The sequence below is a fragment of the Arvicola amphibius genome, chromosome 5 (genome assembly GCF_903992535.2).
Source record: "Arvicola amphibius chromosome 5, mArvAmp1.2, whole genome shotgun sequence".
NCBI classification, from domain to species: domain Eukaryota; kingdom Metazoa; phylum Chordata; class Mammalia; order Rodentia; family Cricetidae; genus Arvicola; species Arvicola amphibius.
Window position 1 is genome coordinate 137,233,142 of NC_052051.1, and position 72,089 is coordinate 137,305,230.

Sequence of the window (72,089 nt, forward strand, 5' to 3'; positions counted from 1 at the left end):
CTTTTGGAGACAGAGTTTCTAGGGAGTTATTCTTCCAATCTTGTCTACTTGGTGTCCCTTAGTCTTGGATTGGCATGTCTTTCTCTAGTCTTGGATATTTTTCTTTTATTATTTTATTGAAAATATTCTCTATGCCTTAGGTATGATACTACTCTCCTCCTATGTCAGTACTTACAAGGTTAGATCTTTTCATGGTGTCTCAAAGTACTACCATGTCCTGCTCATATGTTTTAAGTTTATCTCTGACCTTTTATTGAGTGATCCAATTTCACTACTTTGTCTTCTACTATGACATTTTGTTTTCCACATGACCCATTTTACTTGTGAGGCTTTCCAATGAGGTTTTGTATTTGGATTTTTTTCATTTTGAATTTATAGCACTGTTTAAATTTGGGTTTTCTTCAGCAATTCTTTTTAACTGAGTTTATTTTCATATCTTGGGTTGACTTCTTAATTTCATTCAGTTGTTTTTGTTTTCTGAGAGTGTATTCATATCTCCCAGTTGTTTGAAGATAGTTATAATTATGCTTGATTATATTACAAACTCATTTTAACTTATACAAATGTTTATAAGCATAGCTGGTTTTTAAAATATAAATATTTGTGTATGCTCATTTATATATGTATATATATATATATATATATATATAACAGGAAATAACATATTGAAATATCAGAAATTATTCTGAATGTATTCAAAATGACAAATACAATCCAAAATCTTATAATTTATAAATGTTATAGTTAATATAGTAACTATAATGGTAATATTATAATTATATATTATAGTAAATATAATAGTTTATATCATATATAATTAGATATTAAAGTAAATATTATAGTTAATAAATAGTAATGTTGTAAATAAAAACACATCTTTATTTTTTTTCATGCTGAAAATGCTGCTTACATCCAATTTTTACCAACATGATAATGTATAAACTGGAACCACAGCTTAGAAAACAAGAGAAGGAAGACACCAAGAATAATGCCACCGCATCATTTACATAAGAATTTTGTGTATTTATGTAAGACTCTCTTGCTTTTGTGCTTCCAGGAAGAAGGATTTTATGAGGTATTAATTTTTAATTTATCTCACTTAGGCTCTCCCTATGCTTCCCACACAGCACACCAATGCCTGTCTTCAAGCTACAGCAACACCAACAGAAGCTAGTCTAGAATATTCCATTTATATTCTAACATCAAGATACTGAATTAATTTTCTATCTTTTAAGGCAACATTCTATCACATGAGCCCATAAAGAATGACAATAACCTACCAGGCAAGGACTCCCATGTGCAATAGTGGCACGATTGTCATAGATGTGTTTTTATTTACAACATTGCTATTTATTAACTATAATATTTACTTTAATATCTAACTATATTCTGGTGGTTTCTAAACCCAGTTGTCTTGGGCACTGGGTCATGGTAGGGACTGAACCCAGAGGCTCCTCCACACCAGCTTGTGATCCCCCCCCCCAACATCTTCTGCAGATCCTGGTAATCTCTGTAAGCATATTCATCTGGTAGAGCCGAGAGTTGGTGCCACTCACTGTCAATGAGTTCCTATTTGCCTCAGTAACCTCCAATGCAAATCAACAACAACAAAAACCTACAGACTGAGAAGGCCTGAGAGGCAGCCCCCAAGAGGGGGAGCAGGACAGAGGGACTGACGTCACTCCTAATTTCCACTGGTGCTAGCCCCAGAAATCTGCTTTTGTGACAAGAGAATGAGCAATTACTGAGTGAGAGTCGCTGTCTTCTCACCTCATTTGTCCTTCCATCACTAAGTGTGTTCTGCCTCCCATAAGCCCTTGCTTGGCCATTAGAGAAGAGGCAAACCAGAATGCCCCCACCTCCAAAGAAAAGGCAGCAGCATATTTAGTGAGTATTGGGAAATTTGGTTTCCCAATAACTTTGAGTGGAATAAAAAATTGAATGCAACTTTTATTTGTGATTCTCTGTTGTTTGGTTAGAGAAGAATTGTAGTTTACCAAGGCTTTAACTTGCAAAACTAATAGCATAATTTAGGATTAAAGGGCATACACACACACACACACACACACACACACACACACACACACACACACACTCCATATTGTGAGGCTGCTGCCAGGACTGGGCCAGGAGTGGACCTGATGAAGAATGTGGAAGGTTCCGGAAGGATCATCGGTGCCTAGCTCTGAGTCATTGTTTGTGTGCAGCAATAAGGCTGCCTGGCATCTGCTGGCAAGCTTCTCCCTGACCTCTCCCAATCATGCATAACTTAATGAATTTTCAAAGGGAAATGGCTTCCATTTCTGCATGTGGAGCAGTTTGTTTGTAACCAAGTTTGCAGAAAAGAATCTGGAATTATTTATTGCAATTTGCACATTACTAAATAACAGATGGTTTGCAAAAGAATATTTCTTCTGCAACCAAAAAAAAATTGGATTTCAAAAGTCTAACGGGGAGGGGAGTTTCATGTTTTATAAAAAGTCCTTCAAGGAACAGCAAAGTGGCAAGGCCTGGCAAATACCTCCAAGATCAAAGGAGGTTTTAAAGAAAAAAGGAGCCTCTTTCTTAGTGACTCTCAGTGGCTCCCATTCTCTTTAGCTATTCTTTTTGAGTTTGCCTTTTTAGTCTCCTGGAGACACAGACACATAGTATAAAGCCTGTTTTTAAAGTCCTCAGAGCTGTGGTCATCACCAAGTTTCTCCACGATAACTGAATGATAGAAATAGTTAAAGCTTCATTTTAATTCTGTGGATGTGCTCCATCTAATGTCTTAAAATATGGAGTGGGAAGGGATGGGAAGAGAAGAGGAAGAAGGGTGAGCAAAGAGGCACATACTGTTTGGCTCATACCAGTAACCGTTTCTTTCCCTTGATACGGAGACGTGTACCTGGGGTACCTCTCTCTGAGATGGCAGACCCCAAACAGAAAGCCCCGGGGCTGGCAGTCTGTTAGGAACACTTTTTATGTTCGACTCAGTCCACAGCTCTGTGCTTCTAGGCCTTAGAGCCTTTGCATGAGTTTCCCAAGCCTATAGTTCCAGGACAGAGTAACAAGAAGGCGGTAGTCAGTGTTTGGAAGAGGAATTTTCCAGGCAAGTCATAGTGATGTGTCCCTTGGTGCCAAGAGCGATAGCTTCTAGGCCCCCTATGGACATAGCATCTGAGAATGAATGGCTGATCTAGGGTGAGGTCACCTGGAACCTATGGGCATCTACCTGTATGTATTTAAACCATTTCATGAAGGTTTCTAATACCTACTATAGTATAAGTACTGTGTGAATAGTTATTATACTACATAGCTTATAGGTAAAGACCACAGCAGATTCTGCCCATGTCCAGCAGAGGTGTCTGTATGCTTCACGTATTTATCTTATCATTTAATTAAATGCGAGAACGCAGGACCTGTGGCCGCAGAGGCCATCCGCATTGAGAGACACTGAGACTTTGGGAAGTTCTCAGGGCCAAGTGACTCTCCGTTGCAGCCCTTCTCCTACGGGATTTCTGAAGGGGGCTTTCTGAGGGGCACCCATTAAGGGCTCTTGGATTTTTGGGCAAAGATGGAGATCAAGGGGAGGGGCTAAGGTGGTTAAAGGGTTGTCTGAGTTAGTATGTCATGGTGGGATGAGCCATGCCTTTGAAGAAGCACACGGTAAGGGCTTAGCCACTCACTGCTAGACTAAAGTGCTTTACAGATGAAAGACAGAAGCAAGACCGACTTAAAAGCCTGAACCCATCCTCACCCCTGCAAAAAGCCCACTGGAGCGGCTCTCACGTTAAGTGTCTCAGAAACGGAGCAGAGGAAAGCCTGCTGTGTCTCCAAGCCTCCTCCAGGCTTCCCTCTGTACTTTGAATGAGTTCGTCTGAGCCTTAGATCTCTTGAACCTGCCTATTGTATTCTCCTGACTGTGTCGAGGAAGATTCTGTTTCTTCCTAAGCACCTTACCCATGGTAGCTAACAGCATCTGCCCAGCCTCCTGCTTCGTTGTACATATATCATTTGACCTTTTTAAAGTTTCTTTTTCTCTAGAGGACATTTAAAAACCATTAACAAATGGTAAACGCTGAAAAGTATTAGAATATCAATGAGGAGAATGCTGGATGCTGGAAGCTTATTTTAATTTTTCATAGCCAGAAGTATTTTTTAAAATGAGAAGAGAAAAGGGAAGGGTAGAAGAAGAAAGAGGAGGGGGGAGGGGAGAGAAAGAGGGGAGGTAGGAAGGCAAGGGAGGGGAGGGCAGGGAAAAGGAAAAGTGAACTTCCCTCCCAAAGGCTCAGTGTTTAAGGCTTGGTCCCTGGCAGGTGGCACCACCAAGAAGTGATTAGCAGCATGGATGTGGTTACTGCTGAGTTCGTGTTAAATAGACAGTCAAAATGGAGGCCTGGTCGAAAAAAGAAGTTACATGGCATAAAGGGGATGTTTTGCTTCTGGGACCTCCTCTCATGCTCTCCCTTTCTCTCTGCTTCCCTGTCTTGAGGTGAGCATGCATATTCTCTTCCTGGGCTGTGTTCTTCCACTGTGAGGCTTCAGCCTCGTCTCAGGCGCAGTGGAGCAAGGAACTCAGCTGACAAAAAAAAAAAAAAAAAAAAAAAAAAAAGCCCTGAAAACCTGAGGCAAAAGAAACCTTCTCCTCTGGAGTTGTTTCTTTTGAATGTTTTATCACAGCAGCAGCAACAACAACCAAATTGACTAGGAGAGGGAGGAAATAAGAAGAAAGGAAGGGAAGGAGGTCTCTGGATGCCTTTAAGTGGATAGCCAGGGTTCTGTAACTTAGCTTGCTTTAGGCCTGCAAGCTGAAGTGTTCATGGACAAGTTTGTTTCCACTTTGCTATTGATGCCAAAGCGACCGGATTCCTTAGTGACATTGGGAGGTGGCGGTCTTCATTCGAGGCAGATATTTCTACTTTTGAGGGTAAGTGTCCCCAGGAAGAGCAGCATGAAGTCACGTGAGTCCTGAGTAGAAGCTGTCCTCTCACGCGGGCTCTCCCAGGAAAGAGGGTCACCTCTCTGGCTCTGGGTGACTGTTCGGCCCGGCACAGGAGGGCAGTCACTTAGCATCTCACTGTCGTACTAAATGCTAAGGCTGATGGGTCCCCCAGGCTGAGCCACGGTGCCTCCAGTTAGGTACTGTCCTTGTCGTCCAAGTTCTGTGATTTCAGACTTAGACAGTGAGCGTCCAGGAAAGAGAAGAGTGAGAAAGACTGAGGGAAGGACAGGAAAAGACTGGGAGTGGGAAAAGAGGAATACATAGAGGGAGAGAGAAAAACAAAAAAAAAAGTGAAAAGGAAAGAAAGGGAGAAGGGAAGAGGGAAGGAATTAATGTAGGAAGGGAGGAGACAGAGAGAGAGCCCTGCCTGATTGCTCCTTGTCCTTCTCCTGCTCCTCAGTCCCTATCTCAGCATGCCCCCTGTCTTTGGCCTCCTGCTCATGTTGTGCCCAGTGGCTATGGCCTGTGTTCATGACAGTCGGCCCTACACTTCTTCACGGCTGCCCACAGACTCACTTCCTCCATGGTGTGCTCTGGTCTTCTAGCATATCCCAACCCGATCAGCCTTCAGTGCCTAACCTCTAGACCAGTATCCAGTTCTCCAGAATCAGTCTCTGCAGGCCCCAAGCTCCAGCCCAACTCTGCCTGTGAGAGAAAGGGATGGGTGAGCCCTATGCTGAGGGCTGGGCATGGAGTGCCTGGTGCGACTGCCTCATTGTCAGCTCTGGCAGAAAGAAAGAAAGAGAGAGAAGAGAGAGAGAGAGAGAGAGAGAGAGAGAGAGAGAGAGAGAGAGAGAGAGAGAGAGAGAGAGAGAGAGAGAGAGAGAAAGAAAGAAGCTTGGGCCAGGGGGCGTTTAAACCTCTGCTCAGACGGAGGCCGGGGGATTATCTGTGGATTTCCTTTATTTGTTCTCTTTCCTCCTTTGCCACAGCTAATCCAAATTTGATGGAAAAGGAGGCAGAGCTATTCCAAAGCCTCACAGAGTCCTTTGTGGTTGTGGCTCTCAGTTTGCGCACGTGTTTATTTTATCCCTTCTGTCTTCCAGTCACCAGCCGTGTCCTTCATGCCTGCTATGTGCTTCCCAAGGCTGGATGGTTGTGAACCGAAATCTCCCTTACAGGCCATAGCTTCCGGGAGCTCCTCAGGAGTGACATATAAGCGCTGCCTGGACTGGCAAGCACTAGGGACAACACTGGCTCATTCTAGAAACCTCTGCTCCTAAGCACAGAGCCTTCGGTTAGTATCCAGGCCCTGCTCAGTCCCTGAGGAAAAGGAGAGAGCATCAGAGGAACGCACACTGGTGATCTGAGACACAGCTGGGTGCATGTGGTGGACATTCGGATGCCAGCAGGAAGGATTTTAAAGAGCCTGGTAAACATCTAAGGTTGTAACTATAGTAATTACCTCACATCAATCTGTAGACATTGTTTACCTGAAGAAAACCATCACATTGTACCCCCAGAGATATGCACAGCTATCACCTGTAAACAGAGACTGTACTTTCGTTTACCTGCCGCCCAGACCCAAATAACCACACAGAAACTATATTAATTACAACACTCTTTGGCCAATGACTCAAGTATATTTCTAGCTAGCTCTTACGTCTTCAATGAACCCATGTCTATTAGTCTATGTATCGCCATGTGGCAGTGGAATTACTTCATTCTCTACATGTCTTGTTTCCTCGGCATCCAACTGGCAGCTGACCTGACTCTGCCTTCTTTTTCTCTGAATCTCTGCTCAGATTTCTCAGCTGTACTTACTCTGCTAAGTCATTGGCTCAAACAACTTTATTCATTAGCCAATAAAAGCAACACATATACAGAAGAACATCCCACATCAACCACCTGCCAATCAAATACTTAAAAATGTTTAAATTTTAATAAAAAAATGTCATTCTAATGTTTACATCCTCTAGGGAGCTTGCAGGCTGGGACAGAGCTGGTAGCTGTGGGAAGGAAGGAAGGAAGGTGACCCACTGCAGCTGGCTGGGGCTATTTCATTCAGACTGCTTCTTGCCCTCAGAATCTTTGCAACTCCAGCTTACAAATGCAACTACCTCAGAATAAAAAAAAAAAATCTGCATGGAAGCCAAAGAAAAAACCCACTTCCGTTCTTCACTTGAACTTTGAAAATGATGCCGTTTGGTTTCCTTGCTGAGCATAGATCTAACATCGTCTGCCTGGTACTGCAGGCCGTGAGACACCGACTTCAAAGTTTGCTTTTTAAGGCTTTTATAGTCATTCGGGATCTTATGAACCACAATTATTTATGACGTTCAAGCTTTTCAAGTCATAAGGCAGTCAAATGGCGAGCTCCAACATAAAAGGCAAGATGTTTCTTTAGAAATTACAAAGTTAGATGTGTATCGTTCAAAGATAAAGCAAATCCTCTAACCGCAGCATTATTTGGGAGCTGATTTAATCAGCTTAGTCTTGGAAAGATAGAGATGTGAGGAGCTGGCCCCCTAACTTTGAAATGGTCTGTGGATAAAGCTTCCTACCTGATTAGTTAGGCGCCAGGGTCCCTTAGCTCAGTTCATGGAGGTGCGGCCAGCCAAAGCAGGAACAGCATGGTAGGAAGTATCTATAGCTTCCTGGGAACTGAACCCCTAAAAACTATTTGGGTCATTAAATTCCAAGACTAAAAGTTACCCAAATTATTTCTGCCACCATTTGCTCTCTCAAAGTTACCGAGAGAAATTTAGGGAAAATCCTAAGATTTTTAAATTCTAGGTACAAATTCGTCTTCCACCAATTGTGACCTAAGAAGCCACACTTGGGTCTCAGTTAATCATGCACTGTATGGAGGGCGGCCTGTCAGTGAGATGAACCCGCGGGCGCACATTCCCAGGTGGGGTCAGAAGTAAGCAAATGGTCTTTCAACTAACTCCAGGTGGGTTGGAAATGGTTTCCTGGCTTAGAATTTCTTACTCTTCTTCCCCAAATACCAGCCCAAGTTTCTCTTGGGGACAACGCAAAACAATGCTACTAGAGAAACAGTTTAGGCTTTGGTAAAGGCTCCTGTAGCCAGTGAAAATTATGCGATAGAAATGGAGCCCATGACTGATTGAACCTCTGGGCCTCAAGGTTTAACTTTCACTTGTTTGTGGGTTTGCATCTTAGACATAGCCCAGTGGCCCATCCGTTAAAGGTTTGTTAAAGGTTTGGTCCCAAGCCTGTGGCACTATCCGAAAGTGATAGAACCTTAAAGATTTGGAGCCTATGGGAGGAAATTGGACCTGTAGGGACCTGTGAAGGGCTCTTGAAAGCCCAGCCTCTTGTTCCCAGAGTATTATTGGCTTCCCAGGTATCTCCCTCTGCCACATGCTGCTGCCACCATGGCCCACTGTGACCACATACAAAACCTCCTAAACTATGAGCCAGAAAACCCCTTTCTCCTTTAGGTTGATGATCTCAGGCATTTTATCCCAGCAATGGGAAGCTATCTGACATACTTACTAACTAAACTCTTCACCATGACAGGACAGGTTGGCGCTCAGTGGGTGTTCTTCAGAGCACACAGAAGAGCTAGACTCGAACTGCATCTCATGTCCTGTGGTCGACCTGTGGTTTGTCCACCTTATAAGGCTAGTCTTGAGTGTGGCGGTGTAGAAGTGCTAACACCTTGAGACATGAGGCCTGGCAGGACAACGTGGGGGCACTGTGCTTTTGGAAGAGACCGAGGTAGCCCTTGTGAGACTCCTGGTGCTGGTAACAGTGCTGTAGAAGAACAAGTTTGGCCCCACCCAGCGCTTTTGCCTTCTGTCTGGCAATGTGCACTCCTTCTCCTGCATGCTCCCAGCATTGTGTTGCCATCAGTCACAAAGCCTTCATCAAGATGACTGGTTCATGTTCCTGAACCTTCCCAACTATGAGTTCAATAAACTGTTCTTTACAAAGTCACACAGCTTTTGATATTTTGATATTTTGAGATTTTGATATTTGAATAACAAAATATAGGGTAATACAATATGTCATGACCCCACTCGACACATGACCCAAAGGAAGACCCTACCACATTGTCCATGATGTATAGAAATGCATGAAACCATGGCTTATTGTTTTTTTCTTTCCCATTCTCAAATTCCAGGACTATAGCAGATTCTTGGTGATTTAGTCAAGCAGTAGGAGATTGGGCTGGCTCGAGGGAGCAGGCAAAAGATTACAAAGTCAAGTTCATTGCTATTTCCTCTGAACAGAAAATCAAGATTGACGTGACGATGTCAACAAACATTAGCAGTCATTTAGAACTGAGTGTCCCCTCTAGACATGATTGACACTTGTTTGACATTCACTATATCATTTTAACTGCCCTTTAATTTGGCAGTATATATATAAAAAATGGACTCTCTATAATATTGAATTGACCTGTAAGTTGCCTATAAAAGGAAGACATTTTTTAATACATTTGTTTCTCTGAAACAGATACAGAGAACTTCACCTTCAACTTCAAGAAAAAGTCTTTCTAGAGATTATTTGAAGTGTCCATGGAGTAATACATCACTGATAAACAAAGTTGGTCTCAGGGACTTAGCATTCACTGGTGTTGGTGTCCTCAGAATATTCTAGAACTAATATCCCTTATATAACAAAGAGTGATATGTCTACCGTGTTTTAGTTATATTTTGGAGAGCAAATGTCAACACATTTTTCTCAGCTTTACTTTTTGATACCTCGCTTCTATGATGTGTGACTTTCCTGGATGTCCCCACTCCTGAGACCTGCTCCACATGTCTCAATCTGGTGTTGGTCTTCTGTGCCCAGGTTCACGGCACACATGCTGGTATTCATGATGAATTTCCTCTGTGGCCCTGACCCATCCACTCTTCCCAGGTGGACTGTGGGTAGAGCTCAGTGGGTGAGCCCTTGCCTTGCATATGGCAGGCCATGGATGGCATCGCCACCACTGTCAAAAGGAAACAGAGAAGAGAAAGGAGTGTAACATGGAGAGAGAGAAAGCTATGCAACCTTCCTGGATGGGTCAATTCAACATCGCTGCATCTGTACCTATGTTATAACTAGTATTCCCTTCTGGGGTTGGCAGGCATTACCTTAAAAGCTTGTTGGGCATCTTTGATCTGGATGTCTTTAAGGCACTTCAGACCCAACTTGTCAAAAACTAAATTCACGGTGTCGTCACAAACTGCTTCCCATTCACTTCTTCTTTTCTGCACATCTCTGCCTTCCCCATCTCCATTATGATGCAGAAATCTCAGCATTTTCTCCCAACATCGAATCAGTCTTCAAGTTCTAGCCATGTTTTCCTTAGCTCTTAACTCTGCTTCCTTCTTTTCTAGTCCTACGAAGACATCTTGGTTTGACAGTCAATGCCCCCAATACACCCCTTCCCCACCCCTGATGGGTTATTTGGGGGTCCTTTCGGTGTTTTTACTCTGTCATCCCTCTCAAAGCCGTCATTCACATCATTGCCTTTTGAAATTTTCTTAATGTTTTAACACAGTTATAACCACTCGCTTCACAGGAAGGGAAACTGAGGCTCAGCTACAGACCCGTCTTGTCCAAATGTACAAGGGTGGCAATAAAGAACTGGAGAGAGAGGCCAGGATTCCCAATTGACATCCAGTATGTGTGTATATGCCTCTCTACATGATAGAGCCTGCAACACAAGTGGTCAGATGGTCTCTATTTTGGCAACAGGAAGCAGAAGCTTTGGAGACGGCAGCCACACGCAAGTTGTGGTCCTGGTGCACAGGGCAGCTGTGGTGCCCTGCCAGAAGAAGTGGCTTTTCCAGTATGCAGAACGCCAGTAAAAGACACCAGGGCTACAGAAAGGGCTAGCTACATTACCCAGGGTCAGGGAAGGCACCTGGATGACATTCCAGCTCTGGGACATGGCGACATGTGGAACAATTAGACTGGATTAGTTTCTCTCATGGAAATCAAATTAGTACGGAATGACATGAGACCCCACCACTCCCAGAACTTTATAAACACAGCCCAAAGGCCATAGCAGAGCAGCCTTCTAATGTTTGCTTTCCATCCATGATTGGAAACAGCCCATTCTGGTCCTTTTATCTTGTCATGACTGTTTGTTTTCCTGTTTGGTTCTGCTGGACAGCCCGAGGCAGCACACGAGGCAGAGAGTGGTGGCAGGCAAGGGCTTTGCTAGCCAGCAGGGCCGGAGGGATTGTCTTTCCCCATGAGAGTGAAGACTATGGTCCACGGCTGTTCCGGAGCCAGGCACACAGATCCCTGAACTTTGCCTCTCCTTATTGAGCAAGCACCACATGCAGTTGAAAGCTCAGTTTCCTGATCTGGAAAGCAAAGGCAATCCTAGTACCCGTTTGCTTTCCTGATACATCACCTTTCATGGTAGATACATTGTGACTTCACTGATATTTTAACCATCAACACATAGTCTCTCTCTCTCTCTCTCTCTCTCTCTCTCTCTCTCCCTCCCACACACACACACACACACACACCCACACACACACACACGGGGGCGGGAGGCTGGGGAGAGCCATTCTAAGAGTAAATTGTACACTTTCCTGATTTTTAAAATTTCGCACAGTGATGCTATATGACCAATGCTTCAAACCTTTGAATCTGCTTCCGAGCCTGAGGTTTCCAACTGATGCAGCTCATCACGTCTCTGAACCTGGCTGGCTTCTGATCGGGTTAGGACAGCATCAGTGACGAGAGCTGGTGCTACTTGCTTTGAACCATGCCTTTCGGCCTCTCTCCTCAGCTAACAGTGGGACTTTATGAGCCCTCACGGTTCCAAGCTGGGCCTTTCAGCTTGTTTGATCTTGCATGGGTCTTAGGCATTCAGGTTCAGCCGTCATAGCTCTCGTGCACAAAATGGCCCTATGACGCGCAGAAGAGGCAATTTCCCTGTGGGTGTCTCACAGACTCCTGATGGCTTCTGTAGGAGAAGACTGAGTGACTGTAATGAAGATCATCAAGCCTCAGGAATACATAAGCTACACAAATCTTAGTTTGGTTTACATCAAAGTTGACAGACTAGAATCTGAGCCTTGACGTTTACATCAAGTATTCTGGTGTCATGCCCACTGCTTATTTTTGTACAGTCTGTGAACCAAGGGTGGCTTTTCCTTTTATATTTTATTTCTTAACGATTAGGAAGAAAGGGAAGAAAAGAATATTTTGTGACATGCAAGGATGATGTGCAGTTCCTTGTCATTGCTCCCAAGTGTATTTCTGTTCCATCTACGGCTACTATTGCATCAAAGTTGCTGCAGAATTTTATTATATGGCTGCTGTGGGTCTTCCCAGCCTAAAACATTTCCTATCTACCGCTTAGTGAAACATGTCTGCCAGACTACGATTTACACAACCAAGTTCCTTAATTGATCTGTGTCTAATTTTCCCATCTGGAAAATGGGGGGGGGGGGGGAGAACCATAGTCAGTTTTTTGCATTGTGGCAAAATGCCTGGGAAAAAACAACTTTAAAAAGGAAACGTTTGCTTTAGCTCACAGTTTTGGGAATTTGAGCCCACGGCCTGCTTTATCCATTGCTTTGGGTCTGTGGTGAGGCACAACGTCATGGAAGGGGTACATAAAGGAAACACTGCCTGCCTTGGGTTGGCCAGAAAGTATGGGGAGGGAGAAGGGGAGTGGGGAGAGGGGGAGTCCCAATATCCCCTTCTAGGGCATACCCCCCATTGACCTAACTTCCTCCTAAAGACCCTGCCTCCTGCAGTTCCAGCACTCCCCATGATACCGCAACTCATGAGTGTTTGGGAGACATTTCATTTCCAAATGTCAGCAATTCCTACATTCAGGAATCTCCAATGAGGATTTCCTGAGAGCACTAAGCCAACTTGTATGTCACAACCATGACATGACTTCTGTTCCCTCCCTGTCCTCTCCCACTCCCTTCAAAGGTGGGCACATGTAAGGACACACATGTCACATGTCTGTATTTGGGGAAAGACACACGAGTCTCCTCTCAGACATTGCTATTTGATCTGTATCCTACTGCTTTTCAGGCAGCCTGAATACTGAGGAAAACCTTTTCCCATGACTTTCAGCTATCTCCATCCTCCTCCAGGGTGTTTTTCTCAACACCATGCTGTCTGACCAACTCCCTCAAAAACCTCCGTGTGCTTTCGTAGCTCAGAAGTCTGAGGTATCCAACGGATACGGCTCATTCTCCTGCATTTCCGTAGTGTGCTGAGACAGCCTCAGCCAGAGTGGCTGATGCTACCTGTCATGAACCCATATCTTCCAGGATCTTGTAGTGTGTACTGATGTTGTCATGACAATTGCAAGGGTGAAAGAATCATCAAACCCGGGCAACTGGGCACCTGGGCACCTCCACAGGCTCTGCTTGCAAGCATTTCGTCTGTCTCATTCTTGAAGGGAACTCACAAAGCCAAGCTCAAAATAGAGCAGTTGGAAAATGTACCGCGATCCTTCTTAGTCAGGGTTTTACTTTGATAGTTTCAGTTACAACAAGGCTAATCTTATTCTGGGAGCAGTAAGATGTCTCCGGCGGTAGAGGCACTAGTCACCACATCTGACAGCCCAAGTTTGATCCCCACTTGGAATCTACATCATGGAAGGAGAGAACTGATTCCGACAAGCTGTCCTATGACTTGTACACATAACACACCACACACACACACACACACACACACGCACACGCACACACACACACACACACACAATGAGTCTTTCCTTTAGCCAGTGTATCCAGGCTGTATACACTACTCTCCCACTAGTCACTTGGTAGCTATTTTGATTATTAGATTAGCTGCCAAGGTATCATGTTGCTGTGTTCAACTTATCCTTGTTCCATTTATTTATTAAGGAGCCAAAGAGTAGTGAAGCTGGGGATTTGAGCATTAAGAAAAGAAGTCAGTCCTTCCTTTAAGTAAAATGGTGATAGTTCTTGTTTCAAAGAAAAGAAAAATATCATATCCTGAGGCTATTGAGATTGAATGCAATAAAACATTTTGAAAGACCACCACTGTATAATACTTAATTACACTATGTTTTATAGTTGTCTTATTTTGTTATTAGTTGTTGTTGTTTATCTCCTCTGGCGCTTAATTAGCAAACTAAACTTTCTCATAGGTGTGAATGCATAGGAAAAAGCGTATGTATAGGTTTCAGTATTATCTGTTGTTTAAGGGATCCGCTGAGGTCTTGGTGCACACTCCCTGGGTAAAGCAGGACCAGTGTGCCCCTACCTCTTAATGCATATGCTGCAGAGTCGCATAGGAAATGGATGGTTAGAAAGAGGGATGGAGACAGAGGCCAGGAATGCATGTAGAGAGAACGGTCCCCTGAACCTTTCTCTTCACCCACTCAGAGGCTGGCTTTGAAACAGGTTCACAAGCAGACACTAGCCAGAAAACAGTAATGAAAGTCAGAAATACGATCCCGCTTAGCAGTACTTAAATTTAACTGTGAATGGGATTTAAGAAATGCAGTTGCTTTTGCAATAGGGTTTCAGGCAGTCGAGAGGCAGCAGTTGGGGAATTGTGGGAGAAGAACCTGCCTTCTCATTTCCTTTGGGGTTGCAACTTAGGTGGTCCCTACTTGGCCAGCTGGCAGCAGGAGTGGAAATGGAAGCCATTCACTCAGGCAACTCTGAACTACATGACTATAAAACCCCCTGGAAGCCCTGATGGCTCTCCACACTCTACTACCATCAACATGGTACAAGCTCCCCTGCCAGCCAGTGGGTCTGGCATGTCTCACGTTCCTCACTGATGCCCATGGTAGAATTTTGCCAACAAATGCATTTGTACTCCAATTGCCGTCGTTTAACTGAACTTAAAGTCTACAAACATTTCATTTCCCAGTTCTCTTCTTGGTGTGACTCTGTTCGACTTTGATAATCAGTGCTCATGCACAAATGACTTTGTATATAAGGACTCATTTTGTAGCTATGCGACGCGTATATCTTGGGTAACAATGCCACTCTGAGAGCTTACTATCCAACAGAGGGAGCAGAAATAATTGATGTGGGAAATTTGTCCCTGGGACTAGGATGGGCACGCTGTTAAATTACCTTACTGCTGTTGTGACCGAAGCATGAGGGACGCACTCTTGGGTGTTCTCCTTCCCATTCTAAGCATGCACTCATCCACACTTCCAGTCACTGAAATTCAGCACACTTTTACAGCACTCTTACCAGGGTGACATGCTTGACACAGTGGTTCATCTAGAGGGAAATATGATGTGGATTTGCTCTCAGGAAGTTTGGCACATAAAGTCAGACAAATAGAAAGTTTTAAGTAGTACTGACCTATTTGGCCAATAGTTGTCTGTCTTTCTGGTGTTGAAACGTTGGTTAACAGAAACTGCAAAATTCACTGAGGTTTTGTGGAAATTGACCAGGCCATTTAGTTCCCTGCCCTTCTTCCCAGGGAAGGGAAGGCTTTGGATTTACAAGGTTCCCATTATAAGCCTCTCCTTACACATCCAGAGCCAACCAGTTCCCTTCACTGCTTTTCTTTATTAGAAGGAAATAAAAAAAAGAGGATGGAAATCCCATGTGTATCAAAACGCAACCACATCCAGCCCCAGAGTAAAGAGAGTGTGTCTGTGTTTGGTGCTGGGAGCTACAGAGACGAGAGCCCACTGGCAAGATGGTGACCATCCATCCATCCCAGCAGTGTGCTTTACAGCCTTGTAAGGACACAGATGAGGAAGTAGCTAATGCTGATAGACAAATTAAAAACTTGGTGGAGTTCCATGAAGCCCTTGGACTCAAATTTGATTGTTTCCTTTTTGTTAAAGTCACTCAATCACGAAAACACTTGCATAAACATCAGTGTTTTTCTCAGTGATTCTGTGGGATTTCTCAAATGTGCATCTATTTAGTCTAAGATGAAACACTGGTTACAGGATGAAAAAAATTAAACATGCATTCCTCAGCTCTCCAGCATCAACCACTAACTGGAATCCCAAAGAGTCATTAAATCACAATGTGCTTAAAATAACAAATTAGAAATAAAAATGTTCCAAGACATTGGACTTCAAAATGATCTCTGACTGCAAGGCCTTCTGAACTTGGGTCTGGACATCATTTGGGCCCCTTGAAGACAACAAAGCTGAGATTGGTAGGGATCTGGGAAGGGAGCACAGGCAAGCCTTGCTGAGTGGGAATATAAACATCCAGAGCACTTGGTGTCCCTATGGGATGTGGCATTCCCAACAAAGGGTTTTCATGTGGACATCAGAGACCAGATTGTACTTCAGTCTCATAGATCACTTCTTTTTTTTTTTTTTTTTTTTTTTTTTTTGGTTTTTCAAGACAGGGTTTCTCTGCAGCTTTCTTAGAGCCTGTCCTGGACCTAGCACTTGTAGACCAGGCTGGCCTCGAACTCACAGAGATCCGCCTGCCTCTGCCTCCCGAGTGCTGGGATTAAAGGCGTGCTCCACCACCGCCCGGCCATAGATCACTTCTTTTTCCCCATGAGGCACACAGAGAGAAGAACAGAGGGACATCGGTCCACATGAGCCTGTAGGGAGACGTTCTTCATTGCACTAGAAGGTGACCAGATGTCTTTAATCTAATGGCAGAGCAGTATTAACAACAGACATCCCAGAAAGGAGATGCGCCTATCAATGTTACTAGAACACTTTTTTCAAACTCTTTTCTCTGCCTCCTTGAAGAGACGGGAACATTCTGGTCAGTTCTGGTTTACTACATGATATCGACTGAAGCCACGTTTATTTACTTCAGAGGTGACAGTGACCAAAGTCTAGAAAACCTCAGAACACACAAGTTGAGCCCGGTAAGGTGGCCTATCATAACCAGATCAGATCCACTTTTGCAAGCATCTAACATTGATAGTACATTCAAACACAATGACTGTTCTGGCTTTAATGAGGCCTGGGCCCTTACAACCTGTCAATGGAATACCCAAAAGGGTATTGCAAAGTGAGGAAATGTCCTGTCTCTGTGCCAGACCAACATCAAAGCCAAGTCTGAGGGGTGGTGATAGACGTAGGAATCATATCCTAAAAGGGACCTTTCAGAATGAAGTGTTTACTGGATGCTAAAGGCAAAGGGTAGATGGCCGCTTCCTTACTGTGTCGGAAGTACTATTGTATGGAAGAGGGAAAAGCTTTTGTTTTCTTTGGCGCCAAAGGATAGACTTAGAACAGATAGGAAGGAGTCATAAAGATCCAGATTTACATTAATAGGAAAAGAACGGTCTAACAATTCAGAGAAGCAGAGGCAGTCCTCTGAGGAGGGTGGGATCCTGTCTTTGAATTTGTACAGGAATTGCCAGAGCAGGCCCCTGGCAGCGAGCCCGCAAGATTCTTCTGACTTGGGTCAGTGAGCCAGATGACCTCCGATGTTTCTTGTAAGTGGTGAATTTGCTGTTTAAAAACAGGGGACATCAAGCACCAGGGTGGCTTTCCCTGTGAACAGGCTGAGAGGGGACTGAGCAGATGGGGAGGAAAAGGGTGGATTAGCCAGTTTGTCTGCGGGATGAGTTTTCTTTCGCACTGGTAAGTGGGGATGCTGTAAACAGTGTCTTACTCTGGTCCATATTTGTCCAAACAAATGTGTTTTCGCTGAAAATAATGTAAATACGTGATTACTGATGGATGCATTCACCCCAAGCACTGGCTCACCAGGCAGGCTCCCTGCTTCAACCCAGAGTCTAAACCCAGTTGTTTTAAACATTAATCAATGAAAAACAAACACATCAGAGCCTACATTTGCATCGGTTCTTAACTACAGAAATTGTTCTTAACAAGGCCAGAGTCGGGGTACCTTCTTGGTAAGCCAGCAGGTAGACAGTCACAAAAAGGGATCTGCCTCATAAGAGCAAAGCATGCTAGAGCCAGGTACTGAGAAACCCCCAAGGAGCATCATCCCAAGGCATGAGCATGGACCAGTAGCCACTTACCACTCTAAGTATCTCAAGGTCATCAGAGAGTAAGGTCAGGGCTAATCCAATTGGCACACCAGTCATGGGGAGTTGCAGATGGCTTAGTAGCCTAGAGTTCAAAAGAAAATGTATTTAGAAACCATGGTGCCATCAGTCTAAACACAAGATACATCCATACACTAGGATTATTCCATGGAGTCTAAACAGTAATGTTGACATTTGTACCACGGTTAATAAAGAAAGCATAACACATTGTTTGTGACCTCTAGAGAAGGCATCATTCTTTGGTTGCAAACAGCCCATCTCTGCATTTATCAGTGTGTGTCCTGAGGGTGGTATGGAAAAAATAGCATCATTCTCATGTCTATCCAAATGTAGTCATCAACCACCCTTAAAACAAAGTTGTTGTAGGAATTCCTACAACCAGTAGCCTTTAAGTTACCCGCCCACTTGGGCGTGGCATCTTACACTATGTATGGTGATGCAAAGCGTACATCCGGCCTCTCTCCCAGCAGCGTGATTTGGCTCCTGTTCCCCATTCGTGCCGAGGATTGTGATCTGTGAGTCTGCCTCTACATAAATACCCCTTTATTATACTCAATTCTGAGCTAGTGTGGGGCTTCTTTTTAGCATCCTTCTTCTTCTGGCACCCACGTGTACCTGCTTAAATGCCTAACGGGTCCACAGCCCAGAACGTCTCCCAACCCTGCCCACTTGGCTTGCTTGTACCTAAGCAGTTTTTTGTAAAACCCCTGCCACAGCGGAGCTAACTGTATGCGGCGATGTGGAAATTTCCCAAGCTCCCGCACATCTCCTCCCCCACTGCCATGTTCCTTGTTGTGCGGTGACTTGGGCAGCTTCCGGTTTGTGCTCCTTGCCCATGAGTTCTGGGATTCTTGCTCCGCATATGGAATTGATTTCATTGCTTTTAATTTGTCAAGCAAAGCATATTTCTCAGTATTTATCCAGTACCAAAGCGGGAAACTAAAGTGACTCAGGATGTAATATTTATAGGCAATTTACATTGGTATAGATTCTTGTATATTTACACAAACTTAAATTATATTGAATATGTTCCTATTTTTGTCTACAATATTTGTATACCTAGGCAAAGTTATTTTGTCATATTATATGCATGCATGCTTAAGACATTTTGTATATTGATACAATTTTAGGATATATTTATTATATTTAATATATGTTTCTACCTCTGATCAAGATACTTATACATTGTTTACATTTTGAGGTCATTGTCCTCATTTATTGCACAATTATTTAAATATTGTTTAATATTCTAATATAGTCTTAGTCTTTAAGTTACTAGGTATTAAGAATTATAGGTCAATAGTCATCCATGTTTGTCATATTTATATTTAGACTAATCAGGTTCTTTAGATACATAAGGATTGTATTCTGCATAGATAGGTAATCTTCAACCACTTCAAAGAGCTGTAGCATATGGCATTTAAATAATTTAGGGTTCTGTTGACATGCTTCTGGCAGCACCAATCTATTCCCGAGAGAATGTTGAACACCAAAGACACCCAATTTGGAGTTTGTTTTCTTCTTGGCAAAACTAGCTTTGGGCAAGGAACTGACCATGCCTTGACCACTGACAAAATACACAATGTCTGGACAGGACAAGCAGGACACAAGAAAAAAAGACTATCAAATCTTCCTGCCTCTGAAAATGGTCTGTCAGTGACTCAAGGTCTTAGCCAAAGGTGGTTGTTCCAATGTTGCAAATAAGACTTTGAGTGACTGCCTAGGTAACTAGTTGTCTCTGTCATTCGTTGCACATTTTTGAAGTTGCTTGATTGCACTTTCTGCTTACTCAAGTTATATTATTTCCCTTCTCGGGTCTTCAATGGGGTTGAAGACTAGATAGTTGTAGTTACTTCCCTTTCATGACTTAGCCAAGTTATTTATAATATGACTTAAACTCCTTAGGATAGGATAATTATTAAGACATTTATCAGATGTTTCTTGCTTGATATTGTTTATGCTGGTTGTAATTCTTATTTTTATACCTATTTGTTCTTATTGTATATAATTTTGTATTAGACTTAGAAGTCTCTTATTTAAACAAAGTGGGGAGGTGCTGTGAGAATTCCTACAGCCAGTAGCCTCAAGTTACTTGCCCACTTGAGCGTAGCCTCTTATACTATATATTCCCATGTAAAGTGTGGGTCTGGCCTCTCTTCTAGCTGTATGATTTAGTTCCTGCTCCCCATTTGAGCAGAGGACTGTGATCTATCAATCACCCCCTAAGTAAATAACCCTTTATTATAGTTGATTCTGAGTTAATGTGGGATTCCTTTATAGCGTCTTTCACAAAGTCAAGAACTGCTTGCAAAATGGAGTTTCTTGGGGCACAGAACAGCATGAAAACCACTGTTTAACACAATATGGAATCACTTAGACCCAGGCACAGTCTGATCTCAACCATACATGCTTGAAATGGAACACGAACTGTAGTTACAGCGAGCAAATGCTTTGGGCATGTCTCTTCTAAAGAGGAGCTCATTATCCAGGGTTTCCTACAGATCCTGTGATAAGCGAGATCACACCAAGTGCTCCATCCACTGCTCTTTGCAAAGACTCCTCCATCAGTGAGTTCTCCAAGCAACATCTTCTGTGATTACACAATGTTTCAGGAAACAGAACCAAGTTGGAAGTAGCCGCTTTGAGAGTAGAAGTCTACCACAGGGCCTTGCTTATGGTCTGGGCCTGAGACACAGTGCATATTTTAGGGAAGACAGTGTGGCTAGAAGGAAGCAAACATCGGTCCCAAACCAAGTTCTCAGATTTACCAGGTCAGAGGAATCACTTCCAAAAGCTCTGTTTTCTCATCTGTTCAGTGAGAGAGCAACAGCTGGTCTCCTTGGCACCTGCAGGGCTGTGCACTTCAGCACAACAACACAGAGGAGCAAGGGGTGAGCAGAGAATGCTGGATGTGGAGCCATGGTGGGGCAGACTCCTGCCTCTCATTCACTCACTCACTCACTCACTCACTCACTCACTCACTCACTCACTCACATCTTACACTGGAAAGCCTTTGATGTCCTCAAGTTCATGAAGTGAAAACTCCCCAATTTTTGAGGCAGTTGAAGCATTAAACAAGATAAGTTCCAAATCCCCTTAGCAGTGACTTGAGCCTCTGAGCAATGGGCCTCTGAGCCCTGACATTTAGACTCCCGGCACTATGCCACAGGCGTTCTGTCATTTAACCTTTATGACAACAGTATGAGTAAGCAGCAGAATGAAGCCCACATCATACATAGGAAATTAAAATGTTTATGAAACTCTGAAAGTAGCACACTACCCCCACCCCTTTTAAGGAAACACAGAAGAAACCAATTCTTCATCCTAAGGACCATGACTGTGCTAGGGGCATGTAGATCCGTTCCCTTGGAGAGATAGGAGCAGCATGAGCAAGTACACAAGATGGCGTCTTCTTACATCCACTTACTTCTCATTCCAAAACATTGCTGTTTAGGTTGTTGACCCGCCTTTGACACTAGGCATAGCTCAAGATAATTTTATTCATATTACCTATCGAGATACCAGTCAGAAACCATCCCCACAGTCGCAACCAGTGTGCTAGGCTCCCATTGTCTCAGCCTCAGCAGTATATAGTGAATGTCATTTCAAGAAGGGTTATCCTAACTAGAAGACAGGAAGACATTTCTACCAGAGCATGGTAACCTACCAGTGGCCACACTCCTGCCTCCATCAGCTGCTAACAATTGCCAATAATTCCTAGACCAGGGATGGAGTCTCTTAAGGCTCTCCTCTTCCCATGCTATGTATTGCTCACACATAGATCTAGTATGGATAACCAAAGCTGTCCTTTTTCTAATGTGGATTCTTGATTGTCTTGTTAAAAGTTAGTGGACTGTATGAGGTGATTTATTCCCAGGCTTCTGTTCAGTTCATTAGTCCATGTGCCTATTTTTTCTTTTTTTATTGTTTTTATTGCTCTATACATTTTTCTTTGTTCCCCTTCCTTCCTCCCCTCTCTCCTTCTGCCCTCTCCATTACTTTGCAATGTAACTTCAAGAAGTGTGATGACTTCATTTTCCTCCTTCAAGGTATTTTTGGCCACTCAGGGTAGTTCCATAAAAAGTTTAGACTTGCTTTTACTAGTTCTGTGAATAATGCTATTGGATTTTGACAGAAAAGTTGAGTCTATATGTTGTATGGACTCTTTTAATCCATGAGCATGGAATTTACTTCCATTTGTTTGCACCCACCTCAGTCTCCTTTACCAGTGTTGAACAGTTTTCAGCATGTAGATAATTAACATCCCTCACAAAATATGTCTGAATACCCATTTCTTGTGACACTATGACAGTATATCCTTGGATATACTGTTCTCTTCCCTCTATGTGCCACAGACTTAGTGTAGTTGGTTGTTTGAACTCTTTGCTCTTTACTCTTTGGGGACCTGCCAACCAACTCCCAAATTATCACACGGAAACTTAATTTCTTATGAATGTCTGCCCTTAGCTTGGCTTATTTCTAGCCTGCTTTTCTTAAATTATCCCATCTACCTTTTGCCTCTGGGCTTTTACCTTTTTCTATTTTTGCACATATTTTCCTTCCTTCTTATTCAGTGTCTGCCTTCTTATTCAATGTCTGGCTGTTTGGCTGGGTGGCTGGTCCCTGGCATCCTCTTCTTGCTTCTTGATCTTCTCTTCCCAGATTTTTTTCTCAAATTTAATCTTTCTGTTTGCCAACCCTGCCAGTCCTTTCTCTTACCTAACTACTGGCTAATCAGCTCTTTATTAGACCAACAGGTGTTTTAGGCAGGCAATGTAACACAGCTTCACAGAGTTAAACAAATGCAACATAAAAGAAAGCATCACATCTTTGCATCATTAAATAAATATTCCACAGCAGAAAAGAATGTAACACATCTTCAACTAATATTCCACAACAACTTAGGTAGCTCATTAATGTGCATTGCTTTCAAGGGATCCAAGCTGTTCTCGAGTTCAGTATTTGTTCTACAGACTTTGCTTCCTTAGACTTCTATGTATGAAGCAAGAGCCCACATACGGGACAATCAGAACATCATCTGACAAAAGCAGTGCCTGATGACAGCTGGCAATTCCCTTGTCAGCAGTCACTGAATGAGCGTGAAGCTGCTTGCTGTGGCCTTGATGGCTTAAGGGGCTGAGAGGACCTAGGGTCTTCTCACAATGCCTGTATCTGAATTTACTACCAGACTCCCTTTTCTATCTAATTAATTCATGGCATGCTCCTTACAGTGTTCCAACACTCTGGGTGCAAAGAAAAGAACATAATTAAAAAAGAAAAGTAGAGAACAACTAGTCCTAATTTATCATTCTGTGCTGTAAAAAGCAGGCAGCAATTTTATAGCAGCAGTAGTCATATTACATTTACAGGGGCCACTTGCCACTCACCTCCTCCTGCTCATGATCTTGTCGGTATTATGATGTATCCTCCCTCCTCTTGCCTAAGGCATCCAGCCACCACAGAAACTATTCCAGTTAGCTACAGATTTCTTATCTTCTACTGCTGTATGTGTAAATGCAGACCATAGTTTGAGTGCTATTTTGTTTGTTTGTTTTTGTTTTTAAGAAAACGGCTGGCTAGGTGGCTCAGTGGGTAAAGCTGCAAACCTAATGACCTGAGTTCAATCTTTGGAGTGTATAAAGTAAGGAGAAAACTGACCCCCATAGGTTGTCCTCTGACTTTACACGCACACTATCACACACATGCATCAACCCATGCATAATAGGATTTTTTTGGTTATTGAAAAATAAAATTTGGAGATAAATATTAAGGAATAAACCTGAGAAATCCACAGAGTGATTGAGACATGATCCTCCCTCTCTATGTTCTTGATCCAAGAGAGCACATGACCCCTTGGCCCCACCTCTTCCTTCCCCATGTGACTTTCTTTTTCCTCTTAGTCCTCCCAAGAACTCAATGGTTCACCCCAGTCAGCTGAATGTGGGCTCTACCCTCTGAATGGAGGTTGGCTCCACTAGTGGTCTCAGAGCAATCAACATGAGCAAATCTTCAACATTTCCCCCTTTGTCTAAATAAAAAGAAAATGTTTTAATCTAACATAGTAAAACCAAAAACAATAAAAAATAAGTATCAGGTAAGAATTGTATTCATATTGTCTAACCCATTTGTATTAGGCATATTCAGAGAAAACACTCCATTATTTATTCTATCTTGATGAGTCCAAAGCTCTGTACTTAATTTACCTTCTATCATAACTAAGGAAAATTACAACTAGTCATGAACTCCATCAAAGATCCCAGAAGGATATAATATTACCCAAGTAAACAGAAAGTACCAAGCCAACCACTTCCAAAAAGACAGAGCTATTTTGCTGCCTGGATAGTCACCAAAGTTCCTCTGCAACACTGGTACATTCATCATTTACCTATAGGCCTAGAATATCTGACAGACTTTTCTGTGAAGGACTTTCCCACCTTGTCTTGGCAAAGTTCAACAGTCTTACTCCTTTGGGTCCTATTTGTCCAGTATACTGTCAGCAGTTGAGGCAAGGGCAGTTTCTTGAACAAACAGCTAGTTTTTCCACAGTAAAAGCAAACTCTTATATGGAGATTCTTCAATGCCCATCATCCTTTAATGAAATAGATTGGTGCTGCCAAGAGCAGATGTGGCTCATCATGAAAAGCTTTAGGTTATTAAAACATCTTAAATGCCATATTCTGTAGACCTTTGAAGTGTTTGAAGAAAATCTACCTATATAAAATATAGCTGTTTAACTTTGAAAACAAGCCTAATATGACTACAAGTTTGATTATTATAGTTGACTAATTATTAACCTGTATTTCTTAATTATACATAGCATTTTTAAATAAGCCGAATAAGCACAATACTCCAAACAAGAGTAGAAACATACATTCAGTGTAACACAATAATTTTTAATTTGTATCAATTTACAAAAACTCATACCAGTGTAAAATATTTGAAACCAGTGATTGTTTGAAAGTACTCAACAATCTACCTTTTAATCTCATCCTTTCTATATTATATTCCCCACTTTTACCTTTTGAAAGGGATCCTTGAATCTAATCTCCTTTGTTTAGCTTTTTCCTTGACCATGACTAATAACAACTTGTAACCAAGCCCCCTAAATGACGACAAATGTCTATAACCTACTGAATGATCAAAAACCATCCACCCTACCTTTGGGGAATGTGGGTGTCATATTCTCTAGACTGCCTTCTGTTGTCTGGGGGTGACAACATCTTTAGGGGGCACTGAGAAAATAAGATAATGGTCAAGTTCTGGGAGATCCAGCTGTTGCCTAGTCTTATTGTGACAGGAAAATGTAGGACTTATCTGAAGTCTGGCTGAAGTAGTTTGTGAAGCTGGACCATCTAACCTCTTCCTGCCTGGCTAATGGTCATTCAACTCTTTATTAAACTAAACACAGTGACACATCTTCACACAGTGTAAAGCAATATTCCATAATAGACACACAAATATGTAGTTGTAATTATTTTTAATGCATTTAATGAGTCAGTCTAATGGTAAACAAGAATGCTAGTCATGTTCATTTTGTTCAGCCCATTTTAAAGTAGCTGATTTGTTCATGGTAATTTGAATTCGTAGGAGGTAGTTGTACCTTTTTCTAACACTGTTTTGAAATTTTGCCTCAGTAGTATCCCCAAAGATAGATTGCTTTAAGACCCTACGAAGAATTCCTACATATTTTTCACGGTGTGGAAAATAACCCTGGATTACTAAACTCTCTGCACGCTGTGCTTTGGCCTGTATGTTTATACCTATGATAACATTTAATTGGAAAGTTAAGCACAGTAACAGACTAACAAGGATAATTAATAGTATAGGGTTGGGGAGATGGTTCAGTGGATGGAGGATTTGCCACACAAGTGTAATGACTGGAGTTTAGATCCCTAGAACTCACACAAATGCTGGGAGGGTATGATGGCTCCCCTGTAATCCAGTGCTTGGAAGGTGAGAACAGGGGATCCCTGAAGCAAGTTGGCTAGCTACCCCAACTAGTGAGGTCCGGGTTAAATTGAGAGCTCCTCCTCAAAGAATAATTTAGAGAGTAATCAAAGAAGGTAACTAACAAGTTTGGTTCTCCACATAAGCATGCGCAAGTTCATACATGTGCACAAACTTGTGAACATATATACCCCCATATCCTCCACACATATGCATTCAAAATAAAATTAATACAATGCAGCAATTATGGAAATATTTGTAACAATTATTTTAAGCATACGTCGTTTCTAGAATTGTCTGTGTAATTAAAGGGCAGAAAGTAAAACCACAAATGGGGTGAAGGGGACTCTTGTTCCCCCCTCCTTGTCTTGATGCAGGTCTTTCTCCATTTCTACTGCTGGAATCCAACAGCGTATGAGCCCCCACCCCTTCACTGGCCCAGGTTTCTCAGGGATATCACAGAGCATGCCTTGCCATGCATAGTATAGGGTCACAACCTTGCATCCAGGCATCCAGCACAGAAACAGGTCACAGCTGGCCTTTCCAGTGCTAGCTAGCACGAGATCCCAGACCCCCATCCTTCAGAGACCTGAAGACCTGCATGTTACTGAGGGCAGAGATTTCTTTCCTGCTTTCCCAAAAGAACAAAGATGCACAAAATAGACCTTTAAGCTCCAAAGTGCTTGCCACACCCGAGAGTCTGAGAAACAAGCGAACTCACTGGGGGAGTCAAGTATGCACAGGATGGTTTGGAAACGTCCTGGTCTCGGAATGGCTTTTGAAAATGTGTATAAGTGTGGGCTTGAGGTGGGAGGTGCTAGGCCATAGAAATAAATGTCAGAAATGCCAACGCCATTGGGCCGTATGACGGTCTTCTCCGACCCACTGTCTATGGAAAGCAGAGCTGGCACCAAAACTCAAGCCACCCCCTCCCTGGCTCACACTCTATGTTCTGCATCTGGTTGTATTCTTTTCCTCTTCTCTCACTGGGGCATTTTCCCTGACTTGTATCCCATTCTGGATGGCTGCAATTGCCACTTTCTGAAGGAGTCTAAACACTTAGCCTCCTCTGCTTCTTTTTTATTCTTCCTCACCTTTATCTCTGCTGCCTCGAGTACCGTCATCTGGGGCCAACTATCTAATCCTGTGTCTCTAGCACCTGTTTCACTCCTGAGTTTTCCCCCAAGCCACAAGGTCACTGTCCTTTCCCAAGGCACACCTAGGCATTGCCCTTGGTGTCTTCAAGCAGCAAGCTTTCTGAAAGCCAAACACCATCTCCCTCACCACCAACAGCAAACCTTTCAGAGGTGCAGGGTCATTGCTTACTATCTAACTCAATGACTCTCAACCTTCCTTAATGCTGTGACCCTTTAATGTAATTCCTCATGTTGTGGTAATGCCCCCAATCACAAAATTATTCCTTTGCTCTTTCATAACTATAATTTAATGTTTATAGTTACTACATCACTATAAAATACTGTTATGGATTGTAATATAGATATCTGATATGCAGGTTATCTGATATGTGACCCACCCCCCCGGGGGGGGGATCATGACCCACAGGTTGAGAACCACTGTTCTAACTGTTCAATCACTGAATGAACAGTCCTTAAAACAATTTCCACCATCCTGTGCTCAGATAATACCTCCGGAGGATCTGCCTAAATGTCTTCAGACTTCTCCCTGATGATTTGTCTTTAGGGTTTTGTGTAGTTCTTTCTTTTCTCTGACACATTTAAAAATACTTAGCATCGAACAGCCAATTTTTATTACAGCAGATCATTCGCCCTTTGTAGCTTCAACTCTGGGCCTCAGACTTGCTAATGCCTTCCCCATTTTTCCCTCTTTACATTTTCTGTTCTTCTCTATGCTCTGGTCATTTCTTCAAGTTGCTTCTCTTCTGTTCCTCTTGCTGGGCTATGACAACTTCCAGTTTCCTGTACTGGGATTCAGAAAACAATGATTTTGTCTAGTTTTAAGGACAGCAAACTGGTTTGGTAACCTCCTCAAAAACACACCAAGTAGTCATGGGGAGCCTCAGTCAGCCAATAACCTTTAAGAGGTTGGACCAGGTTAGGGCGTGACCTTTTGGGTACCCAGGGAAAACCACTGGACCGCCCAGGGCTCACTCTTTCTGATTCACACATCACACACCTGAGATTGGACTTCTTGTTCCTGTTCTGTGAGTTTGCCCATTATAATAAAGAAAATAGAAGTGGAATCTCTTGGTGTTAGCTTGGGATTCTTTGACCTGCATCCTCACCCCCAACAAAGTAGAATATGGAGTTTATATAGAATTAGCCAGACTTTTGAATTTCATTTGAATGGTTTTTTTTTTTTTTTTTTTTTTTTTTTTTTTTTTTGTGATCCAGCCCTTCAAAATCCATCACTCTGCAGTCTCAGGGATGCTATAGTATAGAGTGGCCCATGTTATGATTGCTATTGATAGCTTCACCTGATTTTTAATACCCAGGGGTCAGAGAAGGTGATGGGTGGGGGTGGGGTAGGGATGGAGTGCCAAAAACGTTCTTGTGCCTTGCGGTTTTGAAACAATACCACAATTGTGGACTCTTAGGCTATTGGAGCTAGAAGTCATTTTACAGAGTTCAGCTTTGGGGCTGCTTAGGGGCAGTCTCCAGAAAGCAAAAACAAAGGTAAAGTTGAAGCGCTCTCCTTCCCCCTCAAGGAGAAGGTGTAAATAAATCCAGGGATGGCGGTAGAAGGAAGTGGGAAGGAGACAAGAACACTCTAGAAAGGTAAGTGTCCTGGCAGGAATCAAGATATTCTAGCCGGGCAGTTGTGGCACACGCCTTTAATCCCAGCATTTAGGAGGCAGAGGCAGGCAGATCTCTGTGAGTTCAAGGCCAGCTAGTTCCAGGACAGGCTCCAAAGCAACACAGAGAAACCCTGTCTTGAAAAAACCACCAAAAAAAAGACATTTTAGAGAGACTATGCCCCTCCCTTTTGCTATCACACTGTTGAAACAATGGTGCTTCAGAAACTGGAATTTCTCCAGGAATCTCATGCTGGGTGGAGAAGTTTGAAACCTGATGCAGCCAGAAGAGGACCTTGTCTCCCTGAAGAGATTTCAAACACTTCTGACAACTTGACAGACTACTTTACAGAAGGAGACTGGATTGAGATAATGAGTCCAACAGCCTAGCCATTCAAACCTCTGGTCCCCTATTTATATGTAAACCTCATGCTGGGACCCCCAAAGATAGACTTGAGGAGTCACAGGACCTCTTTGTTTCTCTTCACAACGCGGTCCACTGAATGAATCTGACTTTTCTGCATTTCCTCATTAAAGAAATAGGTCTGGGCTCTGACCCTAAGGGCCAGTAATAGAATTGTTGCAGAATGTCAACTGGCTGCTGCCTCAAGAGAAGCCACAGAGAAGTAGGCAGGCACATGTTTCTCCATTTTTCCCCTGAAAGGCTACGAAAATGGAAGATCACAGGGGGTGCTCCTCAAAAGGGGAAAGGACGGGGAGGTTTCAGCACAGTTACCTTTTTCCATACTCATGGATGAAGGTTCACCCGTGGGAGGATCCACCCCTCACTGTCCCCATAAGAATCTGCACATCTCTGATGACACCTTACGCTGTAGAGGATGTGGGGAAAGGGGAACACTCCTCCATTGCTGGTGGGAATGCAAATTTGTGCAGCCCTTTGGAAATCAGTGTGGTGATTTCACAGAAAAATAGGAAACAGTCTACCTCAAGACCCAGAAATAACACTTTTGGGTATATACCCAAAGGGTGTTCAAACATACTACAAGGACATGTACTTAACTATGTCCACAGCAGCATTATTTGCAATAGCCAGAACTGGGAAACGACCTAAATGCCTCTCAACCAAAGAATGGATAAAGAAAATGCGGTACATTTACACAGTAGAGTAAAATAATAATGACATCTTGAAATTTGGTAGCATAAATGGGGGTGTCACAGGAGAGGGTAGGAGGGGAGAACCGAGGAAAGGAGGGGACCAGAGAAAAATGTATAGCACAATAAAAAAAAAAGTGATTTTAAAAAAAGAATCTGTACATCTCCTGTGGTACTCCACGGAGTTGGGAGAACGGAAATCTCATACACACCTGTGTGAAGAATGGTGCATGTGAGAATCTGGTTTTATTCTTCTCCAAAGAAGGCCCGCTATTATGGCCAGAGCAGCTACAAAATACAGAGACACTTTGCAGCCTGGCTGTTAAGTCATTGATAGTCTGGAAACCTGGGGAGTGCATATACAGTGAAAGGCAGCAAGGCCTCCACACAGGGCCTTTCTCCTTTGGAGAGCTTGTCTACCATTATCCCACTCACAAGAGACCACTTAGACATTACTCTGTTGATCTCCATTGCCATCTTTATCCCATATATCATTTCTATACCTATAAGGATCTTACCTGAGGTCCTTGTGCCATTTCATCAAGTGTCATGCTTTTATTATCGTGCCTTTTAAGCTTATTTTAATAAGCTACAAAGCAAACTCCTGCCCTGAATTTCTTGCTCAGAGTTGACTTATCTTTCCACAAACCATTAAATATTAGATTACTTTGCTGTATGTCTCTTAGAAGTTTGCCACTTGTCTTAACTATGTATATCTGAGACAGAGGCTGTTTTGAAATTACAGAACAAAACTTAAAAAACTACTGTCCTAGAAACATTAGATACTGTGTCCAGGAATGTGACTAGTTTAGGTTTTTGGTTTTCAAAATGAAGTTGTTATGTTTTTCTAAACCGCTTTGTCAAGAGAAATTTTACCCTAGATGGAGAGGGTTAGACCATGTCTATCCCCTCTTTTAAGATCCCAGTGATAAACAAAAATTCACCCTGGGGAAGCAATGAATATATTGGGATTACTACAGAGCAATAGGTGGGGCCTTGTGGGCAGAGGCATGAGGGGCCTTGTGGGCAGAGGCATGAGCGACCTTTAAGCAGTCACACTGGGAAGTCTGTGTCTAGAATGGATGGTGGCTTCTTATTGGCTACACAGATGGTGTCTGAAGTTACCTGATGTGAGTGAGAAGGAAACATGGAACACACAACAAACCTGCTTAGGAGTTTATTGCAGGGGCAAGGGGGGATGCACAGGCCTGGTGAAGGTCAGTGTGGAGAGAGAGAGAGAGAGAGAGAGAGAGAGAGAGAGAGAGAGAGAGAGAGAGAGAGAGAGAGAGAGAGAGAGAGAGGGAGGGAGGGAGAGGGAGAGAAGGAGAGAGCAGAAGATGGCGCCTCCAGCTTTTAAGGGCTGCCTAGCGCATGTGCACAGGGGATGGCATGGTTGCATCATTCACAGAAGAAGGAGCTCACACGTGTGCTCAAGGGCTCAAACATACATAGATGATGCAACCATGCTGCACATGGGTTAAGCAGGGTCCTTTAAGATTTCCGGGGCTCTTAGGCACTTCTGCCTGAGGGCTTGTCTGCACATGCATGGCCCTGGAACCTGGAAGTGTCAGCCGTGTTGTGTGGCTGAATCATTACATTCCACCCTTCTGTTTATTATAAAAATTTGGAGTTTGGCATCTTTAATGGGTGGAAATGGGGCAAAAATTTGGGGAGCTTGGAGTTTTTAATGGGTGGAAATGGGGCGAAAATTTGGGGAGCTTGGGGTTTTTAATGGGTGGGAATGGGGCGTTGTAAGGTATCTTGTGACTTTTTCCTTCTGATTTTGTGGGCGTTGTCAGGTCTCTCGAGACTGTTTTTTGCTGATTTTGTGGGCGTCGGAGAGTTGAGATGCTTGACCACGTCCTGGGGTGACTGATTACTTTTGTGTTTTTTCCAGGCTCTGTGGAACTGGTTGGCTGGCAGCTTAGACCTTGCAAGATGCTGGAAAGGCAGAAAATTATGTCTGGCAAAAAATTTAGTTCCTGATAATTAAGGGAGGAGAGTTTCAAGATGGTAGAGAGAGAGTTTTGGAGGGTGGAGGAGGGAATTTTCCAGGGGTTCCCAAGACCAGGAATGATAAGGGAAGAATTAAATGATATTTATTCTGGGCAAGTCTGGTCCATTTAGATAAGTCCAAATGGCTCACTGGAGCTTATGAAAAAATATTTGAAAAGAAGTAAATTTTAGGCATATTAAAAGCTTATGATTATGATGATATAGTGTTGGAATGGAAGACAGTGGGGAGAAGGGAGGAAAAGAATGGGTAATTATTGGAAAGGGGAATTATTAGACCCCTTAATGTTTTGCCTGAAGCAAATCTTAAGGCACTTGTCCTCTATAGCATCACAGTATGACCTGAACATCCAGGAGACACTGCTGCAGTTGATGATAAACCTGTTATGTTAAAGTCTATTTTGTGAGTTTTTGGAGTCTGGAACTGTGAATGTCCCCAAACTCATTATTGTTTCTTACAACCTGAGCTTTTGGCAATCCTTGTACCTCCAGCTCTATGTTTAATGATAATCCCTGTAATAGCAGCTGAGTGGTTAACTGGAAATTTAAGCATGACATTGGAGATCTAGAGAAGTTGGTAAAGCAGATAGGAGAAAGAGGGAGAGTATACGGAGTTCTGGGCACAGGAGGGTTAAGTACAGTGATGAAACTTTTATATTGCTGGAACTGGAGGAAAAAATAGCTGATCTTGGTGTCCTCTGGAAATTAAGGGAGCAGGCTCCTGTTTGATTACCGTATACAAGGGGTGATCTTAAGCTGGAAGAGTAAAGGGTTTAAGGTGAGACAGGTGGATCCAATGAGAGAGTCCCTCGAGCTTTGCAGCTGTGGGAGTTACAAGAATTGCTTTAAAGGGTCCCTGCCATTTAGGGGAAAGGGGTGAGGAGCTTTGGGCTGGGGGAGAGAATAGTACCTGATCTCCCAATTTAATCTGTGATGGGCATGAATTGGCACATAGTTGAGGTAATGAGTAGTCAGTAAAATCCCATACTAGGGAGCAAAGATGGAATAACAGCAGAGTAGGTGATCAGGAAGGGGAGAAGTTTTGGGTGAGAGGCGGGGATTAAAACCGGATGCCCATACTTGAGTTCAAAGGGCAAGATGAAAAGGGGGCTTTTGGGGAGAGCCCTAAGCCTAAGAAGGGCCAGAGGCAAAAGTTCTACCCAGTCCAGGTGAAGCTCCTGTGACATATTAACAAGAACATTTTTAAGGAACAATTAGTTTATTCTACTTTCCCTGAAGATTGAGGGTGGTATGGGATATGAAAATGCCAGGGGATGTTAAGAGCCTTAGGTAAAGTTTGGGAGGTAAACTCTGGGCCATTATCTGACTGAAGAGAGGTTGGGATTTCAAACTGGTGGATAATTTCTCAGAGAAGAACACTGGAAACTGTCTGGGCCCTCTTATGAGTGGTGGGAAATGCTTCAATCTACCCAGACATGGTGTCCACCAAAACTAGGAGATATTTAACTCATCTGACTGTGGGCTTATGAGTAAAATCAAGCTACCAGTCAGTTCCTGGAAGGGAGGCCCTGGCCTGGTGGGTGGGAAAGGGAAACTATGATATTTAGTCTTGGAATCTGATTCTTGACAGATTTTACAAGAGGCAGTGATAGCTTTTAAGAACTCTAAGTCCTAAGGGGTGGGTTGGAGGTGTGCCTTGAAAAATGAAACAGAGCTTTGCTAATAGGATGAAAGAGCTGATGGAGGTAGGACAGGATTTGCCCAGGGTTGGGGGCATCTGTGAGAGTGTGGGCTGTACTGTATGAATCCCCTGAGGTGACTGAGGTAAGTTTGGGCTCTGGAACGTTGCTGCTATAGCTACTGAGTCAGCCCAGTGAAGGCAAAGATATTTTGAGATTGAGAGCTGAGAGGAGTAGAGAAAAAAAAAGCATCCTTAAGATCTAGAACTGAGAAGTCAGAGGTTCCTGGTGGGATAGCGGAATGGAAAGTGTAAGAGTTAGGCACTACAAGATGAAGAGGGAGAACTGCGGAGTTAATGAGCCAGAGGTCTTGAACCAGGCGATAGTTTCTGTTAGTTTTTTGAAATAGCAAATATAGGGGTGTTGTAGGGGTGTTAAAGGGAGAAGAAGTGGGGTAAAGTAGCTTTTTTCTTAGAAGGTCAGAGATAATAGGCTTAAGTCCCCTAAGGCTCTGGAGAGTGAGGGGGTACTGAGCTTGGGTAATGTACTTAGTAGGATCTTGTAATTGGATAATGATGGGGTAACGGTGTTTAGCAACAAAGGGGTTTTAGGTGTCTCAGACTTGGGGGTCCACCTGAGAAGCTGGTAGAGGAAAAGACACATTGGAGCTGAGAGGTTGGGAGGCTGGAAGAAGGAGGAGAGGAGCTGCTGTAGAGGCTGGGGTAAGGTGAATGGAAGGAGCAAAGGAAATGAAAGCTCCTACTTTTACTAAAAAAAAATCACTTCCCATAAGAGGTACCGGGCAGGTAGGCATGACTAAAAATAAATGAGTGAGATAAATACCCCTAAAAATACAGTTAGGTGGTGGGGTCTGCTGAGGTATATAAGACTGTTCCCCTACCCCAACAATAGGGAAACTAGAAGGAGAGGTAGCCCCCAGAATTCCTCAGTACCGAGTATGTGGCTCTGGTGTCCAAGAGAAAGAAGATGGGCTGTCCTGATACCATGATGTTTACCCATGGCTTCCTGTTACAGATGACGGTTATGGTCGGGTGAAAGAAGCCTGGGCAGCCTCACTCATCCATGGTCAGATCTAGAAGGTCAACTTGGGAATTTTATGGGTCTGATTTCTCCATGCTACTATGTGCATGAAGACAATCGACTGCCCAATGTTTTTCCTATGGCATCTTGGACAAGGTCTCGTGGGACCAAGATGAGGATTAGGGCATGCTCAGGCCCAGTGACCAGCTCTACCACTTTTTGAAACATGGGTCTGGGAGTTCTTGAGCCCCGGGGAGCAAGGGAGCAGCACAGACAGCACAGATCTGGCGGTCTGTTGCTCCAGCCAGTCAAAGGGCCATGGTTAGCACGTGACAGTGATTGTGGGCTTTGTCATTTCTTGCATGGTACGCCGAAAAAGCCAACTCTAAGACTTCTGCCTGTGGGGTCAACGGGCCTTTCTCTAAACATCTAAGTTTAGCCTTAATGTCAGGGTAGCACTGAGAAAAAAAAAAATGAGTCATGAGTAACTGTCTGCCTTCCGTGGTTTCTGGATCTAAGTTAGTATATTGTAACAGAGCTTTAGTGAAGCGTTCCAAAAATGAAGAAGGATTTTTCTTCATATCTTGAATGACCTCTGAGAGATTATTATAGATTACTGGCTTGAGGGCAGCCTTATGGAGAGACATGCCAGAAGGCAAGTCAAAAACCGGTCCCTAGCTAAATTTCACCTGGGGTGTTGTGGTTCCTGCTTGGAGACTGCCTCTGCCCTTGGGAGGTATGTTGCATATGTTTGGTGAACCTCATCTGCGTGTAGTCTGACCTGTTCCAAAACTCACCTGTGCTCTTCAGAAAGTAGGTTATTAGATAGGATCATATATATATATATATATATCATGAAAGGTGAGGTTATAAGACTGGGACTTAGAGCTTAGTCAGAAAAAGGCTTGGATATAAGGAAACTCCTTGCATTTGCCTGTGCGCTGACAATAATTAGAAAGCTCCCATAGAATATCAGGACCAAAGGTGCTGTTAGGTGGCCACTTTAAATTGTTATCTAAATTTTAAGGAGGCCATTTTTTGAACAAAGATGGACAAGTGTGGGAATCTGCAAGCAGGGCATTAAGGCCTGGGTTTTACGGCCTCTAAAAGGCATGGGGGGGGGGGGAGGCTGGATTGATGGTCTTGGATGGCTTGCTGAAACCATGAAAGCCCATGACAACGGTGACACCACAAGACTTATAGGGAGATGTCTCCCCTCTATAGGCAGGGTGTGACGGCAGTGAATACCACAGGGCTTGTAGGAGAGCGTCCTCTACATACAGGTGGGGGTGTTAAAGCCTGACTGGCTCCAGTCCAGGTGACTGGGAAGTCAGAGAGGCTAGAGATCAAGTGGTATCTCACAGTGGGGACCACTGGCAAGTGGTCCAAAAGAAAAGAAAGGAGAAAGAAAAATCTGAGGGACCCTGGGCCCCCAATCATGGGAGGACTGACCCCAGGTCATCCAAAGATAATTTTAGCTAAGGGAAGCAATGCAGAGATGAATGTCAGTGAAGGGCTCAATCATAGCCATGAAGGCCGTGGTTGGGGGGTGTACCGTCCCACCCCCCATTTCTAGGAACACCAGAAGATTGCTGGGAGCTCAGTGGTCAATTTCTCAAGTTTGGAGATATGGTTGAGCTGACCAGAATGGGGGAAACTCACCAACTGAAGCCAGTGGTATATATAGAAACCACGCTCAGGCAGATGGAACACATGGTTGTTGTGGAAAAAATACCCAGTTCTGAATCCTGACCCCGGGAGAGGGACTCGGGGGAAAGGAGAGCCTCCTGAGTCTCGTGGTACCTATGAAATTACCTGACACAAGTGAGAAGGAAACAGAAATGCAACAAACCTGCTTAGAAGTTTATGCAGGAGGGGGGCGTGTCCAGGCCTGATGAAGGTCAGTGTACTGAGAGAGAGAGGGCTAAAGATGGCGCCTCCAGCTTTTAAGGGCTGCCTAGCGCATGCACACACAGGTATGGCGTGGTTACGTCATACGCAGATGATGGAGCTCACGCATGCACACAAGGGCTCACGCAGCTGCGTCATAAGTAGATGATGCAACCATGCTGCACGTGGGTCACGCAGGGTCCTTTAAGATTCCCGGGGCCATTAGGAACTACTGCCTGAGGGCTTGTCTGCACATGTATGGCTCTGGAACCCAGAAGTGTCAGCCATGTTGTATGACTTAATCATCACAGTGTCCCCTTTTCTCCTAGTCCTCAATAGCTGTGGTGGTTTATATAGGAATGGCGCCCATAGACTCATGTGTTTGAATACTTGGTCCATAGGAAGTAGCACTATTAGGATGGGTGGCCTTGTTGGAGTAAGTGTGTCACTGTGAAGGTGGACTTTGAGGTCTCATATATGCTCAAACTATGCCCAGTGTGGCACACATAGCCTTTGCTTTTGTTGCCAGTGGATCAAGATGTAGAACTCCAGCATCATATCTGCTGCATGGCACTATGCTTCCTACCATGAGGACAATGGACTAAATCTCTGAAACTGTAAGCCATCCCCAGTTAATTGTTTTCCTTTATAAGCATTGCTGTGATCATGGTGTCCCTTTACAGCAATAGAAACCCTAACTATATATTCAGCCAGCCTATATATTCAGGCCCCTCTCCAATATCCCAAGGCCATTAGGCCATATACAACTAGGGCTAAGTTGTATACAACTGGTTGGGAAGGGTGGCTGGATACTCAAGTTAGGAAGTATGATTCTCCAGTCCCTCCTTTTATGAGCGAAGGCAAACAGTCAACAAGAACAGCTATGATGATGTTTTATGAGCAGGCATAGATGACCTCATGATGATGGTCTCAGTTTGACTCAAAGACGTACTGTACAATATACTTTACTCATTGCTTGTGATTCTTGCTGCTTCACAAATATTGCTGTAGTTGTGAATGATTTATTCTTTGTTATATTTTCTTGCCAGTTGTTATTCAGCTTGAAACCATTGGAATTTGATGTTGCTGGAGTATCTTATGCTCCTTTGGGGGTTCATTGAATTTTCTTTGACTACATCATCTTTAATAAGTTTACTTTTTTTTTAACTTCTTTCTCTTTATCTAGCCATGACCAAGAACAACTGATAGGGTTTTACTAAGAAATGACCCAAGTAATGGAACTATAAGGGAGATGTCAAGTATATAAATATTTTAAATAAATAACATTTAATTAAGTATTTAAACACAAACATTAAATATGTCAATAATCTAGTATAACAGGTGTGACAGGAAAAAACAGTGCAGGGGTTTCTCCATCTTACATTCTTGCTGAGACCATTTTGAATTTAACTAGAATTTGATTTCCTTGATAGATAGCCCTGTGGAAATTACCTACCTCTATTCTAGGATCCAAAGGTCAATATGCCCAGCTAACTTAGCTTCTGTTAAACTTCCTATCTGTGCAAACCTCCCCTACAGGTAACTGCTTATCTTAGCTTCTGTTAAACTGCTTGCTTGCCCAAAACCTCTTCCTGCAGCTACCAAGCAAGATTCCAGGATGCAGTGTTTGTCAAAATAAAATAAAACAAACAAAAAAAACTTACTCTAAACACTCAGTACTACACCTGGGTCCTTAATACCTGAGTATAATTCCAGCTGGAATAAAGACTTTCAATAGTCTATAAATTATGTCTGAGTGGTCATTTCTGGTTGATTCGCTATAACACAGGTAATAACAAACATGAATAGAAAGAAATTTCAGCAGAGATATCAATTTGAATTTTATAATCAAATGAAAACACTAAGAAAAAAGAGATAAATCTCTTTATCAGAGATAAAGAGCTCCCTCAATAGGCTGATAAGCAACCTGTGTACACAAGCTGACTTGTGAATGAACCTTTACTATTTTGTATTTCACTTTGGCCCCCAGCAGGCTTACCATGTCCCAGCGGATGCCCCCATACCAGCCAAGTATGTGGACAAAAATTAAATCAGGTGAGTTTTTAATTTTAAAAGGCATAAAATTTGGAAGGGGTGGAAGGTAGATCTAAAAAGAGTAAGGAAGAAGATGGGTCATGAATATAAAAACAAACTGAAGAAAAAAATTCCTGAAGGTAACAAGAAAATAAATAACATTTACATACAAAGGAGAAAGAGAGGTAAGAATTATAGCCACTTTCTCATCAGGAATTAGTCAAGTTTAAAGAAAAAGGGGAAATAGTTTCAAAGATTGAAAAAAAAAATCAGTCAAACACAAGTTCTACTCCCAATGAAAACAGATGGAAGAAAAACAGGGAATTTGCCAGTTATCTGTTTCCCTGTTCTCATACAAATGAAGGCAGAATGAATAATTTTTAGACAAACAAAAAGATGAAAGAATTTAGTGTCAACAATATTGAAAAAAAATTAAGGAAAATAGCAAATTTAAAGAAGCAAATTGAGTGTGAACACGGAAAAAAGAATCATGGGTGAACTAATAAAAAAAAAGTTAAATATAATGCTTATCACCCTAAAATCCATAACTTAAAAGATAACCAAGTATCTAAAGCAAAAAAAAATTATACTGTATTGTGGAGCTTATAAGTAGAAACAGAACTGATGATGACAATAACATATAAATGATATAATGTGAATGTAGTATATATATGCATACAAGTACCACACACACACACACACACACACACACACACACACATACACACACGTGCATGCTTCAACAGAAGATTTAAACAAGACTGAGAATCTTACAATATCTTAAATGTCAAGGATGTGGTTGAAAATCACTCATCTTGACTTGAACCCAGAAAAAAATCTCAACTAAATGAGAAAAGGAAAATTAACATATGCCAGCGCTGATAGAACACAGATGTTGAAATGGTACAACAAGGATTTTGCCCAGTCATCGTAAACTACTTCAACAGGCAATTACAGAGCTGCAAAGTCTCTGCAAAGAAATAGAAGAAAACAAAGGAGGAAAGAAAAAAACAAAAGGAAACTTGAGAACTAAGATGTCTAACGAAATTACAAACTATGCATGGGTTCAGTAAGAAAGTGGGGAGGGCAGAAGAAAGAATCATAAAACTTAATGTCAGAACGCTACAACTGCCCAATTCTAACGGAAAAGAGAAAACTTTTGTTTAAAAAAAAAAAAAAAAACAACAGAGCCTTAGGGATTTGTGGTATTGCCAACATGCCAACAAAAGACCTAGAATTTCTGTCATGATCATTCCAGAAGAAGAGAAAGAAAAAAAAAAACGATGGTAAGGATGCAAAATATGAAAGCAAGTAAAATTAATAATTTCCCAGATTTGGCAAAAAATATAAACCTAAAAATTCATAATCCTTGGTGAACACAAAACAATAAGATCCCCATGAAACTGGTATCATCACCCAGCATAGTAGACTTTGTAAAAGCCAGAAGAGACAAGTAAAATCATCTGTAAAAGAAACAGTTCCCCCAGCACACATCTCCCATCAGAAACCAAGGGCAAGAAGCGCTAAAATGAATAAATAATAAGTAAATAAAGTCAGCCCCTAGTCATATAGCCAGGAAAACTAGCTTTCAAAAATGAAGAAGGATTCAACACATTTTCAAACAAAGAAGAAAAAGAAGGAAATGGTTAATTGGTTAATGGAAATTCTTGAAATTGGAAGGGAATCATAAAAGGGTTCTTTGGGGTACAAAAAAATACACGTAAATGTCTTTCTTCCTTTTCTGACTTACATTTGATATGGAAACAGAAGTCAGCATTTTCTAATGTGTTCAGTGTATGAGAAAAACATAGTTAAGTCAATCCTACTCTAAGTGAAGGACCTTAAAGAGCTTAGCAGAAAGGAAAAGGTCTTTGCACTTCATTCATGCTGGTGAAGAGTCAACACTGATAAGGACTGTTTATCTATAAGACTGATATACTGGAGAGTTATCTGCTTGTATAGTATGCCTAGAAGAACCACCAAACTCTACACAAGGAAACACCCTTTAAAAACTGTTGAAAGTAGAATTCTAAAATCTTTCAAATAGACCACAAGTATGCAGTTAAAAAACAAAAAAGAACAGGATACAGAAAACAAAAACTAAACTGGCAGACTTAAGCCTTTACATACCGACTGTTAAAACAAATGTGGGACATCCCAATTGATTGACAAAAACTAGGGAGATAATAGATATATTAACTGTCATTTGTCTCCTATCCCCTGTATTTGACAGAGGCTGGGGAGTAGGTGTTTTTTACTTATAAAGCATCAGCTATAACTACTAAGTATGTTTTTGTATATAGGAAGAGTCTGTCGTTTTGTCTCTCTCTTTGGGTTAGCCATAGCCGAATGAACAATAGTTTTTGATTATAGAAGAATGTCCTGATTAGAAAGAAAGATGATAAAACTCTGATTTGCTTTCTACTTGGGGATTAGTTCAGACATCTAGTAAGTGATCAGCAACTCGTTGTCACATCTGTTCTACACCTTATATAGGGATACACTTTATAGGGATGAGGTGAAGATGACGGGTTCGAGATCCCCCTCTTCACCGTGACAAAGTGAGCATGAATGGAGGGTGGGATACAGTTACTGCAAGACTGTCGTCTTCCAGCTGGGAACCCGATGCTCAGGATATTCTTCCTCTCATAGACTGAAGGTCTCAGCGTGATATTCCTTTCTATTCTCACCTAGATGTGGAAACAAGACAGAAGCCTCCTCAAAGACGGTAATCATATCATGCCAGTAATGCCCCGGGGTTGATTTTGCAATTGGTTCAAAAGGTGATTCCCTCTACCCTCCAGAGACTAATGCTGTCTAAAATGTACCGGGTTTTGCAGTACATGGCAGGTTTACCATGGCTAGTTCAATTATTATTATTATTATTATTATTTTTGGTTTTTCAAGACAGAGTTTCCCTGTAGTTTCTAGAGCCTGTCCTGGAACTAGCTCTTGTAGACCAGGCTGGCCTCGAACTCAGAGATCCGCCTGCCTCTGCCTCCCGAGTGCTGGGATTAAAGGCGTGCGCCACCGCCGCCCGGATGGCTAGTTCAATTATTAAAGGTGGATTGCGTGTAGAACAAAGTGCTGGGCAGACAGTGAGAATGATAGGATAAGGAGGACGCAGGAAACCAGGAGAGCTTTCTCGGGATAACACAGGAGCGCCTGGCTCGGGATGATGGCAAACAGATACCTGGAGGTATTGCTTCAAAAATGGAATAAGGATCAGCATTAGAATACACTAGTGATAACTTCATATGGCTCTGATGCATTAGAATTCACTTCATACACTGCATTAGTACAACTTCATATATCTGTACCAAGTAAAAAAGTAATGGGACATCAGGATTAACCTGCTCTGACAGTGAGAAAATCCCTGAGATACATAACTGCAAAGAAGAAAATTTAATTTTATCTTAAAGGTTTCAGAGGATCCCGTTCATGACCAGCTTGGTCCTGTTGCACTTAGGGTCTTTACAAAGCAGCACACCTTAGTGGGGACATCTCCTAATGGTGTAACCTGCTCACTGAAGTTGGCTGAGCAGCAGAAAGAGAGAGAGGAGCCTAGAGTCACAACGTGTTCTTTAAGGACACACCCCAAAGGTCCAGTTCCTTCCATGGGGCCCTATTCTGAAAGGTTCCACCACTTGCCAGTAGCACCAAGGCTAGGGACCAAGGCTTTCACAGATGAGTCTTCCAGATCCAAACAAGAGCAGTATCTTAAAGCAAAGTGTAATCCATTGCAAATACATAAGCAATTGTAGAGATAACCATTAGTGTATCCAGAAGCCACACTGACTGTATGCTAGTTTGACTCCTGTTAAAAAGACAGAAATTGAATTAAAATTCAGCTACATGCTGGTGATATGAAGAAAAGATTTGGAAGACATAATGCTAAGTTCTAAAAATGGCATTTTTCTAGCATGGCGCATAAAACACGGCAACATATTATTTGTGTACATGTGCAGTCATATATAAACACAGACCCACCAGATGGGTACTTACCTAATTCAGGAAAGTCGATTCTGGAGACATAAGGAGGCATGCAACAAGCGGTCAAGAAAGGATGCTACTTCATAAACTTCTACATATTTCATTTGCATAAAATCCAGGAAGAAATGACTGTCAACTTTTAAAAATATTTGTATTCTATAGCGAGCTCATGGTGTTTGCATAGGTTCTTCCTTAAAAAAAAATAACAAAAGAAAGAAAAACGAGCTTTGGGTACAGGCAGGGAGCCATGCAGACCCTACTGGGTTCCACAGGTACAAGGTACAGCGACCTCATTGTCAGTTCTCACTGTGTCAAGAGCTGTGTAGGGAGTTTACCTAAAATGTTCATAACTTTGCCCTTTTATTGCTCTGATACTTTCATAAGAGTATGCTGTATATAAAAGAGCTCTGAGATAATTAGGGACAAATGAGCACAAAAAGAAATTAAACCTTGCAGAGTCCTGCCTGGCTTAAACTCCGGTGCCAATGTGTGACACCACAGTCATGTTTGTGTGGCGTCTATAAAAGAATCGCTGCTATATAGAGCCTTAGAAAACTCGGCGCCTGTTCCAAGGTGACCCTGAAATCTGAAACAAGGCATTATTAATTGTTTGTAGGATAGCATGCAGATCAGGAGTCCTGTGTATGACACCCTCTTCTGCGTTCTCTAAGCTAATATACGACAGATTCCCACTATGACCATGGCTTTTAAGTGTTAAGGGGTGTGCAGAGACAGAATAGGCCGGCTTTGATATTACTGACTTCTTTTTCATTCAAAAACTCAAGATTTACGGCTTGGAAGAAAACCAGGCAGAGAGGAACTGGGATTTGCTTGGTTGAAAGGGAATACCTAATATTAATGAAGAATAGTTTTTCATGAAATTATTTTAAGTCAACTACTGGGCAAGCCACTGCCTTTCTTTGTTTCTCAAATGTGCAGGTGGGAAAGAATATGCAAATGAGGCCCGTCTGCAAACCCCTTCTTGCACGTAAGCCAACTTTTCCCGCTTGAGTGGCTTTTTAGAATCACATTAAAGCCTATTCATTATTTTAATATTGAAGGCCAACTTCTCACAGACTCATCTTCTTGGGACGTCCTCACCACCAGCTGTGAAAGCCAGGAACCCTCAAAGGCTCGGAGAATGGCTGAGAATCGACCTAATGGCGTCTGGCAAGGCATGAGAGTGCAATCCATCTGTCTCCTGAGGGCGAGAGACTCAGAAAGAGGGCTCAGTGTATGTGAATTCTGGGATGCAGGGATGCTCTGCAGCTGCACATACTTGTGCATGTGCACACACACTCATACTTGCTTACGTATGGTTACACACTTGTTCACAAGTGTAAGACAGAAGTACATGTTCTGCTTTGTTCTTTTTTCTCCTTAAGTGTAGATAACTAAAAAGTCAACTTGTGTAAACTCGTTGTAAATAAAACCTGTTCATTTTCACTTGTGGCTTTAGGTGTCACAATGCTAGTATTTTATACGACACCACCAAACTCGTGTGACATTTTCAGGTGCTAGAAGTAAGGCGAGGACTCCCTGCTGTCGTCAGAAGCAAGGCGATGGATATGTGCCTCTCCCACTCTGTCCATATTGATGAGTTAATGTCCATTTGTGATTGAAGCTACTTAAGCTGCAAATTCGCTTATAATGTGGACTAACGCAATGCAGCAGCCCATTCTGAGCAATTTATCCTTAGGATTGGAACCCATGGCAAAATACCCATGGCATTTCTTAGTAACATGCATGGATTATCTATGGAAAAATGAATTTTGAACTTCATCTGCATAACAGCGTTTAGGAAACAAGTAATTTACAACGATTTTATGATCTAGAATGTCTCATTTTTTCCCAGGCTTTGTTTGGCCGGATTTCTTCTCCTGCTTCTCGTTCCTATTTCTGCAGGTTACTTCTTTCTGGAAAGGAACGGGCCCTGAAATCAACCTCTCTTACTCTGGCTAGCCTGTCACTGTCTGAAGTGATGGCAGAGTCCAAACACTTCTGTGCTCTCAGTCCCACACAGGCCACACAAAGGAACGGAGGCAGGATCGGTGACCTATGACTAAGCAGTGCCCGGGAGGAAGGCCCAAATGCCATTCCCTAGCATACATCATGCTGTCATTCTGCGACTGCCGGGCTTCTTTAAAACTGTGCTATTTTTAGTGACTGACATTTTATATGCGTCACTCGTGGGTACAAATTTATATATGTCCAGGACACATAGCACTGCACATGACACTGGCAGCTGGGGACAATGGCAATACGGATTTCTACTAAGTAAGGAAGTGATGTCTGCTGTTGCCAACCCACAGAACAAGGTCAAATGCCTTCCTTACCCTGGCATTCTTGGTACCCCATCATCTGAACCTATCCTAATTATCCAGTCCCATCTTCCACCTTCTGGGACACCACCCAGGAGGTTCCTTTTCCCAAAGCTCTGCATTTTTCTTGGGTGTTGGTGAACTTGAGAAAACAATTTCCTCTCTTTCAACGTCTTTCCTGGCACTTCACACCTAAGTGTTAAGGTCTGGGGTGTCTGTCTTCCTTACGTTCAGTTCAGACTCTGCTGTGTGTGAAGAGGAATGGGGGAGGGAGACGGGGGGGACAGACTCCAAGCAGTCGGCTTCTCATAGCAGGTGTTACCTGTCATCCATTAATGAAGTAAAACCTGGGGACCATGCAGAGGAAGAAAAATGCACACACGTTGTGGCGCACTGATAAAATGCCACTGCCAAAAGAATAAAAGGTCGCTGCACCCAACGAAGAAGACTCTGCAGGGTGCTTTGATGCGTACGTCAGGTATAGACAGAACATCTGGATGGTGAATGCACATCTGTACTCCCTGTGTACGGCTTGGTGAACATGCAGGAGGACTCTCAAGAAGCCAGCAATTATAGCTGCTTGTTAATTGTGTTCTAGTTTGATGGAGGAGGAAACTGGGTAGGGGACCAATGTTTTAGGAGCTGGGTGATAATAGTTTTCCACTTCCCGACTGTAAACCTTACTGCATTTTTACTTAATTTAATCACGTAAGTTTAATTTATTACTTAATTAAATTTTTTTCTCAAATATTAAAGTGGAATTATCACTTCTTAGATTTGCTCCTAATCAATTAGGTTTCAAATTGATGTATGAGGAGTTGTTGAGGGAGAGAGAATTCTGGCTGGACCTGATGGTGCAGGTCCGGTAACCACGGAAACTCCAGAGGCTGAAGCAGGATTACACATTCAAAAGCTACTTTGGCTACAAGTGAATTCAAATCTAGCCTGGGGTGACAAACCCCCGTCTCAAAAGAAAAAGTAGAAAGAGAGCTAGGAATGTGGTTCAATAGTAGAACACTTGCTCAGCATATACAAGGCACTGTGTTCTGTTCTCTCTCTCTCTCTCTCTCTCTCTCTCTCTCTCTCTCTCTCTCTCTCTCTCTCACACACACACACACACACACACACACACACATTCTGATCCTTCATGCAAACTTCCTTAGAAAACATGTCATGATTTACCATATACATCCACACTGGTGAGAGAAAGAGTTAAGAGAGAGGAGGGAGAGAGTGGAGGAAAGAGGGAAGGGGAGACAGAAAAAGAAGGGGGAGGAGGAGGGGAGGAACAGAAGGAAAGGGATGGGAAGGGGAGGAAGGGAATGAAGAATGAGCAGAAGGGAGGACCTGTGAGAGGAGGAGGGAGGACCTGTGAGAGGAGGAGGGAGGACCTGTGAGAGGAGGAGGCAAGAGGAAGGACAGGGTCTCCGCCTGGAAGGAATTAGGAATAGAAACTTCAATAAATTTATTATCACCTCACTTTCCTCTTTTTGAACACACTTTACTAATGTTCTGTGGGGGCCCAGTAAATACCCACTGCTCCATTCAGAGCCGCCACGAGCAAAGTCGCTGAATTTAAGGGAGATCATGAACTCTGCTTTTCTCACACCTGAAACTCTGTCATCTTGGAAAACACGTTTTACCAACAATCTTCTTAAGCTATTTGCATTTTTATTCTTCCTCACGGCAAAGACCTAGTGGAAATGACCTGGTGCTGAGGCTGGAGCTCAGGCTGGGCACAGGTCAGGGTGTGCCGCTCTGCCGTCACCACCCACAGGGTAGGACCATGGCAGTGCCTTGTGTTCTTTCTGATCTGGGCCTTCGCTCACTTGTTCTTGCCCAGGTCGGCAGAGCCCTGAGCTTGCTGACTTTTCAATATAAATCCTCCGGTGGAGCAGGAGCTCGGAGCTAGTGGTCTACAAGAATTCTTCCCCTAGAGGTACCACAATTAGGTTTAAACTCAAAGGCCCTTTGCTTTGGTGCATTGGCCCTTAGGGCTTGGGAGGGGGGACCTTAATGCCTTACTCTTCAGAGCACACTCCTGTTCATAAGCAGGAAGACGCCATCACATCCTTTCAAAGCACTTCTGAGTGTCTTTCTCTAGGCATGAAAACTACGTCTTGCCTCATTGGTATTACTTCTCTGGTACAGAAATGGCCTACAATCCTCAAGGTTATCAAGGTTCTGAGCAGGGAGGGCTTTTGCACCTAGGCCACAAGGAATATAGATCTTCAAACAGGCAAGTTCAGAACTCTGGGAATGTCTCTCTGGAGGGAGCACCACGGGAGGGACTTGCCCCTGTCCTGACGCATGTTTATCCACACAGACGATAGCAACAATTTGGTGTTAACCAGAAATTATTCCTTAGCAGGAATTTACACTGGGTTTTGGGATGTGTCTTAGGGAAAATTCAGGTTGAAGATCCCTTGCCACAAGTCCTCAACAGCTGGAGTATTTTGGCTTTAGGGTGATTTTTCCCCCAGGCTTTGGCCTATTTCTTTATGAATAATATATACAATTCACTTATATTTTATATACTCCTTATGCACACAGCCTAAGAGTAAGTTTATGCAATATCTTTGGCACAGGTTATAGTTTGAAAATGAAATATCCCTATCACCCTCCTGTGTCGAGTGCTTGATGCCGACGGAACTGGTGGTACCATCTTGAGAAATGGTAGAAACTTCAGGAGGCAGGGCCCAGCTGGGAAGTAGGTCACTGTGAGTGAACCTTTGATGGTTGTCCCTAATCCACAGTCCTTTCCTTCCTCTCAGCTCCCTAGAGACCGTGATGCGAGGCAAGGTTTCTGGACCATGATTAAACCCTCTGAAACCAAGAGCCCAAGAAGACCTTTCCTTCCTTGCTGTCTTCATGTAGGGTCATCTGTCATAGTGACACAAATGTCATCGTGTGCCTATGTTCTAGCTGCATCTTCTCATGGGGGGGGGGGGTCAGCCATACAGTGCTCAAGACATCCAAAATCTGGGGACATTTCAAGTTTGGGGTTTGTGGACTGAGTTTCGCGATCTGTTTCTTTCTCCTTCTCCCTTTTCCATCCCCCCATCCTTGTTCGTGTGTGTGTGTGTGTGTGTGTGTGTGTGTGTGTGTGTGTGTGCAAAATGATGAACATATGTTGAGATTATATTATTACCTGTCCTCTAATGTGTTGAAAGAAACAAAATTAGCCAGAAATGAACTGGGGAATATGATTAATTTCTTTTACATTCTCCAAAGGCCTCAAATAATTGATTGGCTTGGCCCCACCTGTAGTCCTGGGTGGCATTTCTCTTGCCTCAGAGACCAGCTCAGGTGATACCCATACAGTCCTAGGGCACATTGGAGGGCATCCTAAGCTCTCTGTATTGACCATAACTTCTACAGGATCCCAGGGAGATAAATTAATGGGGATCAGGAAAAGTCTAGTGAAAGGTCAGATGTTTAGCAGTGGTCTTTCCATCCCGGGAAGGTCCACTGTCATGAAAAGAGACAAAGTTCCCCCTCCTGGCATCAGGCCATGCCCTCCCTCCCACAGCGAGGTTTCTGGATGCACCCTTACAATTTCAGATTAAAAGGTCCTGGGGCTTTTGTGGCTGGCTGGGTAATCCTTTGCCACACAGACCATTGTCCCACTTGAATTCGCCATAAACACAGAATAAGCTCCTTCCACGAGTTGCTTAATTTCCACAAAGGCTGAAAAACTCCCCGGTAACGGGGGCCACTTCCCATCAGTGCAGAGGGATTTGCAAGGCTGCTCCCTACCCCCACTCCAGCCACACAAAAAGACGCTATTTTTTTTCCTTCAAGGATTACATGGCAGGCAGAAAAAGCACAGCGAAAGCACACGATGTGTGACGTGGGAATCGAGTGAGTCTCAAGTCTGCAGCTAATTGATCAGGGGTGGCATTGAGGAAGCCAGAAGACCTGCCCCCTCCACCAGAAAATGCCAAAGCTGCATCTTGGGAATGCGCTGAAGTCCCCAAGACCCCAACATATGGGGGAACTTGTTAGCAAAAGAATGTTCAGACAAACCTTTGCCCAAAGTTCATTGCCTCTTGACAAATTTTAATAAGGCCTTTAAAAGGTTATCTTCTGGAAAATTTTATTTTTTATTTGTAAAAAAATTATTAAGTTTTAAAACGTATTTAACTGACACATAGAACAAGAATATGCATGTTTGTGGGCATGATGCAATCAATATTTCAATACCTGTGTAAATTTCATAGCATTTAAAAAAATATATTTCCCATGCTGGGCCTGGTGGTGCATTCCTTTAATCCTAGCACTTGGGAGGCAGAGGCAGGTAGATCTCTATGAGTTCAAGGCCAGCCTGGTCTACAGAGTAAGTTTCAGGACAACCAGGGCTACACAGAGAAACTCTGTCTTGAAAAATCACATCTGTGTGTGTGTGTGTGTGTGTGTGTGTGTGTGTGTTCAAACATTTGTCATTTCTTTTTTTATCCTGTGTGTGTATGATGTACATACAGGTGAGTACATGCCATGTTGTATATACGGAGGTCAGAGGATAATTTCGTGGAGTCAGTTCTCGCCTTCTGCATTTATATGTTCTAGGGATTAAATTCTTGTTGTCATATTTACAAGGCATGCACTTTACCGACTGAGCTGTCTTATGTCCCAATTTGTCCTTTTTTATAGCAAAAAAAAAACCCTATCAGATTCCTTTCTTCTAGCTTCTTGAAATGTACAACACATGTCTGTCATCCACAGTCACCCCACCGTGCTGTAGCACCCCCAAAGCATCTTGCTCCTGTCTAACTTTGACCTTTCATCCAATGACCAACCACTCCCCTTCTCCATTCTTTTTTCCCTCCTCACTTGCCCCAGCCTCTGGAAACTGCAGCTCTGCTCACCTTCTATGAGATTCAACATCTACATGAAATGGGCTGGTCCTCCATCTTCTTGTACCTGGCTTATTGAACTTAACATGATGATCACCTGTTCTACCCAAGTTGCAACTGTCATTTTAAATGGAATTTATTGTTAATACTATCTACTTCAAAAGATCTAGAATTAATTACCTAGGAAACAAACTTCAGGGCATGTCAGTGAAGTAGTTTCTAGATTTGAATTGAAAAGACCAGACCTAACGGTGGGTTGGATTTCTAGACCAAATAAACAGGAGAGAAAAACAGCAAGCTCAGGACCAGTGTTGATCTCTGTGCTTCCTGGCTACATTTGGACACAATGTGACCAGTCACCTCGACTCCTGCTGACAAGCCTGCCCCACCATGATGGACTGTACCATTAGCTGTCTGCCAAAAATAAGCCTTTTTCTTCTTTACGTTATTTTTGTCCAGTAAAACACCTGTCATACCAAGGAGAAAAGGTAATTAATACAATAGGCAATTGTATCTTTTCTTGTTTGAATGAGAAATGTCCCCTGGGCTCAAATATTTAAACACTGGAGCCCCAGGTGGTGATGCTATTTGGGAATGCAGACTTTAGGAAGAGCATCTTGTTGGAGGAAGTGTGTCCCCCGAGACTACCTTTAAAGGTTTATAGCCTCATCTGACTTCCCACTATTTCTCTCTTCCTCTTCTGTAGAGATTGAATGTGATCAGTCAGCTTCCTGGCTCCTGTTGTCATGGCATCCCCACAATTACAGATTCTAGCCTTCCGAATTGCAATCCAAGATAAATTCTTCCTTTAACTGCTCTTGGTTCTGTTATTTTAGCACAGTAGCAGGAAGGTGGCTACTGGAGGAGCCCATTGTATTTCTACACAGTTCCTGTCTCTGCTCCGTAGCTGATGGACACATAAGTTGTTTTCAATTCTTGGCCATTGTGAACAGTGCTGGCATAACTCAGGAGGGCTGGTGTCTCCTGCACACCCTTGCATTTCCACGGCTTACACACCCGAATGGTGGGAGGTGGTTGGATCACATGGGAGTCCTAAGTTTTTTGAGATGCCTATGTATCATTTTTCATAAGGAATTAATTTGCATTCTTCTAATACAGCCTCAACATCAAGACTCTGAACTCAGAGACACCTAGACTAGCCTGGCCCATCCTCACATCGTAGCTGAGCCAGAAGGCCCAGGCAAATGTTTCTCCTCCCAGCAGTGGGACAATAGTTGCCAGGCTCTCTAGGATGGTAGGCAAATATAGTCCTCAACAATTTATTCTAAATTTCAAAGTGGCTGGATAAGAGTTTGAAGATAAAACACAAAAAGGAAGATTTTCGGAGAGAGAGGAATATAAATGTCCTGATTTAATAATTATACATTATAGGCAATGGTTAATGTATTTAATAAATAAGTACACATATTAAGCTGACTTAAAATTATAAAAATAAAGCATAAGAATCCGGCCTCTTTGTTCCTTTTTGCTGACCAGGAACAGAATGGCAAGCCCAGACTACTTTCAATGCAATTGATCTCATCCAGCCTATTCTTTCCTCTGTTCCAAGTCAGGGCCACCCTGGAGAATGGGACCTAAGAGGATTAAGTACCCAGTGTAGAGAGATGCTGATGTAGAAAACAAGCAGTTGCTGGAGAGAGGAAAGCAGCTCGGGAATCCCAGGGTGGGAGGGTACCACTTCAGCCTTCTCTCTCACACCCGCAAGCCTGGTGGCAGCTTAGGAAGGAAGAAGTGAGTTTTCAGAATAGTTCTGAAATATTGTGGTTACCAGTCCCCGAACTTCCACTTTTACTCTCCAAGAGAGTAACTAGAAAAGGCAATATTTTAATGTGGCATAGTTAAAAGTTATCTTTGAATAGGAATATATATATATACATATATTTAACATATATATATATATACACACACATATATGTACTGTTAATAATTTGTTAATGGCTGCTGTTAAACTCAAGTAAAGCTGAACTCCACAACAGTGTAAAATTAAAGAGAATGAAGTGGCAACTGTATACATCTGGGATTTGTGGAAATTTCACATCAATCTCTAGTTCAGAAAAGGATTTTAAATTGAAAGCAATTTTTCTACTAAGAAAAGCAATGAACCGAAAAGCTAAGCATGACAGAATTTGTATTATGCTATTAACAGTTTGGCATTTATCCTTGGTGGTCACTTCATAACAGTCTCAATTCCATGACGATCATTTCTATCAAAATGCAGCATTCCGCAATAAGATAGAAAAATACACAATATTTTGAACAAGCAATAAAACCTGGTAACATCATGGTTGAACTTCACAAATCTTCCTGATTTGGACACAGATACTGAATCAAAGCAGAGAGCTCAGCTCTTGGCACGTGCATAATGAGTTGAGCCCCCTCCCCCATCACTTTGTTCTCCTGACAGCTGCCCACATCTGGAACACATCAAACAATCTCCTCCTTGAGGTAGATTCCTTATGTTCCTCAAATTCACGATCAATTATGAACTGATGGTGAAGGATGTTTGGAATAAAAAAATGAATAGGAAATAAGCAGAGACGAAGACAGAGGTCGAAAAGAAAAGTGACATGTTGAGGTGACCAGGAGCCAAAGGCTGCATCCAGTGTGTACTCCTTGAAATATAATTTTTTTGCAAAACTTCTTAAATCAGATGAAGGTAAAAAAAAATGCCTCTATAATTTATAAGAAGCAAAGCCAAGGTCTTGGTTGATGTATATCCTAAACAGCACTCAGCTAGCTTTTGTCAGTCACAAAACATTATCTCTGGAATTTTACGAATAACGAGATTTAGAGAGGTAGCTTCCTGGCTAAGAGCTCTTGTAAACAACCATGAGAACCTGCATTAAGATCCTAGCACTGTGTAATAAGCTGGGCATGGTCTCAGCGTGCTTGTAACTCCATCGCTGGGGAGAGCCTAGACCAAAAAAATTACTGGGGCTTCCTGGCCTTCAGCTTAGTGTAAAATGTGAGCTCCAGGTTTAGGGGAAAACCCCACCTCAGAAAAATTAAGGTAAACACTAGGCATGCTCCTCTGGCTTCAGTATAAGTTAGCACAGGCAAGTGTACCCTTCATTATGTACACATACAACACGCACGCAAGCACGCACACACACACACACACACACACACAGAGAGAGAGAGAGAGAGAGAGAGAGAGAGAGAGAGAGAGAGAGAGAGAGAGAGAGAGGAGATCGCCTATGCAGGAATGAGATCCTACTATCAGTTGAATCTGCAATGTCCCTGAAGGCTGATGTAAAAGCTCAGTCCCAAGTCTTTAGTGCTACTGTGAAGTGACAGGGTCTTTAAAAGGTGAAGCTTAGTGGAAAGAAATGAGGTGACTGCAGATGTGCCTTTGATAGTGACATAGGGAACCCCAGGTTTCTATCACCCTTGTGTTTACTGGTCACCAGGAGGTGAATGAGCATCTTCTACCGCATGCTCCCCTCGCCCTATACAGTGCTGCCATGACCCAGAGCAACGGAGGGAAAATTGGAAAACCGTGGGCTATTTTGTCTTGTAACAGAAGCTGGCTGACACAGACCCCTAAAAGTAATATGGCCTTAACCAGTTTTGGGAAATCCAAGCCTTATACCTTTGTACTTAGAACCTGGAATCCCACGTGGGATACTGAGAGCTCCCTCTGAGGTAGGAGACATCTCTCTTCTTATTTCACACCCTGCAATACCATAGTACACAAATGCACGAACACAATTATCTGTAGCTACAGACTGAGGGAACTGGGGCCTAGCCAACCCCTCTTCAACAGTCAGGAGAGTAACATGCATCTGCCATTTTCCTATGGGCCATGTCTGTCTCTATAGAAGAGGAAGGTCTTTGTTTCTCCACTTTAGAACAAATACCTCTTCCCCCTCTCCCTTGTTCCCTTCTCCTTTTTTCCAGATCCTCTATCTCCTGTCTTTATCTCTTATTCTATCTTTTGTCTCTCTGGGAAAATAAATCTCCTTTGTGCTGAGAACTTGGTCTTGGGGTGTCCTGAGCTGATGCCGATCCCCTCAAGCTCTGTGACCATTCAGAATGCTTTCAGGATGCTTGCAGATTCCAGAGTAGCTGCAACTGTTGTGCTAAAATTATTCTATCCCTGTTGTATTGTATCTGCTTGCTTCTGAAGCAAAGGATAATGAACATCAAATTCTATGAAGTTGTACACAAAATCAGAGGTATGCGATGCCCACAACCGCTTCGAGATTCATGATTCTTAAATTGCCGTTAACTGAGTCTCCTATTTCCTGTCCAGGAAAAAAGAGCTAAGAGCTGTTAAGTTACTGGCTTAAAAAGATTGTGGTTGTTAAGAAGTAGATCCCACACTTGACTCCAAGTTTGACAACACAGAACTCATGTTCTTTAGTCACACCATCTGAGTGGAATGAGATATGGAATGGCTATGTACATAAATAGCATCAATTAAAGAAGCAAAATGAAACTATAATGTCTGAAGTCTATAAACAATGGTGAGCAGAAATAAAAAAAATAAGCAAAATTTAAAATGCTGGAAATAGACTTAGACAATTATTCACAGCGATTTGCCATCGTTAGCTGTCCACTATTAAAGTTTCCACACATTCATCTTAAATCAATGTTTCTATAGACATATCTGCTTTATAGACATGAGTTACAAATGGGTCAGCCATTGCTCATAGGGTTTTGTTTTTTCAACTTCCTGTCTCATGTTTCTGGGAATTACAAAACAATAATTTCTGTGTTGTTTGCACCTCCCCCACCCACGTTGCCCAGAGACTCAAATATTGCAGGGAAATGCCATCCCCAGAAAGTTAAGAGCGGCTGTAGATCTTGTCACAAAGCATAGGTGGCCAGTAGGGCTGTTGACACTTACTTTTCAGAGGAAAACATGAACTACACCATCAAGAGAACCCAAAGGTCTCATCTGTCCATGAGACTGATATTTCTATTGTCCTCTGTATTGAATAACAATCTGTATAATCTTAGTGACTTGAAAGAATCCCTTGTATCATTTTATGCTCCCATAATGCGGCAATGTGTTGGGCTTTGCCAGACACTCTTCTAGGTCCATAAGACACTCAGCAGGGGTTACATCACGTTCTCACTTGTAGACCATGGTTGTCTTTAAGCTCATTCAGCTGATGACAGAATTTGACTCCTTGCTGTTACCAGGGCCTGAGGTTGTGTTGCAGCCACTGGCAGCTCCTCAGTCAGGGCTGCCTACCGATCTTCATTTTGTAGCACCTGTGGGCTAAAGAGCTCAGTAGTGAGCAGCAGCTGTTCTCCTAGGGAATGAAAGGCCATGTGAGGAAGACATGGTACCTCACAGCCCTTCCGTGTTCACGTGCTCTCTGCTATATAGAAATCAGTGGGAGACAGAGAAACTCAACAGAGAGAAAGACAGCATCCATGTCTGTGCTGCCTCCTGGGAGCCAATGGAACAGAGGGTTTGAGAAAATGGGAGTGAATTTCGAGTTGCCTCCCTCTGGAGTGACGGCAGAGGATAGTAGTAGTAGGTCAATGTGTTTTCCAGAGATCCATGTTTTCAGGAGATAGGCTTTCTCAGAGGTTGAGAAGAGTTCTGTTACTATTCCAGAGCATGTGCCACAGAGGGCTTTGGAAGACACCCCAGTGCAAAGGCCAATCAAGTACACACATACCCCCACACACCCAGTGTCACCCAATGTGAAAGTCACAGTCATTGGCAGTGATTGAATTGCATTTTGCCTGACTGGAGTATGGGCCTTCAATTCCACTGTCTTGGCCAATATGAAACCTTCTAATCCTTTGAGATACTATTCTGAGAGCCATAAGGTGAAGAAGAGGAAAACACTTGCCATCTTGCATAATGGAGAGAGCCTCAGTTGTGATCTTCAGTCTTTCCTTCTCTATGACAAAGCCCAACTCTGGTCCAAGACACTCACAGTGACTCTTATATTTGCCACGCTCTAACCTTGACCAGGAATGGGCAGAATCCCTGACAGTAACGTCTCCTGTTTGTCTCTCTTTCTCAACTATGTGAAGAAGAACACAGCATCCACGAGATGGGTGACCTGATGCTTCACTAGCTCATTTCTGAAAGTAAATACTAACAAAGGTTTTGAAACTGGATAGCTCTAAGTTCAACCTCCAACTTCTTATATTCTAGTTATTTGCATTGGGCAAATTGATCATTTTTTTATCGTCTTCCATAATAAATGGGGAATCACATATTTATGATGTCACAGTAAATGAGAACTCGTGTGTTAATGACCTCATAGGGTCTCTGTGAATATTAAGTGAGCACTGGTGGTGATTTCTATGTGTCAACATATCTGACCTTATGGTTGCCCAAGTAGCTCTCTAAGCATTATACACTCACCTATTAGGGTATATCCTGATGTGCTTGAATTGGTGGCCTGAATAAAATCAGATAGCCTTTTATGACATGTGTAGGGATCATCTACTCCACTGAGGATGTGAAGAGAATGAAGAGTTGACTTTATTTTGGTTAGATCCTTGAGCTGAGCCATCAGTATTCTCCTGCGTAGACCCTTGTTCTCAGGGAACTGGCCTTAGAGTGGAACCTACACCACTGGCTTTCCATCCCTCAGAATTTTGAACTTCATTCCCGGCTCTCCCACATGTCCATATTTTTCACAGATACATAATCATGAGCTGCTGTGGGACAGTGGTCTTTTATTCTGTCACTTGTATTATTTTTAATAAAATGCTGATTGGCCAGTAGCGAGGCAGGAAGTATAGGCAGGGCGATCAGACAGGAAGTAGAGGTGGGGCCATGAGAACAGGAGAATTCTGATAAGAGGGAAGCTCAGTTGTGACCCAGCCTCAGAGGAAGCAAGATGGGACTGCCTCACCAAAAAAAGGTACCAAGCCACGTGGCTAACTCAGACAAGAATTATGGGCTAATGTAAGTTATAAGAATTAGTAAATAAGGGGGCTGGAGAGATGGCTCAGTGGTTAAGAGTATTGCCTGCTCTTCCAAAGGTCCTGATTTCAATTCCCAGCAACCACATGGTGGCTCACAACCATCTGTAATAAGGTGGTCTCTTCTGGCCTTCAGGCATACACACAGACACAATATTGTATACATAATAAACAAATAAATATTTAACAAAAAAGAATTAGTAAATAAGAAGTCTGAGCTAATGGGCCAATAAGTTTATAACCAATGTAGACTTCTGTGTGATTCTTTGGGACTTAACAGCTGCAGGACCGGATGGGACAGAAAACCTCAATCAACAATGAGCCAATGATTTTTTTTCAATATAGACTAACAGACCTATGATAGGTAGATTACTAAGATGATGGATAGATAGATGATAGATAGATAGATAGATAGATAGATAGATAGATAGATCGATAGATAGATAGACAGATAGATGATGATTGATAGATGACAGACAGACAGACAGACAGACAGACAGACAGACAGACAGACAGACAGACAGATAATGAATCAAGAGAACAAGAGACTCAAGCACCTTGCAGTGTCTGGTGTGAGAAAGGGTGTGACATTTACATGCACTGTTTGTGGTTCAGTGGGTAGAACCAAGTCTGGGCACTAGTTCTCTGACCTCTGTCCCCTGTTACTGAAGCTTGCATTAAACACAGCCAGTAGCTGCCAGAGGTCCCAAAGGGTTGGTGGCTACTTTAATCCGTGCACACCAGACAGCAGGATTCCCGGGTGGTAGAGCCCTCCCTATTCATGGAAGAGCTCTCCCAGTTGTTCACAGCTTACTCATCACCCCTCTGAGCCCGAAATCCCCACCCATGACATGCCTGACAAGATTACCTTCACAGGATTCCTGGCAAGCTACACCCCCTGACATCGCCTCTGGACTTAGATAGTGCAAAAGGCTGGCATGCATGCCGATGGTTAACAAAGCTGGTCGCTGGTCGTTGCCCAAGGGAGACCCCTGTGACTGCCTCTGGGGTGTCAGGAAAATATATCAGCTCACTCCCCATTTTGGATGGTTCGGCATTGTCTTTTTGCCTGGAATGGCATGCTGCAGTTTTCAACACACACCTGGCAAAGCAGCTTTTAGGATGGGAAACTTAATTTTGGCTCCTGGATTGTGACATTATATTCCACAGCTATTTGTCTCCATGTCTCTGGGTCTACAGGGGGCAGAATGTCACAGGACAAAGACATATATGTATTAGGCAGACCTGATCACCTCATTGTGCCTGGGAAGGAGAGATACAGGGACACAGAGAGGTGGGTGTTTGTGCTAGTGGGCTTCCTCTTTCTTCCCCTTTTGTTCCTGCCAGGCCCCCAGACTTTGGAACAGAGATCCCCAAGTTCATAGCACATCTTCTGCCTTTAGTTAATACCCTAGAAGCTGCCCTCACAGTCACCTGAATTGTAATTTACTAGTCCCGGAAGTCTTTCTCAGCATAACAAAGTTGGTAGCCAAGATTAACGATCACATTTTCAAAGCTCCATATTAGGGGCATTTGAAGCCCATCCAACTAGAAAGAAAGCAACTGTCTTCGTTAGGGTTTCTATCACTGTGATAAAACACCACAGCAAAAAGAAACTCAGGGAGGAAAGCGTCTATTTGTCTTGCATAATCTAGAACACAGTTTGTTGAGGGAAGCCAAGGCAAGAATTCAAGGCTGGAACCTAGAGGGAGGAGCTGATGCAGATGCCATGGAGGAGTGCTGCTTATTGGCTTGCTCTCCATGCTTTTCATGGCTTTCTCAGTTTCTACAACCCAAGGCCACCAGAAGTAGCACCATGTCCAGTGGCCTGGGCCCTCCTCCATCAATCATTAATCAAGAAAATCCTGGACACACTCGCCCATAAGTCAATCTGATGGAGGCATTTTCTAAACTGAGAGTCCTCCTTTCAAAATTCCTTTAGCTTGTATCAGTTGATAAGACAAAATAAAATCAAAAATAAACAGGACATCAGTAGTCATAGAAACGGCTGCTGCACATGACCTCGTGGGTCATATCAAGTACTCGAATACCACCTCCTGCCTGTTTTCTGTCTTCTTGTCTACACTTGTCATGGCACTGGGCAGGCTTCACTTGGTTCTTTCTTCTTTCTTCCTCCGAAGACTGCAGACTAAAGCGACAGCCAAAGTCCTCTCCTCTGCTCCTTGGAGGAACATGGAACATCCAGAGAAAGCATCTAGTCGGTGCTCATTAAGAAACTGTTGGATGGGTAGCTGTTTACAGATAGGAAAACAGCTAGAGGAATTATTGTGCCCAAACCTTCCCCAGTTGGCTAAGCCCAGGCCTGCCTTCTGCAGATGTGCATTCCAGCCTGGAACCCTACCCCATTCTTCCACTGCCATGGTAACCAGAAAGCATGTGACTTACATAAAGTAGAACTCATCTTCCACTCTTTCATCTCGCCATCCCCAGTTACTAACGTAAAGGGACAGAAACTAAGGCTCATCCCTTATTCTTTTCATACCTTACCATTTGCAAACACTGTTTCTTCCCCTGACAGCCAGGTTCTTCCACAAAGTCACCTCTCCCCTTGACACAGACTAGTGTATCCTTCCAAAAGTCTGATGGCAATCTCATCTCCCAGGTGTGTAGGGGCAGGAGAAGAGCATGCCAAGCAGTTGTTTTGCTTCTGTGAGTCCCACACATCCCTCCCATCATCACCCCGCTCCATCCCTACCCCAACCTCTGCCCTTTCTTGTTAGTTGCCATGGAGATCCAGTATTTCAAGCTGGGTACACATGTCCTCCACAAAGACCACGTTAGATGAGCTGACAGTAGAGAAGTACAGTAGCCTGACAAGCCCATCTATGTAACAAAGTCAGCCAAGCTCCCCAGCCCCTATGCAGGCTACAGTCAAGAACCAGCAGGCCTACACCAGCCCCAGCCCCATCCATGCTCAGACCTGGTGATACCACATTCCACACATCATTTTCCATCCTTGTGCCTGCCAGGTAAGGCTGTGTAGGTAGAGTCCCCTTGCCTAACAATCTCGGCCAAATCCAGTCTCTCACACCCATGTGGGTGCTCTCTGCCCTTGGGTTAACATGGAAGGTGGCAGTTGAAACAAATGTAAACAGAAGCTTAAGATGAAAAACGTCTTAGCTGAACCAGTAAATCCTGCATTTGTGCTTGCTATTCCAAACAGTGAGAAAGCTGAAGCCTTGGCTTGTAAGATTATTGCTACCCATTCATATTCCTTATCCTGGTTAATACACTTTATTTCTGTATGTGCAATTATCTTGCTTTGCTCAAATTCACCCTCTTTATTAACCCCACCCCCAACCCTTTCTCTTTCTCTAATTGTCCCTCTTCTGCCTCCAGGTTTCATTTGTGTGTTTGGTTTAGTTTTTATTTAAAAGAAAATATGCAGTTCTTGTCTTCCTGCATCTGTCTATTTTGCTTAACACAGTGATCTCCAGTTCGGTCCACTTTTCTACAAATGATGAGAATTCATTCTTCTTTTATGGGCAGGGAGTACACGGTAGGATTCTCTTATCTCCTCTGTAGTGGTGGGTAACTAGGCTGTTGTGGAAAGTGCTTTGGTAAACATGGCTACACACATAACCTTTTTGCTTTATAATACAGCTTTGTATATATTAGGGGTGGATAGACAGATCATACAGTACTCCTATTTTGACTGTTTTGAAGAACCTTCATACTCATTTACAGAATGAGTGAACTAGTTTATATACCTGCACCTACTGACAACAGATCAGTAACTCAGATACCTGACACACACAATGGTGAGTGCTAAGAAAGGCTCACTTTGACTCTTGGTAGGGAAGGGATTGATGGATGGGCACCCATGGTGTCAGGAGCTTGCGCTAGCAGCTCTTCTCATGGCACAAGAAGAAGTAGAGACCATAGGCTGTGACCCACATTCTGGAACTGGAGATTGGTATACCTTTGAAGACCTGCCCCTAATGACTTATTTCTGCCTTCCTGGATTCGTCCTAAAGGCTCCACAGCCTTCAAAACAGTGCTACCAGGTGGGGAACAAGAATCCCAAGCAAGAGCCTGTGGGAAAATTTCTGATTCAAGCCATAGCAACACCGTTGTTAGATTCCTAACTGGAGTGAAGCAGAATCTCAACTGTAGCTTTCGTTGGGCCGTGCTTATATATTTATGGGTCATCTGTCTTTTCTCTTTTGAAATCTTTTTATTTAAGGTTTTAACACAGACACTGACTGAATATTACTTCTTTTGCCTCAGGACTCCATCTCTGGTTTTGCTGATGGATGGATGCTAATAAGTCCTCTGAGAAACTTCAAAGGGCAAAGGTACCTACACACCGCTAATGAAAACACAGTGTTCCTAAGTTCAAACTTCCCACTGATCCCCTTATCTCCAACATCCTGGGGAGAGTCACACTCTTATGTTCTCTGGATCTGTTGTCCCTTGACCAAATCAAGAATTGCTTAATCCCCTTCGGTCACTGCCATCAACGCCTGGCCAGAACAAGCAGGGAGAGAATGGCCTATCAGGACTAAAGATGTCACCTATGATGCTATTGCTTATCTTTGAGCCTGGCCCCTTTTATATGTGGCTTACACAATGTCAGTAAGCTCTGGTCCTTGGCAATCTTTCATCAGGCAATCTCCAGAACATTCTGTATACTGTCATGCCTCAAGGAATGTGAGCCTGGCGGATGTTAAAATACCCATTCTTCAATGGGGAAGTAGATTCTTTGAAGTTAACAGTATTCAGAAGAATCTCAGGAAGGGCATCCAAGCAATTACTTTAAGTCCAGCCATCTGTTTTGATCTTGGGAGTCACCTGTGAAGGCCTGGCCAGACTGGCTGCAAGCTGCTCTGCACAGATAACAAATGCCATGTATCTGCAACAGCAGCCTGTCCTGGGGACCGTCTCCTGCCCGTGGATATGATGTAACTCATGCTTCCCACACTTCCTCACAGCCCAGCAATGGGTGACCAGCAGTTCCGAGGGAAATAATAAGACAGTCTCAGCTCTCACAGTATCAACAGGCTGCATCATGCCCTGCTCTGCCCAGTCCTATCCTGCTTTCATCTCATGGGAGCTGGCCTTACTGAGTTTGTTTCACAATCTGCTAGCGGTTTGTTAGCTACAATTTAAAAACATTTCTTCTAATCCTACTCCTTTCCCTCTTGTACAGGAGGAAGCATAGCCTAGAAGTTGGGTGTTGCTTAGAGCCCATAACTAGTAGAGAACCAAGAAGCTCTGACCCACAGTTCCTACTGGAGTGAAGACTGAGCTTTCCAGACCCATCTGAATCTCTGATTCCCTGGAAGCTCAGTTTCATTTTTTGCTGCTTAAGTTGTCCCTCAGGGTGCAGTTCATAGGCAAGATCTCATCCATGGCGCAGCTTTCCTAATACCTTCTCCTTAACGATGTATTCAGTCTGGTTTCTGACCCAAAGACCACCAAGAGCAGGGCTTGTGGCGTGGTGGGAGTGGGGGTGCTCTTGCAAGACAGATGTTCAGTCAGGCAATGTGTTAAAGGGCTGGGCTTTAACTATATATATATTTTCCAACCTTTTTTGCATTTTTTTCTAAATGACACTCTTTCTGGGGAAATTGAGGCTCCATTCTTGGCTTCTTAGTCTCACTAACAAAAGAATTTAGAAACTGGTGGAGAAAGAAGCTTGTGGACAGTTTTATTGGAATTCGAGGCAACAGCAATTAGGTAGGCAAGCAGTAAATTTCAACAACTGACATGGGGGATGGCACTGCCTTAGCAGCCCTCAACAGCCCAGTGTCTGTCCTTAATGGCTCCGAGGTCACTGTCATAATACCGCTTCAAGCACTAAGGCTTCACATACGGAGGAAAGGCCTTATATAAAGAGATGGAAATTAAAACAGAAATCCAATTTCAAAGTTCTGTCAAGGCCAAGGATATATATATTTATAGTGACAATTTTTTTTCTAATTTAACAAGGTTTAACAATGCAATAAGTATCAAACTTCACAAGTAGTATTAATTGGGGGATGGTTTGGAAATGAGCATTCGGTGCCGGGGTGCAGATGACCCCAGCCATGTTCAGCCATCACGTACTGAGCTGAACGATAGCTACACCTTCACACAGTAACTTTACACAGAGATCAATCAGCAGAAAATGGAAACTTTGCAAGTAGCTGGAAATCAAATATTCCTCCCAAAGAAAAGTACACCATGAAAGACAGGGCTGTGTGAATCCTAAAACTGGCAAACAATACAATGAAGTTGGATCAGACAATGTGGCAATCCGCTCACCTGGGTCACTCAGAAGTACCTTATGCCTCTCTGTCTTTGGCCAGAGTCCAGGACCCCAGGAAGGGAGCCAGGGTTGGGCTCAGGGGGGTGAAGTTGGCTAGAGGCTGACTTAGGGAGCGCCAACTGCAGTCCCAGGTTTTCAGCCCTGAGCAATGTCACTCTGACTGATCCTTCCTCCCACGCAGTTAAGAACCTGAGGCATTGCACCTGAGCGGGGCTAGGTGGAGTCTACATGCCCAGACGAGGCGGAGTGCTTCAGGTAGGGTTTATCCCTGGGCTATGATGCTTGGAGACAAGGGAGAAAGGAAAGAGAAAACCACTTAAGTAGAAACCAAAGTCAAAAGCTAAGCCGTCCTCCTGAAGGAGAGGTGAAACGGTAGAGGGCAGGCCCATGGGAGAAATCCAGACTGGAAGCCACACCACAGAGAAATAGCAATGACCAAACATGAAGGATTCCTGGAGTCATAAGAATATGTTCAAGGCCAAGGTCCTCTGAAGGACCGCAGAGGATCTGGTGGTTCAGGACAGGGAATACAGATATTAACAATGTATATTTAGATGTGGTAAAGCTGGCCCTGGAGAGCATTCAGTTTAATTAGATGTCAGATGGCATCTAAGTTATAATGTCAAATGCGATGCCTACTGTTCTTCTTCCTTAAGCAAAAGACAAGTTGTCTCACTCATAGGGTGCAAAATTGCTTGTCTGCAGTGCCTCTGCAGGGGTTGCAACAATACTGTAACTATTGCTGTCAGGAGGGCAGAGCATCTAAAAGAGATAACAGCCATGCCCTTCTCTTTTGATAGACTAACTGAAGTAACAGACTCCATTGGTTAATTTCCCCTGGAATCTCACACTATGGGGAAGAAAAGCCTGAAGCTCTGGTACCTTTCAAAGGCAGACCTTACATCTCAAGACGAGATTTCCAGGACTCTCACAACTTATCTGACTGCTCTGTAGGATGCATCAGAGCCAATGATGAGTCATCAATGAGCAAAGACCAGGACCCCACTCTTGACCAGGGCTGTTTATTCATACAAAACTTTTACCTACCCTCTATTTAAGATAAAACCTTATCAGCGCCCTCCAAAGATCAATTTTAGGGTAACTGAGCACCTTTATTTGTTACTCTTCCCAATTAGTTCACATTGAATACATCTCCTTTCCATAATTACCTACCTGATTCTTGGTCAGCATATTGGGGTCCGGAGGCCCCAAGTCTAGCTTGCATATCAAAGGTCTCAAAGGGTGCTAACCTAGATCAAGGCTTTCTCTGCATGTGACCCGTTTTACCTAATAAAACTTTGCACAACTCTGGGCATACAGATATAAAAATAGGTATACAAATAGAACATCTACCGATGATGAATCATAAGAAATGTATTTGAAAACAATTCCTTGACATACATAAAATTTTGCAGTTTATTAAAGATTAAAGCAAATTTACATACCAATGAGATGAAGGTGCTTATTTTTCCGTAAAGAATTAAGTTTTGCCAAGATGTTTGATACTCCAGGATGAAGAATATCCTGATCACCTTTCATAATTGATATATATTCTGATTTATAATAATTAGTGCTAGGAATGAAACTTTGCATCCAAGTACAAAATGGCAGAAGTATGTTTATTGCAGACATTGTTAGAAATCCTTTTCTAATCCCAAGATAATACTCATTTAATGATTTTCTACTTTATGAAATTCAAGTCGGAAACTCAAGTAGCTACTGAGGCATCTTGTTTTGTTTGAGGCAAGGTTCCACTGTGTAGCTTGGCTGGCCTGGAATTCAGAGAGATCTGCCCACCTCTACCTTCTCAGCACTGGGATCAAAGGCATGGACCATCATATTCGGCATTCAAAATAGAATTTTTTTTTAAAAAAGAATCAAATATTCTAGTACAATCAATAAAGATGCTAGTATGAAATTTCTTGCTGGGGAAGGATGATAGGAAAATATTAAGTCTTTATTTTCTATAAGGAAACCATTATGCTTTACGAAGAGTAAACACGCTCTAGTTCACAGCACACTACAGTCTCAAGCATGAGTCAGCGGGTTTCAAGCAGTATCTATGAGCACTTTGTGGTGTGATGGCACGCAGCACACAAGCTGCACCTGTGAAGGTTCAGAACCCGAACTGCCGTGAAGTCATGCATGGCAATCTGACAGGGTGCTGCCAAAACACCTTGAGTTTATTTTACCTTTGATTTTGAATTAACTTTTGTCACTGCGTGCTTGGAAACCTCTCCTCGTTGACAACATTTTTTTTTTTTGCATCCCTACAATGAAAACGTGCAGTAAGAAGCCGTGATCTCGAGAGAACCGGCACACAGTAACAGCGACGGCCACGACCCGCATGCCACACCCCCACGCCACACTCTGCTCTACTACTGTTTGCTCCGGATGCTTCCTGATTAGGCTCTGAGGACAGGACGAGAGCACGTGTCCTTCTAGTTGATTTTCTTTTTCCACCATCACAGAGCGGACAGATATACCAAAGACTAGCAGCTTTATAAATTCCTGCCAGTTTGTGCTGGGCTACTCTTTCAAGCTCTCTCCTCAAAGAATTTTAGAACTACAGAAACTTAACATGGAAAATAATCCTAACAATGATCAACGAGTCCACTGTGTGTAGTCTTTCTGCCTCCTAGTTCAGGACTTTCTGATACACACCAAGTGACTTTAACAAAGGAAGAATTTTGCATCAAAAACTATGAAAGAAGTCCGATATAAAAGCCGTGATGGAGAGAACACACTGCAGAAGTTTGCTCTAAGATAAAAATGCATGAGCTTATATATTCCAGGCAGAGGGATGATGGCAAGGGGCAGGAGAAGCAGAATGTCCAGACATCCTTGCTCACATGCCTCTTGTCAGTGTGGGGAGGGGTCTTCAAGAGCATAATTAATCCTATGCCACCTCTCAACTGTTATCCCCAAATGCGTCTAAGGAGGTATTTTCCAGTGAGATTAGCATCTGACTCCTGGGCCTTAAAGCAGAGTGTGTCCCCGTGCGGGCGGGCATCCTCCGGGCCTTCCAGGGCCTGCACAGCATGGAGACAAGAGCTCTCTTACTCTTTCTGCCTCACTCCTGGAGCTGAGACTTCTCATCTCACGTTTTCTTGTCTTAGACGGAGGTTTTCTTATCTGTTCTGGTCCTAGGGCCTCTGGATTTGGACTGAATTTTGCCTTTGTCTCTCTGGGTCTCCCATTTGCAGATGCTATACCATGGGACTTCTCAGTCTCTATCGTTGCCCAAGCAGGCTCCACATTGCACATGCGTGCTATTGGCTCTGATGACTGTAGAACTGCAACAAATATAGCAGCTTCTCTGGGAAATGTCCTTTGAATTAAATCCATGCTATTTTCGCAATTGGAAGTTGTAGTGCTCAGAGCTCTGAATTCTGAACTGTAGGGGGTGGGTACTAAAATAACTCGGGGATTGTTCCCCTCCTTGTGTAATTTCCAGACCATCAGAAAAGACATTTCTGCAAATACTAAACTATAATCTGGAACAAAGGTGTACTGAGATGCGCTCTGGGAGTCTGCAGCCAGTTTAAGGGGAGCACAGAAGGGTTCCCTGAAGGAGATGTCATTTGCCCAGGGACTGAGAGATGTGGAAGACCCACAGTCTGCAAAGGTCTAGAAGTTCCGAGTGGCAGGTGTGAGTTCATAGGATCCGGAAAGACTGCAGAGAGTGGGAGCTGAGCTGCAAACTAGTTCCTAATGATGCTATAATAAACCACACTGCATCCTGGGCTCCAAAGCGCAACCGATTCCAGGACCCCTCATAACAAAAATCAAGTCACTAAGTGGTCAGTAAAGATGCAGTGTTTGCCCCTGTAAGTGAAGATGAGCTTTTGCCCCTCCTATGTTTTCAATCTCAGGTCAGTTGAGTAGGTGGGATGGAATCTGTGGGTAGCAACTGATGCAAAGTCTTGGTGGTGGCTGAGTCTTAGCATTCCTGTTAGTTTGCTATCAGATCTCCAGCTCCCCATTGCCGCTTGCTGTCAGAGCAAGGTACCACAAACTCATGACTTAAAACGACAGGAGCTTATTCCTTTGTAGGTTTTGAAGATGAATGCAAAGAATCCCTGGGCTATAAAAATGAGGTGTTCTTCTGAGTTACCGCAGGGAGCGAACTCCTGTCCTTCCCCTCTCCCAGAAAAAGAAGGCAGCTGTCTGCCTTTCCCACTGAAGTCAGAGATGGCGATGGAGGCCGACTCCCACTGTCCAGCTCTGGCTCCAGTATCCTTCTCGCAGGCTTCTGTGGTGAAAGTAGGTCCATCTGAAAGTTCAAGATTGAGTCTTCCTATTCAGGTCAGCAGCTCTCACCTGAAGCGCTACATCTCTGCTGTCATGTAACATCACATGTTCACTGGCTCCTGAGCTTTGGGGATACGGACCTCCCACAGAGAACCCTATCCTCTGTGGATGTATGAAGCTAGAAACAAGGCAGAATTCCCAAGAGCTTCGCATTTGTGAAGAGGTGTCCATCCAAGCGCCGTGAAGAAGTGTCGTTAGCTGCGGGCATCATTGTACAATTCACTTAGGCCACCTTAGTTAGGAAAGTGAGAGAATTGACTAAGAAGACCCCGAAGGGGGTGACTTCAGGTTACAGGGTGAGCTACTTGCTTCGGGATCCAGAAAGAAAGCAGGAGTCACCCTTGAGCCAGGTTCTCTAGCTTGTGATTCACTGCTGCTACCTCAGCCTCAGAGACACCGTCTGGCAGTTAAACAGGGTGTCTGCCCACAGGTCAGTGTTGCTCTTCCCAGTGTTAGCTTGCTTTTTTCAAAGACTTGGAAATGGAATATTTAAGCAAGTTTTCTTATTACCAAAAAGTTCCTTTGCTTTTAAAAGCTATTTTAAATTTGTGCTAGGATATATTAACGAAACACAATAATTGGTTTCACAATGACATTTCCCTGCATGTCTATACATGTATTTTGATCATATCCAGCCCTATTATCATCTCTTGTCACCCCTCCATTTTCACTAATTTCTTCCTTTCCATCTAGTCTTCCTTATGTTTTCATGGTTTTGTTTTGATTCTGGTGACCCAATGTGGTTGCTTACAGAAGTACGAGTCAGGGACCACTTGCAAGACCAGAGGTCAGGGACCATAGGAGCATGGGCACCTTACCAGTGACGATACCACTGAAGAAAATGCCTCTCCCTCATTAGTAACTATTAACTGCCTATAGATATTCAGGCCTTGGGAACCCTTGTCCGTCCTGTGACAGAGGGATGGCAGGCTCCATTTTGTATAGGTCATCATAGTTGCTCTAAGTTCCCTAGTGCAAAGGCCACATTGCTCCCGGAAGACAGCTTTTCCCAACACTTCACCCTCTGGCTCTTCCCATCTTTCTGGTCACTTTTCTGAGATGTCCCTTGTGCCTTGAGGGAGCAATGTATATGTCCTAGCTAGGGTGCAGCATTGAGTAGTCACTTACTGTTAGCCCTTTGACCAGTTATGTGTCTTGTAGTTAACACTGACCACTGGGGGGAAAAAAGTTCTTGACAAAGTCTGGCAACAACAGTCTATAGTCATAAATGTAATTATTCAGAAAGCAATTTGATGAGCGATTCGTGTCTATTTATCAAAACAACCACTGAAATAGCTACCTCACTGAGGCCTATGAGTTCCCTAGGCACAGGCTTCCGAGCTGATTTACAGTGCTAGATGTGAATGCCCTTAACCTAATGCCTTAAACCTAATCAGAAATCATTTGGTTACCTGAATACCAAACTTGCCACTATTGAACCAATGGGCACATCTTTCTTAACTGTCAACAATTTTGTAGACAAAACCCACAGCCTACTAAGACTGCTCTCGGCTGCTCTGCCATAAGAAAGCTTCCAGCTCAGTTATATTTCTCTGTGTCCTAGACCAGAGCACATGATGACTTCTGCAATAGCTCTACAGTAGGGTCTAGATCAGTGACAACTGTCCATACATAAAATCAATTTTTAAATCAGTCTTCTTACATATACATATGGACAATTAGAAAACACACTGGAATCACAGACAAGTCACACCAGCAAGGAGGAACACACCCTGGAAAAGTCAACCCCCAAATAAGCACACCAACTCAGAGCTCGTAAATGTTTGAGACAAGTCAGCATGCTTCAGAAGTAGTGTGGATTTCATGACTGGGCAAACTGACTGGCTCGCTTCAGTTGCACGTGGCTGGAAGGCTATATCTTGGCAGGATTTCCAAACTTAGCTAGCTCCACGCTGCTGTTTTGATTTCCTGCTTCCTTAGCTGTGACCTCCACCAGAACTCCTGACACACAGCAAGGAGGCTGTCCAACATGCTCTGATGTCAAGCGCAGGCACTTGCCCAAGTCATTGCATTTGACATCCCTCTGATAGTTTTTATTTGAGGAATCCGGGCTGGAAAACAAAGCGCTTTATGAGAGCTGAGCTTATTCTAAGCACCAGCTTGGTATATAAAAATCATTGTTCTCTAGAAACCAACTTTATAGTGGCAGGAGGGGGCAAACACCTAGTCAGAGCTCTGCCCAGGAGCCTCTTTGCGGCTTGCCTACATTTCTATGACTTTTTGTCTCTCTTTTATCATAAATCAGGAAAACACTTTGCTTTTTCAGGACCAAAGAACTAAGTATCTTTTATTGAACACCCTTTTATTTTTTCAAATCAGGAAAATGGGGGTGCAGACAGGTACATCTTTTGATCAGGAACTGTCAGCTGAAGCAAGGCCTTCCTTATTTTCTGGCTCCAACATTCACGGGATGCGATGTGTTCATATATTTCTGTCGAATGAGCAAAAGCGCAAACAAAGTTGGCAACAGACCACTGTGTCCCTCTGCAGGGATGGAGCTATGGCATCCCAGGCCCGTGCAGGTGTGGATGGGTGAGGAAGCCGCAGGTGTAAGGAAATCCTCCTGACAGCTGTCTTTAGCAAAGGGCCACAGATTCTGTGAGGACAGAGAACTTTCTGACCTTGTCTTCACCGCCCTGATGCTTTTGGGACACAGGCTTCCCTGCCTCTGTCATTCTAAGTAATCTATTAGTTAGCAGAAGAGGAGGGGACTTCTTAACCGCAATGCAAATCTTCAACAATAAAGTGAGGAAGAAGAGGAAGTGAGGAGAACATTACAGGACAACAGACCCCATCAGAAAAACAGAATTACAAAACGGAAGAAACTTGTCTATAACTTAAGAAAAGTTAACAACTCTCCAGGGCTTTACAGCACAGAATTTTTAAAGCATGTGTTCGTGAACAACTATAATGTGAGTACTATCTTGCTAAGAAAAATTCAAAATAGCACACAACCTCACAAAGGCAGTAGAGAGGGATACTGAGTCTCTCATACCACAAGTCATCATGGCAGTGACATGGGTATCATACGACCTCTTTGCAAATCAGAGATCTCGACCCTGTGGACAGAACCATAGACCTGCCCATGAAACCACCATGGGCCGACAGGTAACACTGACTCTCCCCTGTCAGTGAGCATGGGCTCAGCAGCCAGTGCTGACGATGGGAATGTTGAACAGTTGTCGATGGCTTGGAGCCGTCACCAGCACTTGGCCACCGTGAGGGTTGCCCTTGTGTGAATCAGACATGGACATCAGCTGTAGCAGTTTAAGTTGGCATGTAAAAAGATGCTGCACTACTTTTTTAAAAAGGCAGCTTCTCTGGGAAGAACCCCTAATACAAGTGTCCTTTGTCTGGTCCCACACATCCTTGGTAGGGCCTGATCTTGGCTTAAGGCCATCGGGAATTCAGTTCCCAGAACGCCTTCCTGCAGTTGCCTTGTCCAGAACATGACCCATGTAACTGACTTGACGTCCTTTGTTGACCAGAACCATCATCCTCCAAGTACGCAGCCCCATTCCTCATCCTGGGCTCAGCTCCATTGGTTGATAAACAACTCCACCTATGCTTAGAATTTTTGGCTGGGGAAGCCTCAATCCACTTGCACAGGACCCTTCAACATAAATATGGAGATAAAGTCCTTGAAGCTTACAAGGGTGATTATCTGTGCCAAATTTATATTTATAAATAGAACAATAAGGACTGTGAGTTAAACTTGAACTCCTAAAACTAGATCTTAAGATTTGCAAGTTTAATTGGTGAGGTACTCATTTGAAGCCAAATATCCCATAAATAACCTTTCCAGCACATAAAATCATTGACCCAGTCTTTAATAAAAAAAAAAAGAGTTCTATAAAAGTATGGGGGGGGGAGTTGTAAATAAGCACACCGAAGTAAATTGCAGAGGGAAGGAGTTAAACTGAGCATCAAAGTAAAATCATTGCCAAATGAAAACAAAGATTAGAAACACCAGGGAAGAAAACAGGGTAAGCAATCAACCACTACCATAAAAGCATGGCTCCAAATAATTAGATTAAATGTAAAGAGAAGATGGATGCAGATAAAAGGAGTACATTCAAAACGGCAGCAGAATAAAAATCCTGAAAATATTTATATCAGGAAAAATATATATCCTGAGATGTAGAGACAGAGGGACTTCCAGTTAATAGGGGTATGAGTCACAGGAAACAAGTACAAAGATGATGGATATTGAGATGTTTGCTTATCATTATTAACCTTTAAGGCAGATAATCAAGAGTTCTTCAATATCTACAGAAAGAAGTTTGTGGGCTCTGGCTGACTAGCCACAGACTTGTTCATAACAATATTTGTAGCCAAAATCCACTAGAGCAAAGTGATGAAAGAGAGAGAGAGAGAAAAAAAAAACAGAATTCCAGAATGTTGCACCCAAATCAATATTTCATTCGAGTACAAAGACAACAGGTCTGATACCCCAAGTGTGAAAGAGCTCAGGAAATATAACACCCAGGGCCTTATGTAAAACAGTGCCTATGAACATCAAGCAAGGCAAGGGCCAAATGGAGAAACTAGGGACTCATATTCCTAACCAGAGAGTCTGAGGGAAGATCCAGGAATTTGACACTCAGCCAAGTTTTCCTTTCTGGCATTTAAGAATGAAATGTAGTCAAGCAAGTGATAAATCAAAATAAAGAAACCAACACAGTGAAAGAGCAACACAGAGAGCCTTTGCCAGTAGGACCAAAGCTAAACAGCCAGTGGCTACAAAATGAAGTAGAAATGTAAAGCTCAATGGGAAAATAATAACAGAAGAGAGAAAATTAGGTGAGCAAAAGTACACAAATGTCTCGTTTTTCCAACAAGCATGAACCTGTCCCATCTAGAGTTGAAAAGACAGAACTTGGAAACTGCTCTTGGACAGATGGAAAGAACCTTCCATGGTAGAAAAATTACTAATCTACAGTCACTCAATCTCCTTATTTTTATCTAAATTTCTTCTTAACATAAGAAATAGTGTTGGATAGTGGTGACACACTCCTTTAATCCCAGCACTCAGGAGGCAGAGGCATGCT